The 71,488-nt window shown below is 40.7% G+C and overlaps 4 protein-coding genes, 1 long non-coding RNA gene and 1 pseudogene across 19 annotated transcripts in view; 4 read left to right on the top strand and 2 right to left on the bottom strand.

The window, feature by feature from the left end:
- Window positions 1-11,311, top strand: part of LOC110982728 (uncharacterized) — a 16,212-nt gene extending 4,901 nt beyond the window's left edge. The window contains exons 4-10 of the mRNA XM_087148800.1: window positions 1,350-1,531; window positions 2,127-2,258; window positions 4,098-4,187; window positions 4,938-5,018; window positions 6,655-6,720; window positions 7,500-7,690; window positions 9,376-11,311. Coding sequence (XP_087004926.1) covers window positions 1,350-1,531; window positions 2,127-2,258; window positions 4,098-4,187; window positions 4,938-5,018; window positions 6,655-6,720; window positions 7,500-7,690; window positions 9,376-9,505 — 872 coding nt within the window. The 3' untranslated portion in view covers window positions 9,506-11,311. The remainder of the gene's footprint in view (window positions 1-1,349; window positions 1,532-2,126; window positions 2,259-4,097; window positions 4,188-4,937; window positions 5,019-6,654; window positions 6,721-7,499; window positions 7,691-9,375) is intronic.
- A 2,639-nt stretch (window positions 11,312-13,950) lies between these two features.
- LOC110982719 (uncharacterized) lies at window positions 13,951-20,708 on the top strand. 3 transcript variants are annotated; one of them, XM_087148873.1, is made up of 7 exons: window positions 13,951-14,203; window positions 15,648-15,740; window positions 16,394-16,653; window positions 17,124-17,211; window positions 18,272-18,325; window positions 18,907-19,000; window positions 19,261-20,708. In XM_087148873.1, exons 1-7 carry the CDS (start codon window positions 14,137-14,139, stop codon window positions 19,616-19,618), a joined length of 1,014 nt encoding a protein of 337 aa, XP_087004999.1. In that variant the 5' UTR covers window positions 13,951-14,136; the 3' UTR covers window positions 19,619-20,708. The 3 variants fall into 3 exon arrangements, with proteins under 3 accessions (XP_087004999.1, XP_087005000.1, XP_022097045.2); XM_022241353.2 differs by having other exon boundaries at window positions 13,955-14,203; window positions 15,648-15,791; XM_087148874.1 differs by lacking the exon at window positions 18,272-18,325 and having other exon boundaries at window positions 13,952-14,203; window positions 15,648-15,791.
- LOC147796125 (uncharacterized) lies at window positions 20,299-21,960 on the top strand (annotated as a pseudogene).
- A 106-nt stretch (window positions 21,961-22,066) lies between these two features.
- On the bottom strand, window positions 22,067-29,710 carry LOC110982761 (uncharacterized). Its single transcript, XM_022241401.2, has 14 exons — window positions 29,469-29,710; window positions 28,573-28,788; window positions 27,745-28,128; window positions 27,026-27,433; window positions 26,393-26,813; window positions 26,137-26,298; window positions 25,759-25,943; window positions 25,486-25,645; window positions 25,186-25,297; window positions 24,767-24,935; window positions 24,482-24,623; window positions 24,195-24,360; window positions 23,721-23,911; window positions 22,067-23,316 (listed from the first exon to the last, which is right to left on the bottom strand). The coding sequence occupies exons 2-14, from the start codon at window positions 28,780-28,782 to the stop codon at window positions 23,282-23,284; spliced, it is 2,745 nt and encodes a 914-aa protein (XP_022097093.2). The 5' UTR covers window positions 28,783-28,788; window positions 29,469-29,710; the 3' UTR covers window positions 22,067-23,281.
- Window positions 29,711-37,238: 7,528 nt separating this feature from the next.
- Window positions 37,239-54,140, top strand: LOC147796124 (uncharacterized). Of its 13 annotated transcripts, none has more exons than XR_015428315.1 (6): window positions 41,977-42,364; window positions 42,744-42,893; window positions 44,789-44,881; window positions 49,284-49,545; window positions 51,863-52,017; window positions 53,233-54,140. It is a non-coding gene; the product is annotated as an uncharacterized LOC147796124 (long non-coding RNA). The 13 variants fall into 13 exon arrangements; XR_015428313.1 differs by having other exon boundaries at window positions 41,978-42,364; window positions 51,844-52,017; XR_015428314.1 differs by lacking the exon at window positions 49,284-49,545 and having other exon boundaries at window positions 41,982-42,364.
- A 2,102-nt stretch (window positions 54,141-56,242) lies between these two features.
- LOC110982751 (steroid 17-alpha-hydroxylase/17,20 lyase-like) lies at window positions 56,243-64,750 on the bottom strand. The gene is made up of 5 exons (XM_022241387.2): window positions 63,576-64,750; window positions 60,672-60,959; window positions 59,973-60,139; window positions 59,568-59,671; window positions 56,243-58,984 (listed from the first exon to the last, which is right to left on the bottom strand). Exons 1-5 carry the CDS (start codon window positions 64,254-64,256, stop codon window positions 58,743-58,745), a joined length of 1,482 nt encoding a protein of 493 aa, XP_022097079.2. The 5' UTR covers window positions 64,257-64,750; the 3' UTR covers window positions 56,243-58,742.
- Window positions 64,751-71,488: the final 6,738 nt, after the last annotated feature.

Genomic DNA, 71,488 nt, shown 5'->3' with positions numbered 1-71,488 from the left:
TGTATCGCTTTCAGTTAACTGTTTTGAAAAGTAAATTTTGAAACATATTTCACATTATCCATGCTTTATAGCAGGCATTGTTACTGTATTGTCAATGAGGGAAGCTGCTGTTGAGTTCACAGGTTTTTCTGTTTGAAAGTGTACTCCTAACATGATGTGATCATCAAAAGCATTTCTCAAAAAGGATTACTCGTAAGCTTATCCGCTCCGAGCGGAACAAAAGATAGCGTTTTTTATGGTATTCACTGCAGAGGCGTGCATTTATAATGGAGATCAGTGGTGCATTTGACATAGAGCACACTCAGCATGCGTAACAAATTTATTCCTGAATGTCTTGGCGTACACGCATAACGTGTGCAAGAACCCGCTTAGAAAACTTACAACCATCTGTCTTTCTTTTGCTGCTTGGGGTGCACTTCAACTCTTGAACAACAATGAATCACCAAATAAAAGGAAAGTTATAACAATAAATACTATAAAAAATCCAGCGTTTTTTTTGTTGCACAAAACGATGCAACGTTCAGGTTTTGTCCCTGGATTGACATCGCAGTTTTGCTTATGAATATGGAAATTTTTCATTTAAAACCCCAAATGGTACCAAAACATGTGTATCTTTAAATATAGCAAAACAAGAAATTGAAAATAACGTTAAGTTAAAGACAAACGTACATTTGTAATGTTTGTAGTAAGAATGTAATCTCGCAGACATCCTTTAAGTGGTACACACGTTCATGTGTTCATACACATTCAGCTAAATTATCCAGTATTTAAAGTTGTTGGAGGGACCTCAACACACTGTCTCAGTTTTGTTCACTAAAATGTGGAACATTATGGTAATGAGGAGCAATGTGTTTATCGTCAAGTCACTGAACTTAGTTTTTATGTATTTTAAAAATTTGAAGATTTACATACCAACAATGGCTGTCACTAGCATAAATCTTGTCTCCCGTACCATTGCTATTCAGTATCACTTTTTTTACTGCAACTTTTAAGTGAGAGTTAGGCCGTTTTCCAATACTCAACTTCGTCTCCGTCTCAGGCTTCGTCCCCAAAACCAATCCCCGATTGTGGGCCTGAAGGGTTTAAATCAAATTGGATTACTGTAAGTTTTGGCTCTCTTGCATCTTATTTGATGTTTTGTAGCACTGTTAGACTAATTAGTGCGCTTACAGCTTCAAAGTCAGGTAGTAAAAAACGGTTGAAGCCTGAGACGGAGCCGAAGTTGAGTATTGGAAAACTGCCTTAGAAACTCTCAGGTACATGAAGTTCATTATAAATATTAGAACATCAGTACCAGACTAAGACAAGTTAGGCTACAGTGTATGCACCTGTTTGCTTGATTCATACAGTATCCCCCAGGAAGACTGCGGTCATCCTCCCCGTCTTCATGACCCCACCAATCAGTCCATCAACCAACAAGACACTGGGATCTAACTCACTCAGTCCTGCGACCTCCACACCAATACAGCAGAGGAAGCTGAACATCATGAAGAAGATGGCTGATAACGATGGGATGGAACAGATGACCATGGTAATGTTTGCCTTGGTCAAGGCGTTTGTCATTTGTCGCAGCATAGATCTATTTCAGTACATACAAGAACTAAAAACCTTGGGTAACATTTTGTAAAAAAAACACCTAAAAGTGAAAATCCACTCTTCGTGAAGATATTTGGACATTGCCTGCCACTGAATATCATTAGTATGATTTGGTTTAATTTGTTATCGAAAAAAAGATTTGGAATATAAACTAAGACTTCAGGTGTTTCTAGCTACTACATGTACATGTAGGTTAGTTTTGTTAATTAATTGATTTCCTTTGTGATCAATTAATGACATGGGCTACTTTGTGAAGATGTGAAGTTACTGTCAGAAAGCACCCAAGTATGGCCCAAAACTTCTGAATCCAACCTTTAAGGTAAAATCAGGCCTACTTATTTATAAAAGTGAATGACATCGCTTGTAAAATCTCAAGGTGGACTGTTTGGTATTCTTTTTCACCGTTTGTGAAATTTAGTGAAGAGTATTAGCCATCTTTCAACAAAACCACTCCTGAAAAGGCAGTGAATTATCTATTGAATTGAAATTAGCAGACTTTAGTAAGGAGAATCTGAATTGTTCCATTGCAGGACTTGGGGCAGAAGCGGTTTGGTGCAACATCATGTGAAATGTGTGGCATGGTATACACTGCGGCCCACCCTGAGGATGAAGCTAGTCATGACAAATTCCATCGCAAATACCTTAACTCTATCAAATTTCCAGTAAGTGCCCAGTAGCATTTCTTAGGAGCAGCGTTTCTTTGTTAATAACTCTGGAACCCGCTGGAAGCAGTAAGGGGAACAGAGTTACCAATAAGGGGACAGAAGAGATTTAAAGGTGGTGTACACCATTTGTAAAGGCCCCAAACTTGGACTGCAATGATATAGTCCCAAAATACCTTACTTGAAAGAAAGAAAGTACATAACAGCCTCGGTCAGTCTGTAAAATATTTCTGTCCAAAATGCTGTAGTTATCAAGAAAACAGACATTTTGTTCTCCTTTTACAGCTGACCATTGCTTAAGAGTTCATTTCACTTCGCACATCACATTGTCAACAGGTGCCAATTTTTGTGCATAGTGTTTGCAGATGTTGTGGGGAGTCTCCCTTAATGAACGAGTAAAGCTAAAAGCAGCTTAAAAATATACCAACAGAAATCCACCAAACACATGGTGAGCTGAAGTGATAGGAAACTGAGTGTAATGTGTAAAGTAGAAAATAAATTGGATTAGTGTGAAGTTAAATTTTGTCTAAGGAAATTATTTTTTTTAATGTGAAAACTGTGCAAATGCAGAATCAATCAGTATAATGGTATCGTCTAAATTTGGTGGTTGTTTCCGAGCTGCCTAGCAAAAGGATTTTTGTCAACAAAAAGTACAATCTCCACACGTTAAACCTCGTGTGTTTCAAGAAATATGTTTTCCTCTGTGCTCATAATTATTACATTATAGGTAGTCAACTAAGAATGGAGTTTTTCGACTTTTATTGACGTGTATGTGCATTACATACATGTTCAGTATCATGCACAAAGTAAGATACATCAAATATACATGTATATGGGTCATTCCATGAAGTTGGGGAACACCTGGTTATTTACCTACGGTCTGAAGACTTTGGAGTAAACCACATGGCTACTCAAATAATAAGCCAGTTAAATTTACATCATAAAAAGAACACATACATAGGTATATTGTTGAACCATCAGGTTCATATTTGTGGAAACCTTTTTTGCAGCATGAAGCATGAAAAAGTGGTTTCCAATTATGCAAAAGCAATAATAGTTGTGAGAAACTTGACACTGACATAAGTGGATTTGAAATATCAGCTCCTCTATCACACTTGGTTATCTGACTTCATGGAATGACCCATACGCATATATAATATGCATATATACATGTATAAAGCAGCAGAACATGCATGCCATTTACCATATTTACATATGTATATGTACATGTATACATGTACTGTATACATTTACAATAAACAAAATTCATGGATTTTTTGTTGTGGTCCACTCTGACGTCTGAGATAAATTACAAGATCTTAGATTTAGTCGTTGAAAGTGCTGTGCTGTTTTTCTCAATTTTTCATAAAGCAGTTGACTCAAACATGAAACAAGTGAGTGGAATGTAAGTTGCAGTGAATACTTTACAATGTAATCAGCCAATCTTGTGAAATAATGAAAAAAAACACCAATGGTGTACACCACCTTTAGTAAACACATCAATCTTGTGGCTATGGAAATATAAGAAATATCTTCAAGAAATGTTACTGGTATATCACTAAGTCTTTACTGTCGAGAAAGTTTCAGAATTTAAAAACGATTTTAATTGCACTGACATTAATGACTTGAATATTCACATCTTGATTTTTGTGGCATGTTTCCATTATCATTTGGTGAAACAAAGGTGAAATATTAGAGGTGAAAGCTGGTGCCCTTACATAGATGTAAAGAAGTAGTCAATAGAGTAACAGCTGCATTAACTGGTAATCAAACCATTTGCTAAAGTTTCTTCTATGATAGTTTTACTTCCCTGCTTACTTTGTTCTCCGTATTTTTCAGGGATGGAAGAAGGAGAGACTGCTACAGGAATTTGATGATGGTCGGGTCATCATGGTTCTGCATGATGACCCCAAATACCACATTAAGAAGGTTGGTAGTATTGTGTCATCTGTATAGAGTGTGTTCCTTCAGGTTATTGCACTGCCTACAGTGGAAGTCACAGTCTAATTCATGTTCATTTATTTACCTCCAAGACCAGGGCATAATATGTCCTGTTGCATATTTACAGCATTGACCTCTGAGGACAGTAAACTGAATACCGAGGACAGGCAAACCCCTTGTATTCCTCTGTGGTAAAAAACAAGGACAGCACTACGTGTAAAATGTGTCATCCATGTACAGTTTGGCACTTAAGTTTGGTGGTGTTGTGATTTGTGAAATAGATGTGCACTTCAAATTCCAAACTGTATGTGTGTGATTCCACGGCAGTAATAATTTCCATGGGAGCATGGAAAGCGGTTTAAATGCCTCAGACTTGTGATCGGGGGTCAGGGGTTTAAATCCAGCTGCTGGCCATATGTTGTGGCCTTGGGCAAGTCACCTAAGGATGTAAATGGGTACGGACATTAGCTGGGAAGTAAACCTCTTCCAGAGTGGAATAGAAGTGTTTCCAGTGACTTCACGCTTCTGAGACGGGGAGTAAATGCAGGCCTGATAGGTCACAGTGGCACATGGCAGACTTCAATAGCAAAAGTAACATCGGAGCTATATTTCCTGACTTTCTAAGATACACTTCCTGCTTGATTTAGGACATTCAAACAGGGCTTTGTAACTTCACATAATCATTTGTTTGGTTTGAGGCTTCTCGTGGATGATATCTTTCTGTAATTGTTTCTGTAGGTAGAGGAAATCAGGCAGCTGGTTGATCAAGAGCTTGGTTTCTTACAAGGAGGTGAGGTTGCCTGCAAGACGACCTCCAAGGTAGGCTTCAAGTGTTCATTTCTAGTCCTCACACTGTGATGGGCTTCATGGGTTGAATACTTCTCTTGTAGAGTATTGAATGAAGAAATTACTGTAATGATGTCATTGCATGCATTTGCAGTGTAGCACATTAAACTTGCGGAGGACTCAATGTTTACAAGTGTTTGGCTGCATGCTGTGGAAGTTGCTGTTGACACTGGATGTCATTGCAGGATAGAAGACCACGTGTCAATTTGTAGATGCTTGGTTACACATGTACTAAGCTTTAGGAATCATTCCACCTTGTACCAACCCTTGAACAAGTGTGTCTCTGACAAAGTGGCTGGGGGAAAAAAGAAATTTGAATGTGTAGAATAGTGTTTCTGAAGTCTTGTCTCGACTGGCTTTAAGTGCATGTATGTTAACGTCGTAGTTACATTTGAGACTACAACAATTGGAGAAAATTGTGTACAGTTTAATTTGCACTTTATGATACCTGAAATTTGAAAGCAGGTATTGTTCGAATAAAAGGAAGCCTTTATGCTTGACAAATGGCCACTAGAATGCATGGCATTTTCTTAATGTTAGAATACGCCATTCATCGGGCTCAAATTTCGACTTCCTGGGGGCACTACAAGTTTGGCTTCAAGAAATTAGACATTTTACAGGGCACTGAGGCCAATAACGGGCAACAAGGCTAACATTTTTTTACAGAGGAAACACACTGAGGCCAACGTGTAAAATGTTCTGCAAAACGAGCTGAGAAACTGAAAAAACAGGAAATGGTGTTTTGTGTGTTTGATCTTATAACCCAGAAATCACTCCCAAAATTTCTTAGGACAAAACATCATATATAAGATGGAACAGTTCGAAAGCATTTCTTAGTTTAGAGAAAATTAATTTATACAAAAGAATTTCAGTGAATTTGTAAAAAGAAAATTTGTTTTGTTTAAATTGTGATGCGTCTTTTCTTTGACTGCACTCACGTAAAAATCAAATAGACATGGTGGTTGAGTCTTCTGCGCGCATGTGCATACACGATCAGAAACTGGGAAAATAGAGACAAAGTAGATCTAGCTGTAGCTCTGGAGGCCTGTTTTGGACATGTGCGGGCTAGACTGTCCGACTGCCTCACACCCAGGCCGCCAAATGTGCCTGAAGTGTTAAGATGATCGTCCACCGAACGTTGGGCTGTAGAATGAAATACATGTACATTTATTTATTTACTTATGCAAGCCTGTCAAGGTAATGGCGTGGTGCACCATGCTGGGTCTGCCAGCTTGGCAGGCCTGGCTGTGTACCCGTATGTAGCGTCAAGATGATCGTGTTCCACTGGTAGACCACACCACGAAATACATTCACGTGAATTTGAGGTCGGAAACTTCCAGGAGACATAGGGTGTTGTTTCAAAGGGCATCACTGCCCGGAAGAATGGGGCACACAGCCAGCTTTGGCCGTTGACAAAGTGGAAATTTTGAGTGCACTGCGGCCAATTGTAAAGGGAACTGACTGCCATGGCCACAGTGGCCTTGGTGAAAGTCAAGCCCTGCAATCATATGGATGAGGTTTCGGATAAATAGCTACGCTGACAAGTGTGAACAGGTTCTTTTGACATCACTTGGCACGAGTCTCACTTCAGTCATTATTTTCTGGGCAGGTGTTCCTATATATAACAACAGAAAAGAAAGTGGCTGGTTGTTTGATCGCAGAGGAAATTAGCAAGGTAAGGTAAAAAAAACCTGTGTAACAGTAATTTCTTTCATTGATGAGTTAATGTCAGGATTTATGGATCCCAACACTCTACTTGAAATGTTCCAAGTACCATTTTGAAAACTGTTCACAGGCTACTTTTATGGTGTGTATAAAATGGGTATTTATGACTCCAATTGAAAGTCCTTGTTTAAAGACAAAAGACTGGATCGTCAGAAAGAAATCGATATGTTACCATTAATGTCATTGTGAGACTGAACAAGGCAGACATCTGTAATGGTTTGTACATCCACAATTGTAAGGCCAAATAAAAGGAAAGTTTCTTGTTACTATCTGCCGTCTTGTTTCTCATAATTTTTTCTTTTTAAATATATGTTTGTGTTTGTATTTAGACCTTTTGTTCCAAATAAAATATCAAGCCGTGCATGCATATGTAGAATGTTTGCTCCTTGAGACACAAAAATATCTGCAAAAACACAATCCATCTACCAACTGGTAAAAACCTGTTCACTTGTAAAAATTTACTACTTTTTTAAAGAAAAATGGGGGGAGGGGAATTGTTTCCTCCCTTTCGTCAAAAATCTTGGATGCATCCGAAATCTCGGATGAGAAACTAGTTTTATTCTAACATTGCCTGTGCCCGAAACTGGAGACTGAACCTCATATGTGCATGTACGATATTCCCATGTTTTATAGTTGTATTGAATGCTGTTTGCATGGTTGATCCTGCTTCTTGAAATGGACAGGATATTCCTTACGTTATAGAAGTCTTTCTGATTGCTCCATTTGAAGGGGTATCGTGTCATAGCAGATGGAGGGGGTACAGGTCAAAGGTCAAGTGAGGAGCAGCAGATATTCGAGCAACAGCGTGCGTGGTGTTGTGAGACCACACCAGAGCCGGCTGTGTGTGGTGTCAGTCGCATTTGGGTTGCCAGTCAGGAGCGACGAAAGAAGATTGCTACAAAACTCCTGGAGTGCCTGAGGTATGTAGCTGTTGGCATGTTAATCGTTTGTTCCTTGGTTATACCTTTGCAAATTAATTGCTCATCACTTGGGTTTTGAAGGTTTCTCTGGCTTGCATTTCTTGTCTAGGTGCATGTATTATCGTGCCAGAATCTCTTGACATCTTCTGGATATCGACTGGCTCAGTAGTAGTAGTAGTAGGAATCGGACTTTCGCCTAAATGCGTGGTGCATTTTTACGCCCTGGACGAATGAACAAGGCTTGCTTTGTTTGGTGCGAGGCATCGCGTGTGACCACATGGGCAGTGTACTTGAGAAACATGACATGGATGAAATCCTTGAGTGGGATGGTGTCAAAATACACATCTTGATCATCATTTGTGTGCTTGAATTCATTGGTCTCCTTGCTGGAATCGGCCGTTTTTCGGCTAAAACTACCATGTGTTATTTGGCGCAAATAATTGTACCACAATTTTGTTATCTGGTCCTCTTTCGGGCACTTGGCAATGATGCCATACAGCAGGGTGCTTCTAACAAATGCCTCCAAGAATCTCACTCACGCCGCCCTGCACACCCACCAGTCAGAACTTGCTGGTAGTTGCGAAATTGCCAGGCTGCCTGCGCAATCCTGTTCATGATGTAACTGTCCGTGTCGAGGCTGTGGAGCATTTCCCATTAGATCCCATAGATTAATTTCAAATTAACGGAGCTGTTGAGGTCTCAGTATGATAGATTTATACTTTTAAGAATGAACTGCCTGTATACATGTGTCAATAGCTTTCTTGAAATTGTAGATTTTATTGGATGATATGCTGGTATTGCATTCACACCAGAGTGAATTACATGTATATATCAGTGCCACACTAGATTCACCTGCACAATTTGGTATTGACATAAGACTTTTAAATGATACTTTTAAGGAATAAATCTTGTGTTAATTTTTGAACTACAGATTGCCTTTGCAGAATGGTGTTTGTGAGTCATAGGTATTGCGGTACAAAGGCAAACGTGGTGCTTGACTTAAATTGCAAAGCTATTCAGCACCATCTCTATATATTTGGCTCATCCACTCCTTTGTGTTGTAGTCGGTCCATCACAAGTCCTTATGAAAGTCCTTTCACGAGGCCAGTTGCAAGTAACGGGGTGAGCCATGGCAAAGGAATGCTTGTTTTGTGGCAGATCATTGGACAGCCTGTGACTCCAATTTTGACTGGATGGCTTGTGATGGACAAGTAATGGACTTGCAAAGACCTGTAACAAGATTTCCTCTAGGATAGACATACATGTACATGTAAATGCTGTCCCTTCCTAGCTGAGCTTAAAGGCTGTTCTTCCCAGGAATATTGTTCAAACTGATATTTATTTAATGGTATATGAGATCCTATTTCTACGGCACCCAATAATTTGGAAGCAAATATGAAGACCAATGTTCACTGGGGTTGAAGATTTATGTCAATAAGTGGGCTTGAACATTGTGACCAAACAAAACTGCCCCTCTGAATTAATATTTTTGTCAGTCCTCATGAGACGTGGCTAGATGAGACACTGTTTGTAATGGACTTGACCACCACCACTCCTCGCATTACTGCACTGGCTTTTTGAGTGAAGATTTTAAGCAAGAACTAATCCATACTGAAAAATGCCCGTGTGAAGGACTTTGCTTTAACCTGATGTTAATGATTTCTGAATTCTTTCTGCCCTTTTAGGAATTATTTTATGTTCGGCAGTGTGCTTCCCAAAGAATCCATCGCATTTTCGGATCCTACCCCAGACGGCAAAATGCTGGCCACTTCCTATATGAAGACTGCAAGATTTCTGGTCTACAAGTATCACTGACAATCGATCGTTCCCTCAATATGTGGGTTACTCAAGCAAATTATACTCTACAATTTGACAAATTATGCCAATAATCACATCATACATTTGTAGATGGCTTTTAAGGACGTGACTCAAGTTTCTTTTAAATTAATGTAAAGTTTTAAAAAAATTCGTGACTAGGCCTTCATACTTTGACCTTGATAATTTTACAAAGATGTGATGTACCTGTTAAGTCATACAGGCATCATGTTACTGAAGTTTAACTAATGAAAAAGGCATTTATTTGCTTGATGATGGATAGTTTTTGGAGACTGAACAACTGTTTTCTTTTAAGCCATAACTTCTTGTAGCACTTAACTGACCACTGTGAGAGATTTTACCTTTATGACGTGCAGTTTGAACTGTAGCAATTTTTGTTGGGAGGTTTGAGGTATGGGTAAACTGTCTTGGGTATTTGTGAATACCAGTCATATAGTATTTATATTTCACTTCATAATAAGAAAATATGCTTTGTGCAGGTGGATGTTATGTGAATTTGCTTGAACTTTCATTTGCCTCCAAAAAATGAAACAGTTCGCTCACTTCCATGGTCGTCAAGTCATGAAAAGTGGATCCCAAATCATCTAGTTTTCAATCCAGTGGTGGTTTTAAGTCAAGTGACAATATATAAGCTTCGACAAGGGCATAATTTTGTTTTTTGTTTACAGCCTATTTCTGGCTTGACTCATTACTGACTACATGTATACGGTGTGAATAATAATTTTGGTGCATGCTAACACTCACTCTTCAATTTTTTAGACTTGGCCAAGAAATTTATGTTAATTGCACTCTTTTTAAACGGTGTAGAATTACAACCCAATTAAACCATGTTTTTAAACAACATCTTTTCGGACCCCAGTTTTCCCAGTGCTTCAAACCCCACGCGCGTTGGCTTCTAGGAGTACAAAAATACTTCTCAAAGTTGTGATGTCTCAGCAAAAATAGATTGGGGATAGCAAACGACATTTACAACTTCTGGGGGCTTGGGCAAAACGTTTACATTTATTACTTATGTAATGGTTTCAGAAAGCAATTCATTTAAAAATGGTTTTCAAAATAATTATTCTCTTCAGATTTCCTTGAGCTTCAACATGCCCGTTTTTGAGGAACGAGTAAGCTTCTTTGGGTGAAATAAAAACATTTTGAAATTTTGGAAACAGCAATACATGTATGTCTTCAGAACACCTTTTGTTGCCTGGTGCTGCTTAAACTGGCCGCGTGGCTGACTCTCAACCAATTAGGCATGGGTAAACTGTCTTAGGTATTTGTGAATACCAGTCTTACAGTGTTTATATTTCACTTCATAATTAGAAAATTTGCTTTGGGGAGGTGGATGTTATGTGAATTTGGGGAGAACCATCTATTTCGACATGGTTTTTTTTTGCACCACAAATTTCATATATTTTTGATGTTGCAATCACTGGCGGTGAAAAGGGGAGAGCAGGGGAGGTTAGTGGCCCCCAATATTTTGAGCGAGGAGGCACCCTGCTTTTGGTAGGATTCTAAGATGTGCTGCTGAATGGACCTTTGTATTAATGGCTGCCGCCTGGTACGTACGATCTTACAACTTTCCCCCCTCTGGATTTGAACATTGTTTCGCCGCATTTGTTGGTTGCAATATCTCTCGGGCACACCTAATTTATAAGTGGCTAGACATAAAAATTATGCTATATTAGTAAAAGACCATCTTCTGACTTCCATGTTAATAGTTTTAAACGTTCTTTCCCTACAAAGTGACTGATGTCAACCATGTAATAAAAGTTTTTCATGTAAATGACTCATTTATTTTCTGTGTCGACGCCATATTCTTCTAGTGTGTCTGTCCTGTGAAGAAATTTGCAGTCTCGTATCGCACGACGTTGTAAAGATATCTTACATCGGCCTTATGACTTTCTTGACATGTACTTAAAACAGTTTGTCAATTACGGAGTTGTCTGTGGACGGATCATACACTCCTTCCCCGAAGATCTATTTTAAATAGCTAGATTCCTTCAAACCAATCCACTCATTTTGTCTTTGATGCGGAAGTAAGTGGTAGTTTTGACGGCAGTGCGCAGATTACACGTGGAGGGCCGAAATTCAGGATTAGAGAAAAGAAAAATGAGGAAGTTGGGGATTGCCGGACAGGGTTGGTTATTTTGATTGCGCTGTCTCGTAAACTCTTCAACGGTTTGTTGCTCCATTCTGGATTTCGCACTGGACTGGATTTCGTGTATCTCTAATCTTGTCAAAGCAAACGTTTACAATGTCATATTATACTTGTTTGCCGTTTCACCACTCAGTTTTCAGTCAGAAAGGTTTAGAAGCCAAAATCTGCCGAGATAAATGGCTTCGTTGGGTAAAAACAGTCCAGTCTGGTCTGCTGCCTTGTTAAAGCAAACGTCACTGATATTTATGTTTACCGTTATCTATTCTCAGTGCTTTGTAAACCCATAAATATCTACCAAGGTCAACGTTTTCATCGGATAAAAATCTGAATATGATTATTAATCGAAATGTTTGGATGGGGACATGTAAACCCTATATAACTGACTGTTACTGGACTATTTCCGTGATCCTCTGCAAGACCCAGTACGTGTAGGCCCTCGATGTATTAAAAACTTCAGAATCGTTCGTCTAACGCAGCACTTTCCTGCACATTTTATTCTGACTGTCGCATGTTACTAGAAATGTCTGGTGTAGGTTGACTGGTAGAAAAAGCACGCTTGGGATTCCGGTTGATTCACTTCAGTGATCATTGTTGCCCAGGGTGAAACCCCCCCATGGGAACTCTTGCCCCCCTCCCCATCCCCCGCCCCCACCCCGGAAAAATGGGATTTGTTTGGGGAGAAACCTGTCGTCACGCCACCTGTATTGTGTAGCCGTGCGTTTAATTCTTGAGTGTGGACATAAACCTCAGTTCATATACTGGATTGAAGTAAGTCTGTGATTAGCCAGGTTTGGTCTGCCTGCTCCGCCGTGTATGCGATACGCGTGGAGTAGGGTACAACATTCATAGTGAGGTGTTGATTCATATCGTTGGTGCCCGAGGACAAACGTGACTGTAACGATTTGATTCCAAGACTACCAACAGTAGCAAGGAAACGTGCACGCCAAACTTGGGCAAATTGTATAGCTTGAAATAGATTTTTGAGAACCTGATAAGCAGTAGCAATAGTCGTTAGGTTTACAGTAAACGCAATGGAAAAGGGGGTTTTTTTGACAGAAGAACTATAAGAGACTTACTCCAATTCGAGAAATGCTGGCTGCTCGTAGATTAAAATTTCAAACCATTTAGTTTTCTTCATTCAGCGGGATATTAATGTTACAAAAGCTTTATGACACAGATGAATAATTAATAGTTCTGCGTCAAATCTTCATTCAATTGGGTTCGGTCTCTACATTTTAGTCGTATTTTTGCCCACAGGGGCTGTAAAGGCATGTCCGGCCGTCAACTACAAAGGTGTAATAATAGACCTCATTCACGAGGAAGCTATTTTTAATCGCGTTCCCAGAATCCACCTCATAGAGGCTCTGCATGGCAGCCATCTTTCCGGTAACTGCTTTTGTTGCAGAGGAATAGTACAAAAGGTCTACCAATGTGTATCCCTGTGAAACAAAAGCTCATACCGGAAAAATGCCTGTCATGCAGAGCCTCTATTCGACGTAATCTATCAAATGGGACGATGCCAGAACTTTTGATTCTATGCCTCACTTTCATGTTAGCTTATATGATGCCTAAAACATTTGTATATAATAAATCACAAATTTCAAATTATTCATCATCGTAAATGAACTTAATTTGTAATGAGCTTTTATTTCATTGCTTTCATTTTTAAATAAAATGGTAACCTCACTTTCAATTCAATACGGCCAACTTGTACAAAAAAGGTCAATTCATTAAATGTTAATCTCACTCGTACTACTAAATATTATATAAAATAAGACCTTCCTTAAAATTAATGGGGCAAATGAAATTTTGAGGCTGTATGTGACGCCAAGCCAGTTGATATTACTGCAATTTGGGCTGCCTGTGAACAGTAGGTAATTTGAGGGAGATCAAGCATAGTGGTGCAGCCAGTACGCTGGCGTCTGTCTGCCGGCCGTGCGGCGACTTAGCAAAGGACATAGCCTAAGTGACGTCCATGCGTGCTCAACAGGTCAGTACAAATTACATGTGTTGGCATAGTACACGAACATTGAAGCAAAGCTCCATGATTGGATAACCAAAGGAAACTAATTTTGTCAAGTTATTCTGAAGAAGATAGTATAGATAAAAACCTAGTCGGACAATGGATGTCGATGATATTTCATAGAATCCATTGTCATTCTAAACAAAACCAACCACCAGACGACTGACACGAGTTGGTGCATACTCATGCTTGGCAAAGGTCGTCCATCCGGTAAGAAAGGAAGTAAACACAAGATATACAGTAACAATCACGTGTGTAATTTCCTCTGATGAAAGTACAAAGAAATAGAAGACGGTTTGTACTATAGCACAGGAATGTACTTACATGAACAAAGTTAGCATGAGTTTCTGACTCTCACTGGCTCTAATTAGACGTTGTAGTGGAGAAAGGACTTATTTCGGCAGTAACACGCATCTTCACCACTGGAAACACACGACTATGTTTCGCTTTTGCTCATATCTTGTGGTCCTCCTTTGCATTGAGCCAATATCAACTAGTTACAGAAGTAAGTACACACACTAGAAACTGACAGTGCTATTGCACAGATGGAACCTTACAAGGACATGGTGTGCCTCGATTGGTTTGATGTCAGCCTGGGAGATTCGGTTAACTCTATGTCTATCATTCTTTGCGTGGCGTTCTTTTATACACTACGGTGTATTTTAAAGCCAACATTAAATATTGTCTTGCAGAGCTATACATGTTGATATTTGAAGAGCCCATTACACAACCCGCCATGACAGTACTGTTGGAGTGTGGTGATCTTTTCATCCGGTTTCGCGTAGGCCTTTAGTGTGAACATGTTTGTAATTTTGAAATCGTCACGCAATAACACAGTTTTTAAATCGATAGTAGTAGATATTATCCTTCACACTGCTTGAAAAAAGCGACATTTGATAGGTTTGTTCACGTTGGACCCGACGGATCATAGTGCCAACACCACCGCTGTAAGTCGATCGCGTTTTCCGTCTGATTCACTGTTGTGAAAGAATGTTCAGAAATGGGGTCGTCAAGTCGGAGATTTCATGTAATCGCGCGATAGGCACAGCTCAATCGATCTATCGTGAGTATCCGCAGGCCAGGCATTTACACGTTTGCTGAATGAATGAAAGCTTAAATAAATACACTTCATCTGGGACTGTAGTGCTGTTTCCTTCCGGTGAAGGAAATGGAGACGTGTATTGGACAGATACGTCCTTTTAACGTCAAATTGTCTAACTAGTCGTGAACATGAATAGCTATCTGCGTGGCTCGACCGAAAGTTAGAGACAGAGAGGGGGGGAGGGAGAGAGAATGAAACAATCGTTTGAACCCCCACCCCACCCTGCTCTTGTCGAAATTATGAAGGAAACTTTGCAGTGAAGACAAACTTAGCATAGACACTTAGTATATGATCTTGCTTCCTTGTAAACGTCGTGCCGTTGACGGTCAAGAAACCGAAGTTATTCGTCTATTGAAGTTCCTATGGGCCTACCTTTCGCGAGAGATATAAGTAATTACCAATCGATGGCAAACAGAAGTCAAACTATAGAAGCAGATTGACCAGACGGAATTTTGGGCTTACGAGACTTACTGAAAGGGCTTACTTACTGAAGGTGATTCTGTATGAACATTACATTTCTCTTCTTTGCCAAGTGTGTAAACCACCTCAAAATTTGGCATCACGGAAACGACGCAGAAAGGTCATAATAGGTTACACAGGAATACCTTGTTTTCTGGGGCCCCTCCTGCCAAAATAATTGCCCTCCTGAAAATGTCGTTCCTGGTTCCCCCCCTGTGACTAAATAGAGCGAGTGCCTTGTGATAAGAATAGTTACTGGCACGTGATGACCTCTGACTTTTAATGACTTGATCGTGTCTATCGAAAATACATGAAACGCAGGATGGTCATCACATGGTTATAATTCAAAACTGAGGGTGTAACCGGTTTTGTTATCTTGATTGCTTAGGTTTAATTGCCTGCAGTTTTGAGTCGGCCTGTGCTTTGAGACAGGATCAGGGAGATGATTTTGACTGGATGGAAGGTCGAGGTCGAATGAAAGGTGACGGCATGTTTGCTCCATCTGGCGATCACACTTACGGCACTTCCGTGGGTTAGTTCCGATGCAGATTGCGTATAGGTTGAGCGTGACCTTCAATTTACAGACCACTCAATAAACTACTGTATAAAACACCGTTACGAGATTCTCTAAAATGTTTGAGAGAAACAATGTTCTAGTATTTTCACATCGTTCATTTCTGTTCACTTTTGGGGTAGATAATTATTGACTTTTAGAAGAAATTTCTGTCCACAGTTGATCCAAAAAGTTCTCAATCAAATTGGCATTTTGGAAAATGATGCTTACACTCCATTGCTCTATACGAAGATTTTCAGGAAGAAATTTTGTCCAAATTTCACAGAAATACAGACTTGCAGTGCAGTTCAAATCTTCCATCTGTCTTTTTCAAACATTACAGTTCATGGGCCACAAAATGATATGAAGAGAATTCGAGGTCTCGCATATCGTGATTTGATCCATGTTAGGCTACCTGCCGTATTTGAGGCATATAGTTACTGGCCCGCAATCTTACACGGTCCTCAAGTCTTGGTAGAGTGTTAAATATTAAATCATGCTGGTTAGCCTGTACCTTTATTCATGATGAATCATGTTCTGTATTGAAACTGTGGTTTATATCTCTACTTTTCGGTCTTAAGGGGTGTATTTTTTTACACCATCTGACGTGACACGTGAAGGACAGTCGGGTAAACTGGTTTCAGAGCCAATGCCACTTGCTGCGAACACCACCGTCTCCGTTGACTTTGTGTATCATATGTTTGACGAGGAAGGACAGGATAGGCTGGGATCTCTTAGGGTGTACATCAACGATGATATGATATGGTCGAGGACTAGGAACCAGGGACCAACGTGGATGCGGGCAATTGTGAACGCGACATCCACCAGCACATCAATACAGGTAAATGTACGAGATGTACATTTACTTGATTTACTGGAATCTCAGGAATCCTTTTGAGGCATCCAGGGGGATGTGTTAGGTAACAATAGTCTAGAATAATTATGGGAATTGGACATGGGGGTACCCCTCTGTCTCATTTCTTGCTGGGTATATACATATGACAAGGACAAGGCAATAAGAGAAAGACACTTCAACATTCTGCAGCGTCATTCGCCATAACCTTTTTGTGACCTTTGGCTGCCAGGTCCCGTCTGTTAAACATTAATTTTTTCAAATAGTCGCGAAAAATAATTTGGTTTTTACGCTTGTGCATTTTGTTTGCACTTAAGATTTTTGAAAATCAAATTGGAAGAATATTTGTGACGGATTTGTGACACAGTTATCACAACTGTCAAAATGCAGTTTTAAAACAGCGGGTTGCATATGATGAAATGTTCACACTAACTTGTGTTTATGATTACTACTTTTAGGTTACTTTTGAAGGTATTCTTGGTGGTATGCACAGTGACATTGGACTCGACGACGTTCTCATTGGAATCTACGAAACAACATCACCAGGTAAAACCCCCACATAACGGTTACACTATGCATGGTATATGAAGCCCACTGAGTTGAAGGTCGGAACTACGGGACAGGGAGTGGGACCAGTTGGCTAGGTACAAAAGAAACTAAAGGTCGCTTCATACTGGGGGCAAACGCGAAAGTGAATTTGACGACAGGAAAAATATGCAGCAACATTTCGCTCGATCGGAGTTGAAATTGTTTCAACCTTTTACGAATTCGCAGCGCGAATATTTGAATCTGACGTCACAGATTCGCGTTTGTTTTCACTTTTGTGCCAGGTATTTATAAACCGATCATAATGCTGTTAATAATTTTCCATGAAATCGCTTCCAGAGTTTTGGATTGTGTGCAATTAAGCCAATCTGGAAACAAAACTTTAGGTCATCGTGACGCAGTGAACGTGGTTCTTTTATTTTCAACGGTGTTGTTTTATCGAATGGAGTATCCATTGCACTCAGCTCTGGTGACGCTACTGAAAGAGAGAAAAATCACTCTTTGCGAAAAGGACTCAGGACAAAACTGTTCCGTGCATGGATCAGATCAAGTTGTCCACTTGTCGATTTCTTTTTCAATTATGTGGGGACGTTGCCACAAAAGAACAAACCTGGAGCTGGCTTACGTGTTGTTATGAGCTAGAGAAGGGATGAGTATTATGGCCGTTGTTCGAATCTTACTGCGGGTCCTAAAATAAAAAGAAGGTAAGAAAGAGAGAGAGAATTCTTTCTCTCTTTCTTACCTTCTTTTAAATTTCTTTCCTGTTGGAAAAGATAAATTTGGAAAGGTAATTCAATTTACTGCCCAAATTTGTAAGCTTGAAGGTTGCTTTTTTATTATTCAACGCGTATATCCAATTAAGCCTCCCTTCCTTGGTGTTACATGCATCACGTAATACAAACAGTTATTAAAAATCCATCGCGTTCCAAATGTGGACATTTGCTTCCAAAGATCAAATAAGCCTATGCGTTTGTTTTAGTCTTCTCATGCAGGTTGACGTTGTACAGATTTCTCGATCAGATTTTGCTTACTGTTTATATGCATAATAATGTATTACCAGATTTCACAACAGAAGTTACGCCAGAAGTTACGCCGTGTGAGACAGATACACAAGGTACTTGTATTGCCATGGGCATAAATATTACACCCTTTAGAGGGTTTAGAATTTCAAAATACTTTCGCCTCCCGGTCTTTGGCTAATGTCCGAGTAGGAAGCTTGAATGTCCTGGTTGAATTATAAATACTATGCTAATCACATTTCAAAACCATTAAACACTTTTATGTTACTAAATAGCCATTAAACACTTTTCTTAACACTTTAATGTTGTCAGTTTGTAAACATGTTTTAATGCTAAGCATGTTTAGAGTTTTGATGGACGGATGTTTAGCCACTGGACATTCGTGTTGAGGAATTGAACACCAAATCCAAATCTTTAAGTAAACATGTTGAAAAAGTGAAAGCAAGATTGTGTTTGAATTCCTAAGGACAGTTTTTAAGAAGTACTATAATGATTTTTTTGATCAGTGTGAAGAATATCGTTGAAATAATAACGCACAAAGCCTGTTAGTACTATTTTATACCGGACCTTAAATGAGCATGTGATGTTTGTAAAATGCATTTCTTTTTTATTTTTGGTGACGGTTGTAAATATTGATTTGAACCGAATAATCAGCGCAGTTTATTTTTATTCTCAGGTTCATGGAAAGTCGTTGCCTGTGTGTCACTGTTGCTTGTTGGTTGCATGGGAATTTGTCTAGTTATTGCTGCAGTGTTTGTACTTAAGATCAGGTTAGTAAAATGTTAAGCACATTTTGCGTAATAACCGTTTTTGTTATTGTTTACTCTAAACTGGGTAGTCACTAGTTTCATTCTTTCGGATTTAGAGAGTACGACAAAAATCACTCTACTTTCCACTTTCCTACTTTAAGAATAAAATAGTTCTTCTCTTTGGGTCTGTATTATTAGGTAAATCAAGCTTTTACCGTTTTACCATCAAATCTGTTTCCTATATTTAAGGTATTTATCGTTTTTCTTCTTTTTATTTTTAGAAAGAAGATTAACATGACAAAGGGGAGTGTACCTAGTAACGTCCATCTCGAAAGTGGATCAAGAAACGCAGCCCCTAAACAGTGTCATGCAGGTGAAGACCCTGATGGGTATTTGCCACTGAACGCAGCCATTGCAAAGACCGCCGATAAAGGCATCTCGTCTGGTACCGCGTCTGCTCCACAAGTGGAAAGATATGGAGACCTGTACCTCCAACCCACTCCACCCCAGCAAGCAAGGAAAACGATGCCACACACTGACAGACCATGCAACCTTTTCCTCAGATCGCGCAAAGTCTCGTGGAATAATGACAATAAGGATAACCAGGACTGTGATTACGAGTGCTTAGCCTCCGAATAGGAACAGAGTGGATGGGATATAATTTTCCATGCCTCCTGCTTTATGGAAGAGCCGCAGTGGGCAAACGCAACGTTTTGTGCTTGAAAATATTCCCATACCCGCCACCCTGGAGGAATGTTGGATCTATATGACCCTACACTTTGGTACCGATCAGATCCAAAGATGTACAAATGCGCCGTTTTGACAAAATGTATACAATTAGTCATGTTAAGTTGCATTACCACACAGCTACCCTCCCAAGTTGATTGACATGTGTCCACCCCTGGGGGGCAAGTTTAGGGTTGAGGATTTAGTTATCACTATCCCCCTATCTCGCGCACGGATTAAGGCCACATTCATTTAGAATTTATTTATAACGTTTACTTTATGCTTCAGAGGGGTTAGGCTACAGCTTGTACTTTGTATTTGTCGATTCTCAAATGCTAAAAATTATACTCAGAATAAGACGTGAAGAGACTTCTTTCACGCGACGGGTGTTTCGAGGGAAAGAAAAATGTCATTTGATTTATTTGTTGGTCGTGTTTTCGCCATGAGAGAAAATAAATAAGACTTGAGGCTATTTCTCCTGAAGACGAACAGAGCACACTGTTCGAAACGTCGAGTGAACCCCGGTTCTTTTCAGAACCACACACACTCAAAGAGAGAATTTGATTACATGGTGTCACCGCAAACTTCACATAATGAGAGAAAATGTAGTAAGGCGCGTCTAATAAAACGCATTCAATGCTTGTAACGTGGATGTTTTCAAGGGTTTATGGTCACTCTATAAACTAGGGGTCTCAAAGTGTGACATTTGAACAATTCTGCGTCCCAGGTTTGCCGGACCTGTGATATTTGACATGGAAAATCACTGAATGTGACTCCAACCTACTCTTATTTTTATGGCAGGCAATTGGCATCACTTATTCACTCTTGGAACTTGTAATCTTTATCAAAATCATATGTCAGATGCGACGGGACACGAACAAATTTTGACCAAAATTTATAGAATGACCCTTGCACGAATATTTAAATAGGGCCTACATGGAAATACTGCAGTCTCATGTTTGGATGTTTCTCGAAACATAACAATACAGTTGGTTAATTTGAATGGTTTCTGTACAGGTGTTAGCTCTTCTGTCTCCTGGAAAGGGATTCTTTTAAGTCTCAAACGATCTTGAGTGATCTGCCAAATGAACTTATAGTTCGTATACTTTGCAATCTAACTGTTAAAGATCTCTGCCAAATGTCTTTATGCAGTCGATTCTTAAGAGGCGTGGCAAATGACGATTACTTGTGGCGCCGTCTTTGCCAAGATAAGGGGTGAGATTAGTACAGGGCCATCCAAGAAAGTACCATTTGCCACGACTGGTCAAGACCGGTGCCAACTCGGTATAAAAGGGGTGCCCCCCCCAACGTTCCCGGTCGATCTTGTCAAAGCTGGTTCAGAGAGGCCTGAACTGAATGCCGCAAGGTGAATGCTTCAAGGTGTACATGAAAGCGAAACACCTGAGAAAACTTCTAAAAAAAAATCGCTGCTATTAAGTTACACTTGAGTCTTGGATGGGTCAAAAACGTTACGACAGCGTTGGTCACGCCATCGATGTACGAGAACGGAGGCTCTGTAATTTGGCTGGGGAAGGGGACTGTTTAGGTGCATGTTGGTTTCCTTAATCATACTTTGCAGACTGGAGATCTTTCTACTGGGAAACGCCATCACATCATGCTAGTAGGTGTCAGTTGCTTTCGTGACGCTCTGAAGATGAAGGATGCCGTCGTAGCTGCAGGATGCTGGGATCGTAGTATTCGCACCTACTCTGTCAAGATTGGACAGCAACTGCGCGTTATGTCTGGACATCGTCAGGCAGTGTCTTTATGTCTTCTTTGATGGCGACACTATCGTTAGAGTTGCTCAGTTAGAAAATAAGTATAGAGGAGAGTACACAGACAGTGACGTGCACGTGTGGAATGTTGAAGATGGTGCTTGTCGATGTATCCTCCTAAACGCGTCCAGGGAGGCATATCTCATTCAATTGGACTATTCTGTTTATAGCAGTCATACAAATCAAGTGTGGGATGCATGCGGTGGCTCTTGCATACAGCGAGTTACTTGCTGATGTGACCAGATTGATAGCGTCATCTTGGAGATGGCACCTTCACATCTTACGATACGATCGTGAAGGCTTGACATCTGGAATTTGCAAGATGCGCTAAGACATTTCAAGTGCCATTTGTGCCATAGTGTACGATTCCAGAGATGATAAAGTAATCTATGATTTATAGGATTAAGTTCAAGCAACAGAAAAGCAAAAGCCTAGAGCAATGTACAGGCAGAAGCACTCAGCTCAAGTGAAAACCCTGAAGTGATTTCTGTTACCCAGAAAGCTCTTTATATGGAGATTGAATGGGAATAGATCACACGAGGGAACACCCCCAAAAACCAAGGATGCTTTCATTCAATCAACATGATAGTGATTACATGTGGGTGAATATTTTTAATCTATATTCTTAACCTATATTAAAATACAGGAACTCGAAGAGAAATAACAACGTATGCTGGATTTTTATAAGTAGGACCTACACTTAAAAGTATTTCACAGGTACAACGCTTATTAAAATGCAGGAACTCGAAACCAAATAACAATGTAAGCTGGATTTTTATAAGTACACTTAAAAAGTTAAAAAACTGTAACCACCGGCATAAGGAACTTAAGGAATGCCAAAGATTGGCAAAGTTTCACAACTTAAAAACATGCAGACATAACCTGCTCAAATCCAAGATAACCGAATTAAGGTTTACATGCATTCCAACTAGGAGTTGGACTAATCATCCAAGTAGTGAATGTGTGCCCCCCCTCCATAAATGAATAAATAAAAACCGAAAACGTGATGTGACCATGCCGCCCCGCAAGAGGGATGGATCGTTAAGGACACGTAGGATCCTTGTGACCCTAGACCGATACCCCCCCCATAAACACTTTACCAACGCATTCATATAGAAGGCCTAATTGCTTTTCATGTCGAATATCTCCCGAACTAATTGGGCAGTTCAGTTTCATTTTCAATATAAACCATGATTATGTTTAAAATCTTCGGGAATGTGTCCAACTAAGCATCATCAAATGACAAATGACTGACACTGATGGATGGGGCAATCTGGTTGAAGGCGCCTTTCCACAATGTGGGCCGAGGGTTTTTTGGTTCGTTACGTAACCGAGGCGTCCATGCGTTTCACTTTCACGGACACAAAAATCGACTCCATTGACATAACACACATTTGCATTGCGTTTTGCCGTCAAAATCGCCCACAAGCGATTCTAAAGGAGACGCAACGCTTGGCGCAAGTGTGGACGCGTATTATGGAAAGGCACCTTCAGATGAACTACATGTAAATAAAAGACCGTTCAAATCCACTACCGTAACGGCCGACCTACTGAAAAGGCGACTCGGATTAAAATGATCGAAACTGTAAGATTTTAATCATAAATTATAACCAAGGCAACAAAATGTTCAAACTGGCATCAACGACTATATACATAATTCTTTATGAAGAAAATAATCTCAGTGTCGGTCTTCTCTCACTGTTTACAATCACTATTTACAATAGACGAAATTCTGTCCAAGCCTTTGTACACTAGATGTCACACCTTGCATTACAGGTGTAGGCCGCTGTCCTTTTTACGTCTAGTATAAGCCATTGATGACCAAAGACTTCAAACCTGTAGGGAAAAATGCATCCATGGGTTAATTACAACAGAAACATAAACGTCATAAATGAAAACAAAAATTGAGAATAAATCTCCATGAACCTAGTCGACGTAGATTTTTAATATTTCTTCAGGGCTGCGTTAAATATTCATTATTCCCTTTTCTTCCACGACGATAATTAATGCAACAAGGAAATGAACTGGAACATTAAGGTAGGGCAAATTTCACGTGAGGTTCTTGACAAAGAAAAGCTGTGTCCAAAATTTGTAGCTTTAGTTGAAAATAAAACGTGAAACTACGACATCGGCTGTAACACATTTTCCAGCGCCACGTGTTAGTTCTGCCACAGCTCCATGACTTGGACCTTCCGATGTGGCTGGATCTTTTTCCTGCAATTGACGGAAAATAAACCCACCTGCTACGGCTGACTGGAATCCTGCGTTGTAATCCGTTGCCACTTCGTTCTGAACGAAGTCCCGCCGATTGTTGACGAAACCGTCGTTCTGATCCGGCCCGCCCACCAGAGCGCCCTCTAGAACTTGAGGGTTTGGGTCGCTGCCGTCGAGATTGCCCCAATCGCAAGGGGCAGGCATGTCAGGACAAGAGCTGAAATAAAATGAACGAATGAATGAAGGGCTCACAAGACAATGAATGTGAGAAATGGGAACATCAGATTTGAAGCAAAAATAATTCATTCAAACTACAATGAGGGAATGTTCTTGCAGGACAGTGGTACAAATTTTTACATTTCCCCGCGTGTAATCCCGGATTTTAAAATCATGTCATGTCAAGGAATGTGACCGTGGAAAACACACATTCACCTGCTTTGAAAACACTTCTAACTTGGCAGATGTAATCTTTTAAAAATGTAAAATTTGCATTGTTTTACCTTGCTCGATGATGCGGGGAATGAGGTGGGTTATTGCCAAAGCCTACGACATAACTCCTGCCTGCATCACCCAACATGTAGTTGATCTGCTGCTTGGCAAAGTCTCTGTATTTTGTCGCGTCCATTCCTTCGTGTGCAGCAACAAGGGCCAGGAAAGCCGTGTTGGCTGTCAAAAAATCCAAGCATTATTTTATTACAATAGCAATCCAAAACATACTCTGCAATGAAATCTTCAATTTAGACCAAAAGGGAAAATTCTGATGGCCCTGACAACACTCGATCTTTACCTGCATAACGGTTAGTTCCCCACTGGTCCCTCCATGCCAATCCCTTTGGTGTGTAGTGTATGTTCCCTGGTTGCCAGCTATCTAAGAAATCAGTGATTGCAGTCTGGTACCGAGAGGCACCGGTTAGCTGGTACATCAGCATCTGCAAAATACGAAGCAAAAAAATGAATAAATAAATAAAAGCGCAAGCACTGTTTTCAACCTTACATCTGACAGCATTTTTACTTAAGATTCCTCCATATTTTTGAAGTTGTATCAACAAGGCTTTTCAAATGTATTACTAACCATAACACCAGCTTTCTTATCATCCCATGAAAATGCCCAAGGAGTGCCACTCCCGATATTGAAGGTGTCATAGTGGGCCGTTGCTGCCGTCACGTAGCTGCTGTCCCCGGTGGCGCGCGCCAGCCAGGCTGCACTCCAAGCCAGCTCATCCCCATAACCGCTGTGAGAACTTCAGAACAATATCAAAGACAACCGGAAAGAAGATTATTTTTCTTCTTAAGACTAAATTATACAGTAACCTATTGACATTTAATAACTGTCCAACTGCCTAATTTCACTTCGATGCTGTTCCTGTGCGATTTTTTTTCTTGAGATATTGCGAGTATAGGCAAGGCCAAGAAGCATATGCACAACAATGGAATTTAATGATATGTCAAAAAGAATGCCTTCTCAGTTCAAGTAACAAAGTGAAGACTCACTCGTAGAAACTTGCAGCGTTGGGAATGGCGTCTGTGTATTTTCCTCTCCACCTGTTGGCAAAATCGTAAAGTTCTCTAGCGTGTTGAAGAAGTTCATCGGCGTATGCTGGGTCTACAAAAACAGGTGAAAAAAGCGCAGCAATTAGTTTGCATACAGTAAAATTCAGTGAAGTTTAAAGTTATCTTCATCCATAAACATGCTCTCTACACTGCATCATGACACCCTCCAGGCTCAGTATTACAGAACCAAACACTGTTCAGGAAACCCTTTTTATTGATAAGTAGCAGGTTTTATCTCACCAGTTTCTCTAAAGGCAATACTAGAAGCAGCCAACGCCGCGGCCGTTTCACCAGCGATCTCAGTCCCAGGGTTGGCAGCAGTAATCTTAAAAGCTGGTCGGTTTATCGTCATGTCCTCAGGACGACCCCAATATGCGTGATCGAGGTGGCCGTCTCCAACCTGGATGATTGAAATATGAATTGCATTTATAATATTATATAGTATATGGCATTATGCACATTCGTGTGGACAGAGAACCATTTTTTTCCTGATTGAGTCATCGTTCGTCTTACCTGTGCGTAGAATTCATACATTCCTGTGTGGCATTTCAGGAAGTAGTCAGTTGCCCACTTGATGCAATCCAGCATGTTGACTAATTCACCTGACCCAATGTAGGCATCACGGTACTCGACTAAGCCCCACGCAAGAACAGTTACAGTGGATGCCATCGGGAAACCGAATTTCACGTGATCTCCAGCTGAAGTCGAAGAAATAACACAAATTGCTCAATAAAAGTACCAACCTCTATGATGGTGCAAATCCCTTTTTTATTGGGGGAAGGGGTTGCTTGTTTTGATTTTGAGATGTTGCGCTATTTGGTCTTTTCTTCATCATTGCAACAATCATCCAAATATTTGATTTGTCAGAGAAAACTTCTTTCTTGAACCTACCATCAAACCATCCACCAGTCAGATCCTCCCCGTTTAAGCCTCTATCGTTCACGGTGCTGTCAGCTCTCCAAGGAATGCGATTATTAGCAGGCAGAGGTCCTGATCGTTGTGCCTCATAAAATAAAATGGACTTGTGGATGACCTCAGCGTAGTCATAGGGAGCTATAAAAGAGTAAAGACAGCGAATGTAAGTTGAACTCACTTTAAGCTAAACTAAACCTCTGAATCAATGACAAATGGGACAGTTCAACCTTACCTGACGACGGTGTTGGAGGTACGCCTGTTGTGGTGGCCTTTGCCGTTGTTGGCAGCGCTGGGGTTGAGGGTTCGCTGACTGGAAAAGTTGTCTGTTCAGAAACGGGCTGTATGGTGCGAGGTTCAGTGGGAGGTTCGGTTGGAGGGACCGTGGAACGATATGTGGAAGGTTCAGTGCGAGTTTCAGTGGTGTGTGCCTTGGATATCGTCGTTGAAACTTCTGTTGCACCTGTTGGAGTCGGCGTGATGGAGCAATCGGGTTGGCCAATCATTCGAGCAGTGAAACTGGGCGTGTTTGAAGCTGAGGCTTGGAACTGCTCTCGCAAGACGGCGCCAACTAACTGATCAGCATTGTAGTCTTTGTTCTTGATCAAGTACGTCTTTCCTCCGTCCAGAATACTGAGAACATTAGCTCTGTATACCTAGGATAGACAAATGGTCATTAAAGGAAAATAGATTTCAGTCAACCAATTTTAGCGTCCAGATAAAATTAATTTGTACTTGCACACTAGCAAGAGACCAAACATACAAGAAATAAGTGCAGTCATCTCAGACAACTTGGGTTAGAAGACTCAGGAGAAATTCCGGTAAGTGGCAAACAAATGGAAGAGGTACACAGTAAAACAAACCTTACCTGCAGGTTCAAAACCGGCTCTGAAAACTTGAGTTCGACCAGCCAACCCCCGGACACTTCGTTCCGAATCGGGATCACAATCTCGCCTTTGAAGTTTCCAGGCCACTCGTCCACAATATTTGTAAGCGGACATTGCAGGGTTGAAGCAGCCGTTGTTGGCGAGGTGGCGTCTGGCTCGGATGTGGGCGGCGGGAGTGTTGTAGACGGGTGACAGGATACGGCCGAGTCTCCTTGGCAACATTCTGGTTGACCGACCATGTGGACAGTAAAACTGGGAGTTACTGCTGCAGAAGCCTGGAATCTTTGGATATGTTCAATCCCCTCAGCGAGATCGGCATTATAATGCTTGTTTCTGAGTCGATAAATTTTGCCTCCTTGCAGGATGTCCGTAATTTGTGCATCATACACCTGCAGCAATATCAAAACACAAAATTATGTTTAGAATTCTATTGAAGATATTCGCTAAGATTCCTTCGATTACGCCTTGTGGTCTAAGAAATCAAAAAATTAGGGCTTACTCTACGAATGAAATCTACTACACTTTGTACCGATAATACTTCATTCACAGAACAAATTGGCTGAAGATTTTTTCTTCCTCTTTCGATCGTCCTAGCAGATCCTGGGATCTTTCCTACTGGGGTGTCTTCCGATCCCTGTATAATTAATCTTTATCAACGAAGTTGGTTTTTCACTCAAGAGAAACGTCCAGCAAAAATTACCTGAAGATTGAAAACTGGATCAGAGAACACAAGTTCTGCCACCCAGCCACTAGTCACTTCGTACTCGACCAGTACCCTGAACTCTCCGTCGAAGTTCCCAGGCCATTCATGGGTGACTTCAGCAGAGGAGCAGCAGGTCCTGCAACCCAAGGGAGTGGCAACCAATGGCCGTGGTGTGGTAGGAATAACCGCCCCGTCTAAACACTGACCACAGTCCGCCTGGCCTAGCAAACGAACAGTAAAGCTGGGTGACGGTCCGTTAAACTGACCGAGGAAACTCATGACCAGGTTTCTTCCTGGGGAGAGGTTTCTATTCCAATGTTTGTTCTTTAAGATGTACAGGGAAGAGTTACTTTTAGTGCTCCTGATGTCTGCTCTCCAAATCTGTAAGGGATAAAATATGGAAATAAATGTTATAACTCTGGGTTATGCTAACCACCGAACCAAAGGCTTTCTTGGAGGAATTGCAACTATATCTCAATTATTTCAATTTGAACAGTTCTAAAATCGTATTCTGTGTAGAATAGACACAGGAAGTAAAACCAAACTTGTGTCAATGAAAGCTCGTCGTCAAACTTGAAGGTTTTATGATATAAGTGGGTATAGTTTGAGAGCTATGTATCTCAGTAGCCAGAATTTTAAAAATTGCAACATAAAGTATATAAGTGGTAAAAATATCGGAAGCGCGCGCCCCTTTCGTGAAGAAAGGTGATTATTTCAGACTCTCGAACAATGTTTAGTCTGATTTTTCCTGATTTTTGCTCACATATTTCTAAAAATTATGCTCTTGAAATGTTTGCACAGAGACACATTATTTTAGCATCTTACCTGAAGGTTTGTGACTGGCTTGGAGAACTGCAGTTCCAGGGTCCAACCCTCAGACACCGAGTTCGTGATAGGAATTGAAAACTCGGCATCAAAGTTATTAGGCCACTGATTCCTGATGTACGTCGTGCTTCCACAAGTGTAACATGCTGCGTTGACCACTGAAGAGCAGACTACCAGGAGGTCAAAACACAGTAGCATGAATCGCAGCATCTTGTTCTGCGGAATATCACATTTGAAAAAAAAATCAGCTCTACACAAAAGCGTTGATGCTTTCAATTCCATTGATGATTAATTGATATGGCTCCGTGAGTGTTTTCCTAGTTGAATCGCGAATGGTTAGAGATAGATAACTTAACTTGCTAAAAACAGAATGATATACTGAAAAATCAGTCCACGATGAATTAAGTTTTCCCTTTTGGAAAGACGACTGTCCCTCTCCATTTACATAATCGTGACTGTATCTCCGCACTTCACATGGCATGTAATAAGAACAACTTTTGTATTAGATCATAGCACACAAAACAGTTTTAAAAATTTTTATATCCATTGGAATGTTGCAGCTGAATAGTTCGTTACAATTCACTGATGAAATTGTTCCGCATATTACAGAAATCTGTCCTTTTCATTAATTATTCAATTATAATTGTAACATTTTAAGCAATAGAGCAATCCAGAATTTCATGTTAACATTATTCTAGAGGCACTGTAAAATCAAATGAAAACTTTGTGGTGCTAAATTTTCATTATCATGATAACCATTTCCAAAATCTTCTTTTGAAGTTTTTTCACTGTCTTAAAAAGACATCAGTTTTTAATTTTTTCGTGAGCTGTCACTTATGGTTTACTGATAAATAACCACCCACTTCACAGATGGCAGTGCAGTTATTTACACTTACCTGTTTGATGAGGATTCCCAAAGATCTGATAACTTTTCTCGGTTACTGACGATTGACTAAGTTATGTCTGATGTTCCTTTCCTAAAGCTCGCTGGAGACGGTTGAATTCATTAGGTCAGAGCCAAGCAAGTCCCTGGGCTTTTATGCTGTGTGGGTTCGGTCTGTTTACCGATTTGCTGGACAAAGCTTTGTATTCATTGAGGCGGATTAGGGGAAGACCTGTTAGTCAGTAGACAAGAAGGACGTCTGGGTATGTCACGGTGATTGGCTCACGGTCGGAGGGGGTAAGAACCTGTCAGCAAATTCATGATTTTCAAAACATGGACTACGTAATAGTGTGCGTCACGATAACTTTCGACCAATTAGGGCAGCTGACACACAACATGAGACTACGTCATACCAATTGTCGACACACGTTTAATAGCAGCAATAGAACATCTTGACAGCGTAAAAACTTTGTGCTGTGTGAGTGCATGCGTCTGGTTATCGATTTGCTGCACAAAGCTTTCTATTCACTGGGGTAGATTAGGGAAGACCAGCGGGACTCTTGACAAGAATGACATCTTAGAATGCCACGACAATTGGGATTGGGTCGGAGGAGGTAAACCCTTCCCACTTCAATGCTGGTTCATACATTTAAAAACATGAACTACGTAATAACGCACGTCATAACTTTTGACCAATTACGGCAGCTGACAAACACCAGCGAGTGCGTCATAGAAATAGCCGACAATCTCTGGCCAGGAAAAACAAACAAACTAGGGAGGGGCGGACGATGGCCCGATCTGGGTTTAATAGCAATTATAGAAGATACAGAACCAGCTGGTGGATTCGGAGAAGCAAGAGACATGTATACGGCATTGTTGCTATGGCCTTGCGTAGCCTCTATTTGGGTGAATAGTGTTTCCTTTAAGATATCTCGATGTCTGAAATAATTTTTTTAAATGAATGTACTTATCAAAGAGAGCATGAGTTGCTTTTTAACCTTTCATTTTGACTGAGTTTTGAAACACAATTAGACAATGTGACTTATCCGCAAAGATATCGTTGATATAAATTGCGTTCGTCACGCTTGAGAACAGCTAACGCTTTGAGTTTTGGGGCCAAGTGAACAGGCTTTATCATGCGTGGAGATTCACGAAAGAGAGAGGTGCAAATTGTAAAGGATCGACGCAATTTGTACATATTGGTGGAGCAAGGGTGTGGAGATTTCATACTTGTACTTCAGACTTAAGAATGACCAAGAAAAAACCTGACGATCGTAAAGCGAGCTTCATCAATCGGTGCGTGTTTTAATTGAGAAAGCCTTATAATTTGCTAGTTTGTATGTAGATTCTCTTAAAAAGAGGTTTGTGGAACTGTTAAATATTCGATATCTGGTTTGCAGATAAATTATCTGGCACAGTGGGTTTGCGGTTTTGAAAAGTAAAAAAAAATAGTCACTGCAAACTACTTGTTGCTGAACTGGCTGTTTAATATTTCATAGTTGGTTGTAGGTTGCACCAGAGCAAGGTAGATATTTTCAACGGCCTGATTGGTTTTTTGTCAGCATCTGATTTCTTTGATTTGATTTATTCGCTTTCCCCTCGTTGCAAACACATGTATGTACAGACAGAGCTAGAACACAGACAACTAGACCTGTTGACCGAAAAAGAAGAACCAGTCATTGGGGAAAGAAGGGATAACGCAAAAAAGTGAGGAAACCTCATTTCCATTGTGGTCCCATTTTAATTAATTTATCTCTCCCATTTTAATTGCCGCCCTCCTCACGAAGGGAAAACATTGTTTGGCCGATAGCTTCTACCCTGCTGTCACTGAGCAGGTGTAGACATTGATTAGTGGTAAACAGGACATGCTTTCGCGTAAATGCCACAAATTTACACCTTTTAACACCGTTATCTGAAAACCACTAATGTGCTAATGATCCCAGCTTTATTTCTAGATGTGGTGCTTTGTGGGGACCATTATGGGTTATAACCCCACACGTCATTCATTAATTGTCTGCATCGGGTGGTCAATCCTGCCTACACTTCTTTATTGACTGAGCAGGCGTAGTACACAATGACCAGTCTGACGTCATGAAGATGCACCTATTGTTCCCTCTCTACAGGTGGCAAGTCGCACAAAGTGGGATACGCATGTAAGCCCGAATTACATAAACTTAATAAGAAGGTGTTTTGAAGCTTTGGTCAGCATACCTGACGGGAAACCTTGCATGATAAGAACTTACGGTTTCGCAGTTCAGATACTGGGAAAGTGGCCCAAGTTTGATTAAGAGGCCTTGCGTCTACCTCTTATTTCTCGAAACTTATAAAGTTATATGAGTCAGAGCAAAGATAAATATTGTCACGATAGAATAAAAGCAACTGAAGCGACACTCCAAAGACAGCATGAAGGGAAGATATTGTTTTCATTACTTTTAACAACTTCGAGGAAAAAATACAACAGAAAAATGGTCATGGTTTTTAAATATTTTATACCGTGATCTGTGATACTTATTTTCAAATAAAAGGTGGTTTGAGTAGGTTCATTGAAATGGGGTTTTCTTATTTTGACTGCAAAAATACTATTGCAACATGCTACGCGGAGCCTTAAGCCGCATTGCTGGTAAAGATCCCACCTTGAGTCAAATCTCAGCTTAGCACAACCATAAAGGAAGGACATAGAAGGTGTTTGAACTGCCCGAGCTGTAACATCTGGCCACTGACCGCTTTCTGGCATGCCTGGTGTGTCCATAGCCAGGGCGCAGCGAACGCTTGCTACGCACCATCTGTTTCACAAGTTACCACGAAACCCCTTTGTACCCTATGATCGCCGCCGCAATTTGTCGATGGTAATCTGCATCCTTAAAACTTCGTGTACTGAGGTATACGACATTAAATATTCATGCTTTGTTGGTACTTGGTATGATCTCATGACAACATAAAATTTAATGTTTGCGCAATTGCTTACATCACGCTATGTGCCCTAAATCTATATATGCAGTCATTGCCCTTAATGAGCTCTTTCTTCTGGAGTTATTTTGGAAATAAATAGCCCGGTGGTTTACAAGATTTTGTGTTTTGTTTGAATCGTTTTTATTATGGCATTTGTACAAAAGCGTATTTTATGAGATTTCACGATCACTCCCTGTGATGAAATAGCGCATTTTGTTCCTAAGCTTTCCAGTAGTAGTGAACATATTGTTGGCCAGTCTTAGCGAAATTCGTACCAAGTCTTTGAACACTGATGTATTGGAGGGAGGAGAATAAAATTACAAACTTTGCATGGATAATGGAACAGTATGTTAAAATTTAAAAACTTTATTTACGATGACAAAAATAGGTCCAATATCAGGGATTTTTCTCTCTCTATTTCCTGGTCAAAGCAATAATTTGTATTTAATTGCAAGCAAAAAACAACAAGTATTGCTGGAATATTACTGGCCCCGCTTGTCCGCCTGAGATGCAGACAGTAATCGGGCATTTTTGGAATGTTTTCTATTGTTCGTTTGACCCGGCGGCGACCATCATTGAACACTTTGAAGAGCTCGAGTTGCAACTCCTGTGACCTTCCTCTATGATACTAGCAAGCTTTCATTTCTTGAACACCCAACGATCCCGATGTCTTTAGACGTGCCGAGTTACCCTTGCGCCTGCGCTACGTCGAGATTTCAAGACAGATGCTCAAAGTTATGGCGTAAAATATAGTTTTCTTAAATACAACAATGTGAATTTTGTAAAGTACAACTTAAGAGCTAAATTTACGCGAGATGTTTCATGCTTTCATTAAAAACTTCACAATTTTTTCAGATATGAGTATACACTGGACCATTATGCTTCATGTTAGAAGTGTATCGATTGTGTTAACCAGTACTGTTATAGTTTACCTCGTCATAGGCCAGTAAATTAATTACCTAAACATCAATCATAATCGTTCTCAAAGATTTCTAAGGGAAATACAACTCGAAGTTTTCTCGATAAATGTATAGGTGCTGTTTATTCGGAGTTGAATGTTAAACTGCAAATAGACCAGATAAAGTAATCAGTCAATGCTCATACTTATCTTTTTTTTTAAAGAGACAGGTACAGCATCCTGCGTATAAGTGGAAAACGTTTCAATTTATCAAAACGTTAGAATAGTAAGAACAATCAAAGACTGAATGGTCAAGGAAAAAGTCAGGCAAAACGCGTTATCATTATTGAAACAATTCTCTAATAAATTACTGCACTGAGCTGGTTATAGCAACAAAAGCGCAAGCGACATCATTGTCGAATCTAAGATGGAAATCCCAGATTACAAAATTATGAGGAAATTAAAAACCGCCAACAGGTAAAAATGATTTTACCTACTTTTCTTTGTCTTAGATCATGAACGTAACATTTCTTTTAATAATTCTTTGAATTATTTCAACACTTCCAACTCTTCTGTCTACCGTCATAAAGAAAGGATTTACCTCACGAGGAATGAACACCGTAAAAACTATCCTTTAAATTGATCGCAGTGGAGTCGATCTCGCAAAAGTTGTACTTCAAAGTAGAAGGTTTTTCATATGGAATGTTTAAAAAGGTCAATAACATTATTGTGTCTACATTACTACAGGAAACTGTGCATAAGCTCAATTTCCAGAACAAGTGTGCTGACAGTTTCCAGTCAAGACATTCTCTGAAACTCAAAATAAGCGCAGTTTTGCGCGTGGCTAAAGTCCTCAACTCCAGCATCAGTGCGTGACCTAGTGTTGAGTTGGCAAATCACCACGTCGCCGCCATCTAACCACAGACTGAAGGAGCGACACAGGGGTTCAGCCCAACACGCCACTCCGCATTTTGCCAGTCCGTGGACCTGTAGACTCCTAACCTCGTGATTATGCAGGCACAGCCCCGGTGCGTGTTTGAAATGGGTACTCCGGCGATTCAGCTCACAAGCGGATATAGGGTTGAACTCACACGCTGCGAATTTTCGCTGGTCACAGAGAGAGTCTCCCCATCGCCCGCTGAATTTCTTGGCCATTCTGATGCAGGTCTCCGAACCACCACTTGGCTCATTGTTGGCCCAAGTTGCGTAACTGTGAGCTTCACTGTCACCATAGCACATAACCGGGCCCGAGTTTTCCAAATGTCTACAGCCGATCCACACTTCCAGATCAGCCTCGATCGTGACGCCCAAGGCCCCCATCCAATTTCTCATTTCCCGCCAGATGAAGTTCTGTTCTGCTTGCGAGTCTGGGACGACCATGCCACTTCCCGAACGGTTGCAAGCTTTCGAAGCCTGCTGCCACGTCATCTTCTCGGGAAGCAAGATGTAGCACGATTCCTTCTCCCGGGCAAGCCATCCTGAAGGGCAGATTGCTTTCCCTGGTCGAAAAATGTGACTGTTTAATAAGAAAACAACTGCCAACAACTCACACCTGGTGAATGTAGACATTTAGGCGAATTTTATTTGGTGCCACAACTACCCCTCCAAATTAAGCCAAGGATTCGAGAAGCGATCTTGGCTTCTCTAGTCAATTCCACAAGTGCGGAAGATGGTAACTCCACCAGCACTTATATTCAAAGAAATCTGTTTTGTCGTCGCCAAACCATCGAAATAATAGGCAAAGATGACGCACATCCTGTGGTGTTCATACGTTTTGAAATCCCTCCGTTTTTCCTTGCTTTCTAAGACGGTATAGATTTTCCTTTATTAATTTAGAACGAAGGTTATCACTCTTTTTACACCAATTATTAGTCCTTCCATCCTTGCGATTTAATGGTTACCCATCAGCTTCAACGGATTGCTTTCTGTTGCTCAAGGGGAATGAAACATAGAGAGTAATTCAACTACAGGAGAAAAATAACGAGATGGTAAGCGACTGAGACCTTGAATATTCGAAGGGGAAAAATGATGGAGTTCATCTCAGGAAATATATTATTTTAAGCAAACTGAGCTTTATACGGAGCCCCTAAAGGGACATTCCATTTTTTTATTTCGTGCGCACGACATATTCGTGCGCAGGAAACATTATCTCGTCCGCACGACTTTTATATCTCGTGTTCGCGACATATTATGAACACATGCGCCCGCGAGCCCATTAATGTATACCGGTATACATTAAAGCATTAAGTGAATTAGAAACAATAACTCCCGCTCTCTGGGAAACACCAACCTAATGGGCTCGTGGGCAAGTTATGTGTTCACAAGTGTAAATTATCATGGTCTTGCATGACACCAGTATTGACTTCCTAGTTAAGCATATAGTACCTTTAAATCTAAGAAAATGTCACACATAAAATTTCAACCATGCGCATTCGCTGGTACCACCACCAGTGTATTGAAACTGACGTCGACTCCAATTCACTCCATGGCCGCGAAAAGCCTACAAAAACTACTTACCAGCGTACAAACCAGTCGTCCATGAAGCTGTATAAAACCACAGAGTAAGAAAAGAGTGGGAAGCGCCCCTGTTAATGTTGATGACGAACCTCACCCCCTCCCCTTTTATAAAACTCTAATGTACGACAGCCATCTTCAAGGAATAATCCTGAAAAACTCTATTAGCAAAAAGATGAAATCGACCGATTATTCCTTGAACTTTGTTTGCACGGACCAGTCTCTTTTGTTATCTTCTTAGCCATAGCAACACTTCTTTTAAGAAAACAGTCCGGAAAAATCGAAATTCATGGTGGCAGCTTTACTCTACGCCACTGAACTTAACACTTAGAGGCAACATGTATGGTTACGTCCCTCCCCTTTATACACGAATACTGATGAAAAGAAGTCGTGCGCACGAGATAATTATGTCGTGCGCACAAGATTAAAAAAAAAAATGGATGTCCCGTTAGAGGCTCCGAAGCTTTACACAGCGCGGGTCAAGAAAATTGTGCTTCCTTCTGAACAACGATTATGACGTTTTAAGTTTAAGATTCTAAATAACTCCTCATAAATACGTTGCTTGAATCTCAACTTACCGTAATTTGTTGAATGTTAGGCGTGTGGTAACCTTTTGGCAGTACTTCCTTCCATATGCATCCCACGGAATGAAGCCCTTCGGTCCATCTCCAATTTGAAAATAAAAAATCTCCAATACACCATTTTTTAATATAGGCCTAGACCATTTTGGGTTCCAGTTCATTGATTTGTTTCAGCTGTGTAATTTTGCAATGCAATAAAAATTCTGTTTAAAACTGGAATTCTCAACAACCACCTTTATCGTTTTGGAGAATAAGTTGCAATTTTTCCTCAGTTCAAACTCCTTCAGTTTGACCAAGAAATGCAAATTAAGAAAACAATGGTAGGTAAGTACAAGAATAGAGATAATGAAGAAACAACCATTTATTATGAGTATTATGTTGCCACTTCCCTGTATTTTGGCGGCTGTCGTTCAGCCTAAAATCTGCAAAATTATGTAAGGAGGCAGGTCTGATCGTTGTTAAACCAACAATGCTAACAATATCACACCATTTGCCCAGATGTAAGCTGGGATACAACTTCTAAGAGTCCTCCAGTGAGACTCAACTGCTATTGTCAATGTAATCAGGTGCGTCCTCGTGTCGACCATCCACCTTCGATCCAGCGAAGGAGGTAGATATAGAATCATCGATTTGCGAGCGAGACATTCAAGTACACACGTCAATGAAGCATAATTTCCCACACACTGCATGCGGACACCCACACGCAATATATTCATAAGTGTGACGTCACTTCAGTTTAAACCACACCCACGTATCTTCATACCCGGCCCCGCCCTTAGTTTGTACGCATGCGTAATGAATCCCACTATAGCCAGAAGTCAATAGAGGGATTTCACACCGTCTGCGCATACCTGCATCGAATCCGAAGCTCTCTAGCTCTGTGTTGAACTTCATCGCGCGCACCCGCGGAGTCCACACAGTACATGCAGTATCCGGCTCGTAAGTGTGACGCCACTTCAGTTTAAACCACGCCCACTGCACAAGATACACGGCCATCGCAGGTACGTTAGTTCGCAGTAAGTTGACGTTATTTCCTCTTTTGATTTCACGTGTCGAGTCATCCTGAAAGACTCTTCCACAAAAATTTGCAGACTGAAAAGTCTGAATTTAACATACCTTTATGTATTTTGTGTCTTGACTGCTTACTTTCAATCGTCTGATCGATACAGCGGAAAGTTTTTGTTTGTGCCCTTTAGTCAGGCAGTTTTGACGTCTTCTACGTATTAATGCAATGCAGTAAAAGTGAACTCGAACCGAAACGCACTCGTTCCTTTCCACGTTGAACGGCTCGCACTCCTTTATTTTGGAACAAATCTTACGATTATTTTGACCAGCTAAGAGTAAGATTTTAGGCTTATGCTCCTTATAGATTAATATATAGTATTGTGTAGTTTCTACACATCATAAAACTCCTCGTTTTAAAATGAATTTGGGCCGCATCGATGCTAGTTTACATGTATCTTCATGCACGCTCCATTTATGGCTCTCCTTTCTCCCCGTTTCGTCGTCAACCCAACACAAACACAAAATTTGACCTCGCGTGTTTCCGAGATGACCCAGTTGGTTTTGGACAAAAATTACCTCTTATTCCTCTTATTTCTCTCTTGCTGGTGGCAAATCTACCTCCAAAACCGTAGATGTGGCAATATTTGACATCTTTACTGGACTTCTGAGACAAAGCCCGCTCAACGCACAAATCAAGCAGGAGCTCACAAGACGCGCCGCCGCCGGCACGACGCGACGGTAACAAGAAATAACACGACGCGACGGCACGATGCGACGTCACGAAGGTATGACGCGACGCCACGACGCCACGACGTAACCATTAAACACAACATAAAAGTAATAAGAAAGGAGGCGACGCCACGACGCGACAGCACGACGTAGCATCGCGTCGTGGCGTCGGGGCGACAGCACGACGCGACGCAATTTTGGTGGCTATAGATCACCAGATTTGTCCGCCCTCTATATTCCCGCAAGCCGCGCTACACGAGGTATGCTAAATTTTGCATCAACTAGCACAATTTGCATAATAAACGTTCGTCAGAGGGCGCACAACAACAGAATAAGTTTCGTCCAATCGATACTCGTCAGTTTATTCTTTCCTCAAGGAGAAATAAAAGTGTACTGGAAGAGGATTCTGCCAAAGCACCGTCTATAGGAAATACTCATCACAAAAAAAATCCAACTTTCGACCGAGCATGATTCAAACTGAAATAGACGCACTCCCTCGATTTATCCATGTAGGACTAGTGACCATTCCCTGATAATACGCCACTTGGGGAAAAATTAATTCAAAGGTGGTTGACCACACTTACAAGGTATCCAGATCGTATGTTAAATTGGTTGAGGAACACTTCTTGCATGATTTGGCCAATGTAAACTGGAAGTGTATGTTGGGTATGAATGACATTGACATTGACGTTTTTGAAGCACTCTCAAAAACTCCTGTCTGGTTAAATCCGGACATGTTGGAGCTGATTCACAAAAGGGATCACTCAAAAAGATGACTATCACCTCAAAACATGATGACTGCTGGAAAACATATAAGACTCTGCACGAACAGGTCAATGCCAATATTAAACACGCTAAAAAGGAATATTTCCATCAAGCCATCAGGTCAAGCAGGAATGGCAGTAGGCAAGTATGGAAGTATCTCAAACAACTTATTCCTAGTAAAAGTAACATGTGCTATAAGTAGTATTCATACAAATGGCGAAGACACTTCTGAGCCTGATGTTATTGCCAATGTGCTTAATGATTATTTGCAAGCATTGGACCCAAACTTGCGACAAAATTACCTTTTAGCACTGATTCAACCGGCAAATCTTGAGAATTCAGTCTGAAATGGAAATTTCCATTTTTAACCTGTCGGTGAGGATTTCGTGTTGAAGCAGCTTCAGGGACTTGCAGCTACCAAAGCCACAGGACATGACAATTGTCCTGCTAAGCTAATTAATGAAAAATAGCTGTCCCTGTCATTGCTGGTCCATTGACGCATCTTATTAATCTCTCACTGAATACAGGCGTTTTTCCAAAAAACTGCAGACTGGTAGAGAACAAGAATTACCCAAATACATAAAGGAGATGACATTAAGAACCAAGTTACTTTAGACCCATATAAGTTATTCCTATTTTCTCAAAAATTCTTGAGAGAACAGTCTCCGACCAGCTAGCCTATATAATTAGGCCTATGTGAACTCGAACTAGCTGCTAAATATCAACCAATCAGGATTCTGAGCACTACATTCAACCTCTACGGCCCTGATTAACATCAACGATGAATGGCTCAGTAACTTTGATAATGGTGATATGGTTGGAGTGGCCATGGGTGATCTTAAAAAGCATTCGCTAAGACTTTTAATATGTTCCCTTGAAAAACAGCTCTGGCTGAATGGGTTTACCGGGTATAATAAAGAATAATAAAAAAATATAAATAAATAAATCAAATGTTCCCTCACGGACTCTACGCAATCATAAACCTTTCATTGGCAAGTCCATTAATGTTCTCACCATTGGCCTACATGAGGCACCTCTTGTTTCGTAGAGCGGTCCACCCGTTTTCTAATTCGCCAGACACACAAGCTTTTTTTTTTTATTGTACAGGCGTATCAAATCCAAGATATCCTCTTTATAGGGGCAAAATATTGCAGGTGAATACCCTCGCCTTTCCCAGCGCCCTATAGTAGGGACGACGGAAGGATCACGTAGCTCGTTGTTACGGACTTGTCTATGAGGGCGCTTTACAATCAACCGTTCGTATCACAGGCTAAGAGTTTTCGTGGTTCACGGATTGCCGAGAGGAGTCATGTATAATTAAATTTTTGTGGATACACATTCCCGATGGTGTTGACGCTGCTTATAGTTCGTGGTGGCAGACCACATGATAGTTTCGTTTTTTGGAAAATTAGACTGTGGCCAACTGAATAAACTTTCATCTAGTTACGAGAAGACACATAAATATGACTTGATCATGTCTTTCAATTGTTCAGAGCACGAGTTGGGAGAAGTTTGTGGGAAACACCTCGATGCAATAAAATCTTAACGAGAGACGTACAGTTCCAGAAGACTTAAGGAATTACTCAAGCTCTCTTCCAATCTCGGCATTGTGAGGAGATGTCCAAAGTGCTTAACAGAGGAACCCTTATAGAGAACAGATGCAGAGATGTAGCGCTGAACAATAAAGAATTGCTCGTAAAACAGTGAGAAACATATATTTCGATGCCGTAAATTTGACCCAAAAGAAAACTGCATATCCTTGTCATTAGCATCCCGCCTTTTCTGTTTTTATAGCAGAAGTTGAAATCGTATCAAAATTATCGAGATATAAATAATTAGAACATGTTTATAACTTAGAATAATTATTACCCCTTCCTCCCCCTTCCTTATTAATTAAAACGCACATAATTATGACGTAAACTCTACAATTTCAGTTTTCACATTTTTATATTGTATACCTGTTCATTTTTAAATTTCAAAATAATTTTTTTTTTAATTTTACTTTTATATGAATTTACAGAATACGTCTGAAATGAATTCCTTTATATTTTTGAGTGATCGATGCTTATTTGTTTTCATAGATTATTTAAAAGGTCAATAGCTCTCCACTTATCCATTTTCATTTATGCACTTTCAAATTCAAGAACTACGTGCCACAGAAATGATTTGAATGCAGTTTTTTTATTAAACATCCTGTTATGGCTGTTATAAAATCGATATTTATTGATATTTATCAAAAAGATCGTTCAAATTAAGTAATTTGAACGATCTTTTTGACTAAAATTTCCAACTTATTATCGAACGACTCTTTGCGAGAAATGAACATGGAAAGTTAATAAAACGGGAAGTAATTTTTAATTTTTTATCGAAATTGTCCATAAAACCGGTTATTTTCTATTATTAAATACGCGATTCTCGTATATAAATTATAATCGCAGTATACCGTGCCGTGAAAACGTGTCTCAAAATAACTTTTGCGCCCCTATTAACTACAAAACATCCATGGTCTGCGACATTACAGACAACCCTGTCCTCCTCTCCTGGATCCCGATGCACCCCCCAAACTTTCTGGGATGACCACGATTGTCAGCACAAAATGACCACCTAACAAGACGGAATTTATTTATATTTTTCTGGGGTAATTGGTGGTAACGCACCAACCGGCCAGCCTTGCTGTCTCTATTCCACATAATGAGCAATCATTATATTTGCTGACGGGTTCAAACGCTCAAACTCCTCGTGGAAGCCAGCCTGAAATACTAGACGCCAGGCCGCCACATAATCACACTGTCAATAGCACGTGCTGAACAGCTAACAGTAATGAACAAAGTTGAAAATGTGTTTATCCGCATTTGTTTATTTTGCACTGTACCCTATCAAATTGAGAGGTAACCATATGATCTGACATGACGGGGGCAGGCGTTTCTTAGTTCAATCCAAGAATATGACTTTGCTCTTTCTTGGACTTCCGAAACAAAACTTTTACCCGTCTCTTTCAAGTGAAGTGTATTTTGGCATACATGTAATTTCTTTATGTATGACTTGGAAAAAGAAAGATATCGGTGAAAGATGTTGGCGAAAGTTGAAATGCTTAAGCTTTTTTGGTGTTGTAACTTGATACTGTAACTAAAACTTCCTCGCATTCTAATAAGACATTCTCGTGCGGAACATTTAGGTACATGAATTTCTGGCTCCGTTCCAAGGAAACCCCAGCCAGTAAAGTGCAGGTGACATCTACATGTACTTCACGTCACTGAACATGACAAAAAGTGTCATAAAGGATAACAATATCCCAGGAAAGGTTCCTAGAAAAAGTTCCTTTTAACCGTAACTTATGCAAGGTTAACTGATACAATAAGGATAATAACCTAGCTATTTTCATTCATGGATTGGCGTTTGCAAGATGGGACAGGAACGTACGAAGCAGGATCAAGGACATGATATTTCCCTTCACACAGCTGGTAGCATGTACGTATTTTGTGATATAGCATAGTACGTTCAGCACATCGACACGCAAACGTAGCTCATAAGTCGTACACAGGACTTACGACTCATCGTACGACTTGCCCTGCGCGGACGACTGAAATTATAAACCTTTGAGTTTTAGGCAGTAAAGGCTTTAAGTTGTACGTTTACAGACGAAGAGTAAGGTGTGCGTACGAGTCATGTGGCATGTACGGGGCAGGGAAAATTTCCATCATGTCTGTTACACAGCCTTATGATAATGCTATGCAGATTTGAAATATAGAATTACAGGTTGGTTGAGGTAGGGAGATATTGTTTATGGCTATATAAGAATTTAAGATCCATATTCAAATGGTCTTGATCATATTTCACAATTCCACAGTGGTTTATCTGGCTGAGATTATTGGCCCTGTGCGGTACCTCAGCCAGAGTGCACTGTACCTTGCACTCACTCAAGAGGTCACGTGCACTTTTGTAATTAGAAGATAGTGACATTTTTCTGCCACACACAGATGAGAGATGGGCCTTAGAGGTGAGTTTAAAGGTCATTCAGCTTCACATTTCCTACATTTCATGTTGACTGTGTTTTTTAAAATCTGTTTATGAATCTGGTTGCTGCCGTACGGGATATTAAAATGACCATCAGACTTTAGCATAAGGTAATCGCAAGGACCTGAAGGAAGGCCTTTTGCTGTAAACTGCGTTCACTGGAGTGGGCTGCAGGTTAGGCATGATACGTTTTATTTAGGGATTTAAGTTAGGTCAGAAAGTACGTACCTCTTGAAGTTAGATAAGAGGTGAACAGCTATGGATGAACTGTGGTCAGTGTCAACACAATCCCCCATTAAGCATCGATAGGTAAATGTAGGTCTTATCTTTTATTGGTGCGGTACTTTTTGAGGGTTGAGAAAATGAACCCGAGTTGAAGTGTACTTTTCTTTGTGTGCCCACTGTAAACTCTGAAATTTGAAGAAAAACAAAAACTAAAAAGATGGATGCCTATTGTGAACCACGAGACCACGGGTCTAGGTTCTTTGACCAGACTGACTGGCAGGGAGGGGTGCACACGCAGTTCATGCATTATTGAACGAAATTCAGTGTACCCTCCCCTTGGGGTTCCTTGACTAGTCTGCTTCGGTGTGATTCATCTCAGCCTGGAATAATAGGGATACCAAGGAGCAACAAGGGCAGTGCGTAGCTAGGATTTTAGTGGGGGGTACAAAGGGGGCATCAGCATCTTATGGGGGGCACCGGCTTTCAATGGTGTGGGTTTTTTGGGGGGGAGGGGGCAAGTTTTTGTTAGCCTTGTTCACTATCCATTCATCCGTTTTTTCAGTGGGGGGGTACCTGGGGGGCACCAGGAATTTGTGGGGGGCACGTGCCCCCAGGCTCCCTCCCCGCTACGCCACTGCACAAGCGCCTTAATTCGAATAACCAAGGACATATATAGATGAGTATTTGGGGAACTGCTTGCCCTGAGGTTGCAAGAACACATGGCACCTACACATGAGGTTGTAGTTAGGCCTGGTTCAAATATGAAGTTTTTTATTATGTGCTCAAGGGCTTAAGTTGAATACAGCAAAAGGTATAACAAAGGGTCAAGGCAAGACTTGAACTTAGCTCTTCAGTTGTATATGCTGTGTGCATTGCTGGAGGAGGCTACAGTGCAGAGGATATTGACATTGGGGCGTTATTTTTGCGCACTCATATTACATGTATTTTCCCCCATAGTTTTTTTTTGGGGGGGGGAGATTATTTTTTAATTGCAGTTCATAAGAGGTACAGAAACATTTACCGAGATAACAATCTGACTCTCTCCCAATTACAATGGGAAACCAATGAGGTTATCTTTTTCCAGTTGGATCTATCCTTTGCGAATGGAGGTCAGCGTGACTTCGGACATTTTGACCAAATGACCACTATAGAGGGTTTGAACGGATGCTATCTTGCGGGCCAATGTTTTTGTTTCGCAGAGTATATGCACAAAGGAGGTCTGTGGAACAAAATTGCTCACCAAGATGGCTACCACGCAAAACCTCTGTATAGTGTTTGTACAAACAAATATTTCCTTGCCACCTCTGAACAATTTAGAGAATAACGTGACTTGAGCACAGAGTACATTCTTAGTCTACTCAGACACACAAGTGTTTAGGGGGGCTTGGGAAAAGGGGGGAAACATTTGGGGAAATGTTTTAGCGTCTCAGCTGATAAAATCGAGCTTGCCCCCTTACTTCAAAGCCAAGTGCAGTCAGACTTTGCGCTCATCTATATACTTTTACCATAACCTATTTGTAAAGGTTAGCAATTTAAAATTGCCTGATCATAATGGTCTCACTAGACGTCCTACTTTTGACCAGTCTACTATAATTCTGTGAATTTAGACCATACTATCTATTAATCTTCAAATTTGTGTACCCAAATGAGCAGGCTGCGTCAAAGAAACGCGCATTGCCAGGCACAACCGTTGAAAGCTGGACCAGTTGTAACACAGCAAGGATAGTATCAAGGCAACGGCGACAGGTAAGAGAATTGCCCGAAACTCCCCTTCAGGCAGTCAGATGGTATTGTCTCGTAGTCATTCGTGCAAGAAGCTATACATCAAAAGGCCTTCAAACATCCAGATTGTTCATCCCAAATACAACACATATAGAACAGAATTGATCTTTTTATTCCATACCTTGGTTTTGACAATTTCAGCCGAAAGTGTTTGCTTGCTTTGTTAAACCAAAGAAAAGGCTTTGGTAGTCTGAAACAAAGGCGTGACGCGAACCATTATAATGTGGCACTTGATAGATGTGCTTGTACTTTTCTATTGAGGATTGGGCTTTAAGCAGAGTACACTGTAGGCTTTAAAGGTCATGCCTAGCTTACTCTTACCATACGAGGATTTTAGTTCATTGTGAGTGTACTTTTCAAGCCTTGACAACTAATATTTCACGCTGCGGCATTAGTGCCTAGAACTCGCACGTATGGACTGAAACCTCGGCATTGTTTTGTAACCAAACTCAAAAGAAAAAAATGTTCTTGAAATATACGGGTAATTCATTAATAATGTATTATTTCAAATAAAATATTCGGTTTATCGTTATCATTACCTGCTGTTTCTCGGTCAAACTTACGAATTATTCTCAGTCCAATATTTCAGTTCATATCAGATTCTCAAATTCCGAATCACTTCAGTAATGTAAACTGAAAAATAAATCGCTGATTCGACGGTGATGCATTCTTGTATCTTGTGAACACGTGAAAGATATATTACAGACTCATATTCAGTTTAAAAGCAAACATCTTATTTCGTTTGAAATCTCTTTCATCGTTGAACTTTGAGGTCGCGGTTGTTGGAGTTGAATTCTGAGCCAGACGGCTGAACTGAACAACTGAGCATATCAAGGATCTCATCGACTGAGCAAAGAGCTCCTTTCCAATGAAAACATAGACTAGATACAACCTAAATGGGTTCATTGGTGGTAGTACTAGTAGATATTTTGTCCTAAAGCAAAGGGATGTTTTGGTGGTTATTCTTGGCCCTCTAGGTTCCCAGTGGAATTCTAGTTTCTTCAAATCACCAGTTCATTTTTACCTTCAATTGCAGTTTGATTGCAGCTTTTAATATCTATACAAATTGAGCCAGTGTATTCATTTTATGCTCTGGAGTCTTAAAATCACTTTTTTTAACATTCTCTTTTAAAGTTTATTTTCTCTCCGTGTGCAAATCTTATACGTGAACACGAACTTGGGCTCCTCTCTCAAACTAGCGCGGGAAAGTATGCACTAGTGTTAAACATGTCTCTCAGTAACAAATGTCTCCCGGTTGTTGTCAACAACTGTTGACAATGGGAGTTTTGACACCTGCCTGTGGCAGCGCTACCTAGCAGTCAAATTGGAACGATGAAAAGTGATAAAAGTAAGGACAAATATCCTCAGCCCCGACATTGTGGGGGTGTGGTTGTCCGTTGCTTGTATGCTCTGAGAGTGGTTCCAAGACTGTTCATCAAGCCGGGCAAGCTCTTCAACATTCCCATGCATTGGCACCAAAATCACGTATGAGAAATTACTGGGGCAATAGCACTTGACTGGCATATTCACAGTAGGCCCTACACGTGCGGCTATACCCTCATTCTCTTCGGTTAGCTGAAATTGTTATAAGCCGTATTGTCCTTCCGCACCTTCCGATCAATCACCCTTTCAATGAAATAGTTATCTGGCTGTCCCAGATTTTGCCCAGCAAACAGACCCCCATAAAAGCTTCACAAAACAGCCAAAGGTAAATTTACAAGAAAAGTACCACTAAAGGCCACGCCACAATGCAAGAGTTTACCCTTCCATTGCTGACAAAAGAAAAACAAGGGGATGCGACCCCGAAGCAACAAGCCAGGTTTTCTATTTTAGCCATAATAGACGTACTTCTTTGCCACATCTTGCGTGTCGTGTGCGATGGTGACTAGTAGGCCTATTGGTAGGCTTAAGCCCTGCGGCACGCGCTATCCCAGATGGATCTCACACTCTAGACTATGCGTGCTGGTGCGTGAACCCCAGGAAAGTACATTGGTCGATGACCTACCAAAATAGAAAGAACTTGCTGGGTCGAGTAGAGCCCAATCGCAACTGAAAGGTTTTCTGTTGCTTTAGCTGATGCATTCAGTTTTCAAAATCTTCTTGTCTTAATGTTTTTTTCTTATTGTTTTTACGAATGTACTGTGTGATTATATTCCTAATATTTTACATTAATTTTCTTAACTTCGGGGAACTTTTTAGGGTATGAATATGTTTAATTTGTGAGAAACCGATTGCTAAGTGTTAGATTCGATGACGTTTTTGAAGTTCCAAATGCAGGTATGGATAGTCATTATTGTTGTCCAGTCATTTCATTTTGAATGGCACTTAAGCACACAGTAACTGCCACAAAACTGAAGGCCGTTAGGTGAGTGTACTTCTTGCTAGCTGGGCCGCGTAAGGCCAGTTCCAGGTACGGCACTGTTGGTTATTGAAGAATTTCTTTTTCCCTCGTAGTTAAGTATATTGGCATTGATAAACGATTAGCAAACCAAGCAATAGAAACAGTGTTAGCTCAAGGGAAACCCCTGGGAGTGAATAACAGGGGAACGACCGGCTGAGACCAGCCGCGGTTTGTTGTGTACATCCATCCTAAGGTGAATGTACTTTGGTCATGCGCCACTTTCAGAACAGCTTGGCCCATTTTACACATAGGCCCCAATATCCTACCTTATTAGTCAGGCATAAACGTGATCGAGGAGGTTTCCTTCCTAGACGGTTTGATTCAGGGTCATATTACATGTATGATGCTCTCCGTTTTTCTTTTCAATTTTGTTCATTTCCTTTGACGAAAAAAGAATTTTGAAACTCCTAGCCACAACAAATGAAACAAAGAGACCCTCACTTCACATAGTTTTGATGGAACAATGGGGTGCTCTGGTTTTCATTCTTAAGCATCACGCTGATGTCACGCTAAATTTCAATAACTGAAGGCGAGAAACTTCAAACGTGTTTACTTTTAGAAGTGCCATGAGCCTCAGGTATTTTCCGAGTACCAATTCTGAAAAATACTGAGCTGCAAGTGTTTCAACTGCATGCGTTGGAATTACAAAGCAAATTTAAACCCAAATAACATTTTTTGTTTCATTAAAGAGAGGAGTCAAGGTCCGCAACCATAAAACGAAATGTTGAACAAACCTTTGGTAAATTTTGTTCTTCAGCCAACCCTAACTTGACTTTGTCGCACGGTCACTAATTCTCTTCTGCTGGAATCATTTGCATCTTGTTGGGAAAACTTCTGCAGAAAATCTACCACAGCACGATAACACCAATGAAAACAATTTACTTGCCAAATTAGCGATGTCAGAATGTTATGCCGCACCATATAGCTTGATGTAGACTTTTAAAAAGCACAGAAAGGAGGTTACTTTGCATTTTGAATGAAATTTGAAGTCAATTTATTTCACCAGACGTTCCGTTTGCGGACCGAACGCGCGGGAGCAGTTTGTCCGACATTTTTCCTGACTCTTGATTTGATTTAAATCCAGGTATACGGTTTGGCCAATTCATTGACCAAACGAATTGGAAAATCTCGTGGTTGAAGGCCAAACCCGAAAATTAAATCAACAAAGTTTTGTGCGTACCGAAGTACGGTCTCTGGGTGACCAGGGTTGTCTGATTTAAATCACCCTTTTAAATCATGATTTAAATCGAATGATGGTTTTGAAAAATCACTGATATAAATCAACATATTTAAAATTTTGGAGTAAAAAGGCTAAAATGTTTCAATTTTTTAATTTCTCTTACTGGTTGGAATTTTTAGCAGGTTTTGCACATTTAAAACAACAAATTCCCCCTCTGTGAGCCTTCCAGTTCCTAGTATTAAAGAAGTATGAATGCACATCTGTTACACAAAATCTGGGTTGGCAATTTTATGTTCAGTTCTGTCCACTCGTTTCGATTTAAATCAGCTTTTTGGATTCAGTAAATGAATTTGATGCGAAGGGTTTATCAATCATGATTTAATTTTACTTCATTTGAATTGCTCACTTCAGAGTTTAACCATAGAGGAAATACACAGGAGTTAGAACTCGGGCACTTCATGCTCGATGAGCATTGACGCCCGGTCAGACACAATAGTAAACATTCCAAAAATGGCTGTAACTGCCTGCCGCTTAACCGTACAAGTGGGACCAGTAATATTCTTGCAATATTTTGTGTGTTTTGTTTGTAGTTAACTTCAACTTATCGCCATGACCAGGAAATAGAGAGCAAAAAATCTCTAACACTAGATCTACTTTTGCCATCGTGAATAAACGTTTTGCTTTGAGGAAAGCGTTCGATAAGAGCAATGACTACACATTGACACTGAGGGCACACAGCCTAATACCAGCTACTGCGCAAACATTGCATTTGATATTGTTTTCAGATTATACCAAGCACCATCGATGGCATGAATATTCAACTTCCTGTACTGCAGAGCACAACGTTTAAAGGATGAAGATTACCAGCGAAAAATTGCGGCCATAATCATACGGTACAAAGGGGGCTTATGGTTGTAAAACAGGTGGTGCGTAGCAAGCATTCACTGCGCTCTGGCTATGGACGTACCGGACATGCGAGAAAGCGGTAATTGGCCAGATGTTCTAGCCCGGGCAATTCAAATTCCTTCTGTGTCCTGGTTTAACATGGTAAGGTATCAGTGTACATCAACCTTTTACATCTCTACAAGTGTACGTGTATTTTATTGAGATAAGAAATGTTACTCATTATAGTGTAACTAAAACCACTAACTTCATGCCCTTATTGAAGAAGGTGATTTTTAATCAAGCCTAAGTCATTGCTCTGTGGAGATAACAACAAAAATTAGACAGGTTTTTGCACATAGAGCAAGGTAAAATACTAGCATTTTGAATCTACACATGTAGCAAGTAAAATAAATGCATGTACCTGCTGTTCATGGCATGTTTCTCACTCATTAATCATTTGATGCATAAGTACTTTTATCAAAACTTAGAGTTTGGTTTAAAATCTGGTATGCCCATTATCCTTGGTGTATGTGCATGTACTTGTCTCTCAAGGAAGTGTCTTCTCTGCGGGTAACCTATACTGGTAAGTGCTACATGCATTTCACCAAGGCTAAGACATGGTGGTTTGTGACTTTAATTTGATTACTTGATTTAAATTTCTTAATTTAAAGCCCAATTTGTTAAATTTTGTTACAAAACAAATAAATAAAAGAAAACTATTACAAATGCAGCTAATTTGCTTGCTTCTCAAAGTTTATATGAATTAAAAAAATACGATTTAAATTTTAAAAATACGATTTTTTAAATTAAAAAAAATGAAAAAATCAACAACCCTGTGGATGACTGATTTATGGGCGGTTCATTTGGCTATCTGTGCCGGGAGTGTTTGGAATATCCTCGGAAAGTTGGCTGAACTGACAAAAGAGTATTTACAGCGACCGACGTGCGCATTCAGACAGTCTTCACGTAGCATAGATTGTTGTGCAAATATTTCTGTTTGAGATTTCAAATAACTCCAGTGCTGCAGACGCTGAAGTGCTCTGGTCCTGCGGCAGATGATACGAGTTTAACGAGACCGCGGAGACAGATGTGTACTTTATCATTTTTGCCATGGATAATTATAGCATGCTCCTTTTCATGGCAGCGTAATCATACCATATACGCTATTCGCCACACACATAACATCGTCATGCTTGGGCTGATTAGCAGTGTGTCCCGGATTTTAAGGGGTGCATTCTGCCACCAGGTTGCGGTACAATCAATTATCACATAGCTGATGTCAATCTTCTTATTAGGAAAAAGGTTTATTCCCCCCCTAAACATTTTTCAAATAGACGCTAATCGTAAGAGCAATTGGAAAATGAACTAATAACGAAATCAACACGTGGACGAAAAATTCCTAGAATCAGAGAATTTGTGGGGTTGACGATCAGATAGGCCTACGTGCAATGAATAACTGGACAATATTATGATTGTGGTAAGTGACTTATCACAGTGGCAAAGTACGTTTTACAATGGACACTTCACAAAGTAGATGAGCTTGGAATTAAGAACAGAGCAGAACAACCATGGAGGAAGGAAAAAAACTCTATTTTGAAGAACTGTTTCGCAACTACGTTTGTTCATGCACCTTCTAAAAAGAATTCTTTCATACGCTTTTTATTTGCAACAGTATAAACCTCAGATGGAGCAATTTGGCGTGTGTTGGTGTCGACCATTACCTCTCTTCACAGTAAACAGCCGTAAGGCACAAAATACACGACAAGAATGAGATTAAGATTTCATCGAGATCGACCACATGTTTATAAAATTGCAAATGAGAGATCAGAAGTCAGTAATAAAAATACCCTAAATCAGTGCACCACTAGACTAAAAGTCTGTGTGGAAATAGTACAGTCACCCGGGAGCATGACACCACACACGTCAGGTCGGTACGTGCAGCAGTTGACTGAACTCTGTGCTATGTGGGCTAATGGCCCATTATCCTATCAATATCTCAGCAGTTCACGTGGTTATATCCAGCAATACGATGGCCCAGTATCCTCTAATTCTGCAGTGCACACACGCGCCTGACATAATACAGCAGCATCATAAAAGAGTGTCGAACTTCGCTTTATGTTTCCTTTCATCGTACACGTGGTTTCATCGTGACAAAATGTGAATCTGAGCCAATGTGTCACTTTATTAATTATTGGACTGCGCTGGCATGAGGTAATAGTGAGTTTAAAAAGCCAGCTTCAACTTGGTAATTCAATAGCCTTACTAGTAGAGTGCCCTTTGCCCTAAACAGTGGGCAGGGCCAATCTAGCCGGGGGGGGCGCAAGGAAGGGGCATGAGGGAAAGAGATGGCAAAGTACTAAAATAGGTAAGAAGTAACAGACTGACAAACCTGGGAAGGTTTTTTTTCCTGATTCCTTTATTCTTTGATCTAATCTCCATTTCTCCGTTTCCTTTTTAAAGCCTTGCCATTTTTCCCCAGGGACAACGCCGCTCTACTCCTCCCCTCTACGAGATTTGACCGCAGGGGTCGAGGGCGAGGGTATGCTTTTGATCCCCGGCAAACCGTGATATGTCGATGCTTCCCTGCATGTGCAGTTAAAGACTCCGCTAACACCGAACCAAAACTTTCAACAGGTATGAAACACTGCAACTGTTCAGAATGTGAAATCCTGCAAGTCGCAGGGTTGGGGGATAGGCTGGGGGTGCAAACCGTCCTGAAGGCTGAACATTCCTGTAGGGTCGCCTACCACTTAACATCCAAACCTTATAGCTTGCTTTCAACGGATTTATGCGGCTGACATCTAAAATTCGTGAACATGTCGCTGCGCTTATTACCAAAGACTAAGTGGCGGTAGTTACTCCTTCTCCCAAGCTATTGATATAACCTCACAGCCAAATCACTTGTGTACATCAACTGACCGGCTAGTTATGCATGCTGTTAGTAAACTATAACAGTATACACCTCACAGCCAGACCATCAACTGACTGGCGAGAGTTGGCCATGTCGCCAGTAAGCCAACATTAACCTTACAGCCTGATCATCAGCTGCCCAGCGAGTTAAACACGTTGCTAGCAAGCCATCTCGCCCATGAGCGCTTGTCATTCAAATCCAGCAGCGTAGTGAGAGGTAGGGGCGGGGTGGGGGTCGGGGGTTGCAGAGTGGCAGCGGCACCCATCTTGTAATTAAAGCATGAAAGTAGGTCAAAAGTCATGGATGAGGATAGAGTACATGTACATCAGTTATCTGATGAGGCCATTTATTCAGACAAACAACTCAAATAACCAAGGTCCGGTTCGATCATGGTTCGATCAAGGACCAATAGTTAACTTGTGGTTGTAGTTCGTGGAGTACCCAGCGGATGTGTAGTGTAGTTGAATTGCACTACGACTTCAGTCAGCCGTTGTCAGGTCATGGGTCAACAAGTAACAAAAGAAAAGTGAAAATGATCGTTTATTCGTGGCATACTTATATTTTCTGTTTTTCCCGCCATTTTTCCTTTTAACTTGTCCTCTGCAACGTGCTATGGCAACCAATGACGCGACCAACCTTGACTAGACAAGTCCAACCATCGTCGACTAGCGTGCGTTTGATCGAAAGTGATCGAACTACAGTTAAATATGGTCCTTGGTCGAACTTGCCCAAGTCTGTCAGGATATCGAGCAAACTAGCTTTTGCAGTCATCGACGGCAAATCTCACCCCATATTGACCATCAAGCTGAATGAAAATTACTGTTTACATAGTAACAGCTGTGCATTGAAATAGGGCAAACTGGTTATCAGTATGTGGAATGTTGCCCTTTCGGCAGCAGAAATATTGCGCTAACCTTACGCATCTTTTATTTTACCAGGTGCATAAAGTCTTTATGAAGTTACGGACCCAAGGTTTCACCTGCAGAGAGTCACGTCCAGTAGTAGCCAGTCGACCTCGTAAATCAGTCACCGGTTGTCCTATGATGCCATGTCAGTCACAACTGTATGACACTGATCACACCCGTCACGTACTGTACATGTACATGTACGATCACACTTGGGACTGACTTAGAACGACATCACGGTTCTGACTACAATCCGAACTTTAAAGATCCACGCGATACGGTTCAGCCTTGGTTATTTCATAAGACTTCACGGTGGCTCACCGTGAGTAGAAACCTGTCCTAACTGTTTTACAGAAGAATGCCAAACCTCACGACTGGCATTTTACAACCAGAAAGGTTTCTCCTTTTAGTCAATTAAGGATCGCGTGTTTTCCTTGTTTTTGGCTCACATTCTTTGTGAATGGGCGAAATTTCCGCTATAGAAAACGTGCATAGCATAGTCATCATGAAACATATAAGAGCCTTATGAAGTATGCCGTGTTTCTGAGGGGCAGAGCACCTCAATACCAACATAATACCTCACATACCAAATCACCCCCGCTTCCAAAATATGCTTGGGCTAAACTTGGACAACAGAGAGTTCCACTGGGGTCCCGAATTCCTTACAGTCATAGGTATTTGCAAAGACTTATAATTATGTTACTGTAAACACCACTTCGTCCTTCCTGAAAATTAAACAAAACAAAGAATTCGAAGACCTTCTAGATATAAATAATATACAGGTAGAATATCCATATATAATAAGCAAGTCTTTTTAAAGAAAAGAAAACGTATCGTGTGGAGGCTTCATCGTGTGAATTTTTTATACTGAACTACATTGTTTAATTCTATTTTAATGTTCCGATCTTATCATCAGTGAATAAATGGGATCAAAGTGATAAGTCTTGTTTGTTTGTCATCACTTGTGTGGACGTAACCTCGAGTAGGCTTAATAAGAGCACAATCCAAGCGCCTCTTTTGCCCGTCCCATTTAAGTAATGGATTGTCGTAGTAATAATAGCCCAACCACAAATATCACCATATATCAATCACGTATCAAAGTCTAACAGCCTTTTAACATTCTTCAACGATAGGAACTCGACAACCTATGGCCTTCTTCCAGGCTCGTAAATGTAGGTATGTATATTTTAATAGATTTTTTATGCACCCACGACACATGCACGATGCCAAGGTAACATTCCGAAGATTACTCGATAGTACCGGAGTAGTGTGTGTGACGCGTCGTTCCGTGTCTTGTTAGAGCCTATTTCCTGATCTTGAACAGATTCATGACACCACCACGCCGACAAATAAGAGCTGTGGCTAGTGCTATTTGGAAAAAGGCCCCCAAAAAAGTTTTTTGAAATTGAATCCTTTCCTTTCCCTTCTGTTCATCACTGATATGGATACATTCAGAGGGTTGGTAAGGTTTACATTATATTGCTAAGACTGAAACTATATTAATGCAATGTCGCAAAGCGAGATGTCCACCAAACTGAACCAATTATTTACAAATCCTTCAAACTTGAAGCATAAGCATTAGTACGCACTTTTAGACTTATCATTGCTTGATATGTTGGTTTCTCGTATTATCATGCCAAAACAGTGGCGTAACCGACCAAATTTCCCAGGGAAGTTGAGGGGTTACCCATTTCCTGAAGGAAAGTGGGGTTCGGTGAAAGTCCTAAACAATAACTCCCTTTTATTCTCAAATCTCTGACTGTGGGAGTAAGATAACAGGCCTCGTGCAAGTGGCCCGTTCTTCTACCGTCCCCTCCCGGTGGGTGAGCTCAAGGAAATTGCGCAAAATCTGAAATATGAAATGTCAAGCCTCAAGAGGACACTCAGGGAGCAATTTGTGACCCTTTTCGAAGAAATTGCTGTTACTGCGTTGCCCCACCGACGTCATCGCATCAAGTTGGGGCGGCCCGACCTGTATCATTGTCAACTGTGCACATGTTTACAACTTTGCTCATTGTTTTCAAAAAATAAAAACTTTGCTCATTGTTTTCAAAAAATAAAAACTATGTCAAACTAAGTTGATGAAATATAAACGAGGTACTATAAGGTGTTATAATAAGAACGATGTCAAGTGCCTCTTCTTGAATTTATCGATGGTTTAATGCTCTAGAATTCAATGTGTTTTTCTAAATCAATCAATGCGGCACTTTACTGGGAATGCCTTCTCCTCGCACGTACGTTCACCCCTCAATGAGTGTAACACACTACTCCACATAGTACACGTGTGATTGTGAACGTGGGGTCAACCACCGCCAAGAGCCGCCTTAGGGTGTCCCTGGCGCAGCCACACGCTCCACCTCAATAACTCCAAGAAACAGCAAAGCCAGCTTACCAGAGCAACAAAATACCAGTCTTGCCGCGGCGTGCGCTTCGCAGGCTTGCACATGTGGCAAATCAGAAGTGTATTTCTATAGAATTGGGGCATAAGATAAAAGGAGAAGAAAGCAAGATTGAGACTGTTAGTCAAGCGATGCAGGTACCTAGGGGACTCCCCTTTACATCTGTACCGATAGGTCAACGGGTATTCTGAAGAGGTCGTCTACCGTCTTAGGCGATGTTGCGAAAGGTTACATGCGGGCATTCACTAAGTCTTTTCTCTCTATTCAAAATTAGCAGCTACTCCTTTTATGCATTGCAAGAGAACTTACTACCGGTACATGACTCGACCGCAAAAAAAATAAAATACTACGAAAATTATTCTGTAAATTTTAGAATTTTGGGTTTATAAAAAGTAGAAGTTAATTTGATTTACCTACCACTGCAAATTCCAGCTAATGGATGTGATCAATATAATATCACTTTTAGGAGTTTAACATAGGAGAAGGATTTTGAAAAGAGTGTTAGTGAATACTGTCACGTGTTTCTGACGGAACGATTTTATATTTTGAGTGAAATGTTTGAAATGTTACGGAAAAGGCCCACTATCTGAAAACTCAAAGCAGTGGAAAAATCCCACTAAGAAGAAAAAGATTTCGAAACGGTATTCTGATTTTCTGCACCTGGAAGTCTTTCAAGCTGTAACAGTAACAGTATATGCACTGGTTGCAATTACACTGTCAAATAATTTCATTCCACGAATTCCATTAGATTTAATTTGGCAAGTCACTCATATAATAATGACTTTGACAATGAAATTAGTACAGTGTAAACACAATGAACTCTGCATCACAGAAATGCAGTCAACAAATTGACACTTTGATAACTTTTAATCGTGTTAACTTAACTTTTCATAATTGTTACAAAGTTCCAAATTTGTTCAGCCGTTTAGGATATACGAAAGCACATAAATAGTCGATGAATGGGACTTTGGCAGACAAACTGAATCATTAAAAGTTATGTTGTACTGAGTCCATCGCAAGTTCTTTCACAAGTCCAATCACAGGTCCTTCCACAGCACCAGTCACAGCTTGTGACTTGGATTGTAAATGGATGTCTTGTGGTGGACTTGCAAGAGACTTGGTTTGCAGGGACTTATGATCGACTCGACACAGAAATTGCTATATTCACGCAACAAAAACGATGTCTTAATAATCATACATGAAATCAGAAAAATAGGATTACTCCTCAGCATGTTCTTGGGTGTGGAGCTTCAGCATCTCCTTTGAAATCAACTGGCAAACAAGAATTGCTCGTTTTATTTTAATTATAGGTCAAGTGATCGGACTTGAAAGCGGCACAAACTCAATTCTGATTTCTCGTGTTTACTGGGGCATATATCTAGATGATCAAAAGTAAACGAGATGAAATATAGACCAAGAAAACTTAGAGTGTCTTCTTTAAGATGTAAGCTATAAATACCGCCAGTTGACATTCTGTGTTTAAAATTTGACAGTATTGCCCGTGCCATTTTTGGGACATACCGTATTCCATTCATACATTCGTGGAAAATAAAGCACACGAGGCAGCTTGATTCCCAAAGCCTTGCGGGAATATGTAGGGAATTTCGTTTTGTCTTAACACGCTCTAAGTAGGGTATATGTCCTAAGTATAGCCACCAACATAATCTGTCAGCGTTCAATTAAGGAGAGTATTTATGGTAAGTACTCCCACTGATGAATTTATTCATTGATGACATTCTTCGCTTAGTAGGTCAGCAAGTAATAAGACTTCATTAGTGCATGATTAGTGGGTATGAACACTACTCGCTATATGGAAATAACTAAAGTGATGATTCTCGAAGCGCTGAATTCCGTTCAAATTCGGTTCTCAAGCAAAGAGATGATGTGCTGGTACGACAAAATTGCTGATATAAATCAGAAAGCTTTTTCTGATACTAGTTCGAATACCTAACTTAAGAAACCTTAAAAATACCAAGTTGTGATATTGACTTGCAACATCTTTCTATAGAGTTGCCATAAATTCCATCCATATATAGAATTAGTTTTTGTTTGTAACTAATTCTTTTGATTGACCGTGTTATTTCAATCATTTTATTGATATGCATTTAAATGCAGATATGAAAATGGTTTATGCACCCTAATTGCACTTGATTGACCGTGTTATTTCAATCATTTTGTATCAATCTGCATTTAAATGCAGCGATCAAAATGGTTTATGCATCCTAATTGCACTTAACTTGCTTTATATTTTACAGAAAGTCTTAACCCGAACCAATGGTCGCTGGCATATCAAGGATGACCAGCCATAGAAGTGTTTCGAAATGTAACGCTGTAAAGTAAATATGAAACATCCTTTGAATATCTTAGTGCACCGGATATAAAATATATTTTGCTCCAGAAAATCTACACAAGACATTCATTATTACAATGTTGTGAATAATATATATGCTTGTATTGACACGCATTATTGAAAACAATGCCACACCAGAATAAATGCTATTTACAAGTATTTACAAAAATAGACATACACGGACTTGTATTTGAATTCTATGAGCAAAAAGAATTCGGCCTTGTCTAAACTGGTATACCAACTCAAGTAGTAATACGTTTAAGGAATTGACACAGCAGTAGCACGACGTCTAAACCGAAACGAGAAACCTTATGTTTCTTGTGACTTATTTATTTCGACACCTTACGTTATGTACTTGATTCCAGCAATTCTGACAATTCTAATTTTGCTCAAGGTGTTCAATGTTATTTTTCTCTAACAAGGCGTGTTGCCTTCAGACAGTGTGTGACTGTGGATAGTTACCGTAATATCAGGAAAGACATTAAGATTCATTACTTTTATTACAAACATTCACTGCCTTCATAATGTAATTTGAGTTTTTTACCACACACGAATCCTTTTCATGGAGACTCTCTGTTCCAACTTTACCACACATCTTATCCTTCACTACCTATTTTACACATCTCTCTCTCATTTCTGACTTTCTGTGATAAGTTGGGCAAATGTACGATGTTTGGCCTCCGCAATTTGCAGATTATTTTCGCAAATGACTGTTTCATGTGTACTCACAACGTGGATATTACAAACCCTACATGAAAGCAACCAATATCAGTCTTTACACAACCATAGCTTCTTCAACGACAAGCAATCTGAACTTTGAAAAAGTTGGGTGATCTCATCATGTCTGGCATGGGCTCCGTGTCGGGGAGTTTCTCCCCAGCGGGCGTCTTCAGCTGGAAGCGCTGCAGGATGCCCCCCAGGAACATAAACAGCTCCATCTTGGCCAGGTTCTCCCCAAGGCAAGCTCGGCGGCCGATGGAAAATGCCATGAAACTCTTGGGAGTGAAAACTTTGCCATCCTCGTCTAGGAAGCGCTCTAGGAAGGGAAAAAGAAAAAAAGTCCGACAAACTGTTTTGTAATCTTGTCATGAGGCTGGGAACCAGTAATCAAAACGCTGCAATTTTTTTTGTAAGCACCGTGGTTCAAAGCATATAACCAAAGGAGTATTTCTCCACCGGCTTTTTAGAATTAGAGAACACAGCTTAACGGGAAACGTCAATTTGGACGATTGTCCCACAAATCAAAAGTTTATTCAGACTTTAATACTCATTCAGCGCATACATTTGTTTACCCAAAAGTTATTTACCTCCCCTTTACTGATACATGTCTTAACAGAGATATGTGCACCGTAAGAAGATATTTTAAGCAACTGAAAGACGGGCGAGGAGTAATAAAAGGGATAACCTTTGAGACTGATGATTCCAATTCCGACATGGGGAAATGGTTCTGAGCGTGCTTGGCATTTCACAGCACTTGCAGGCTGCGTCCCTCGGTTACATTTATTAGGTTCACGATTTCCATAAAAGATAACAGGCAGTGCCAGTTGGCATCACAATGGCAGATTGGACATCTTTTAACACTGTTACCGCTGGCGTTTTCGTTGATTTGTTAGACTCACCTGGCCGAAAGCTCATGGGATGCTTCCAATATTTAGGATTGTGATGAACCCACCACAGGTTACAAAAGACTGTTGAGTCCTTGGGTATGTCATATCCTTGCACCCTATCAAAGACAAGGACGACATTAACTTAGTAGAGAATAGAGAGTATGCTGGTAGCATTTGCACGGTACAAGAAATCGTTTTACAAAGAGAGATGTTCAATTATTCCAAGTCCACTTTTCATCCATGTCCTTTGCAGGAAGACCTATTTATTTGAAGACGATGACAAAGCTTGCCCTACGCTTTTCGTGTCTAATCTGCAACGTCTGGGTATTCGATTCAGTAAATATTACACCATGTTGAAAGGCTAATGTGATTTCACGATATGCCAGTGCATATTTGGCCAAATGTGTTTGGACCTACTTGGTATCACATCTTGTCCTCCTTGGTCCATTCATCGAAGAGAAAGAACTACAACGTAATGTCTCCAATATGGTCGCCTCCAGGTACGGAAGCTCATGACGGTCGTCCCAAACAGGCAAGCGTGTCCCAATCTTCTGTGCTAGTTCACGTTGAATCTTATCTTGTACCTAATAAAAAAGGAATTTAAGAGAGTAAGAGGACGAGATTATTTAGTGTATGTTGGAATAGTATCGCAAATACAATAATGTATTTGCAAAAACCTCAGCAAATTAATTCGCCTGCAGTCGGCCTATACTGTATAAAAAGAGCGAAAGAAAGAACATTGGAAACCGCATTCATAAAATGAATTATCCCTGACATAACACACGGCATCGATTTCACGGTGGAATGTTAACCAATTTGATGCTTAGTATCTTGAGTCGATCGGTATGTCATAAGACAGGGTGACTTGTATAACTTTTTGCTTGCAGTTGTATGCTATGCAGCATTCAGATGAGATTCAGTGACAGTCATGGCAGTACTGACATTGATGGGATACCTGGGATGCTGATGTTGATGCAGAGAAGTAGATTAACGAGCTTATTGGGATACATGAATCAGTGCATTCAACGTAGAGTTTGTGAATGGTATTGGTGCTGAATTTGTAGAGAATCTGAACCCAGAACAAGTGCTCAGCAAAAACTTTGTATTATCATTTACCTGTGGATTGTTTAACACGTAGATTATTGCCCACACAAGTGATTTGTATGTGGCCTCGTACCCTCCAACGAAAAGCTCCCACATTGCCATGACAACGTGATCTTCAGTGAGTACGCCTTTGCAATCTCCATCAGTGCTTTCAAGCATGGTGGCTATGAAGGCATCGGTCAAGTCCCGGATGTTGTTGGGGTCGAAGGTACGGAAGTGCTCGTCGTATTTTTTCTGCAGAATGGAGTCACGTGTCTCGATGATCTCTTGAACCATACGAAGTTTCTTGCTTGGGAAGATCTGAGAAATAAATTTAAAAAAAAACGCATTATAAAAGATCATTGAAATATTCCTTTTCAGTTTTTGATGATTTACGATTAAACAGGCAGGGATGTCTGGGAATTTGGTCAAAATAAACCCAAACTGAATATGAATCAATCATGACACATTTTCAACGTTACTCAGGCTTTTATGGCTTTACAAGAGTACATTTTAACTTGGAGTTCGATGGCTTATCCTGGTGCAACAGTCCTCAACTATACCCTAGTTTAACCTCAAGCCCTGTAAAAAGATTAGCCCCACTTGCACTTTACACAATCACAAAAACAGCCAGTCTTCTGATGGCTTTGCCTGCGATCATACTTTAAGCCCTAATTGTTGTTATGTGGGGCAAGGTTAATCCTAAATGTCCCTTTTGATGTGAAAAGTTGTTCTTTACTGTAGCGATTTTTCAGATTGAAGCCATCATTGAGATGAATGGACTCTATGCCGTTGAACTTGACTTGGATACACGAAAAAAAACGAAGCCAACAGGATAACGGGCAAAAATACGGTCAAAAGGAGAGATTTGTTCATTTTGCCAGGCTGTTCAATTTTAGAAGTAAATGGTTCAAAAAATTTACGGTGCGAAAATATAAAGAAGTTACTAGCGTGGGAATGACAGCTTCAAACAAAAGTGAATCGTGTATTTAATCTTATGTGGTATCAATATAGCCTCAAAGCAAATGTTAATTATAATAAACAAACAATAAAGGAAAAACGAGGCACATTAAAAACAAAAAGTTACATTCAATTTGATTTCTTCGAGTCTTTGGGAAAGCTTGTGTCAAATGCCGAAAAACAATGGCCCTTTTCTTGATGCCTCTTTCAACGAGAAACGTATTAGGAAGTGGTTATGTGAAAATAAGCATTTTAGAGCACCTTTTTTTATTTGTATAAGAACTTGAATTTGCTGTCAGTTGCATGGCCTATCAGGGAATAATGACTATCAAATTGGTATTGATAGTGTATTAACTTGTGTGGGTTTCCCACGGTGTATGGTTTTATTGAGTGACGTTTTCACACTAACACCTGAGCAAAGTTGACTCAACGAATGCCACCGTTTGACTCACCTTCAAAGCAAACCTACCTATGAAAACCCCGTCTTACGTCGCCTTGTATAATGAGCACTGCTTAGAGCAGTGCAGGCAACTGTAATATAAGTGCAAAGCTATCAGAATGGCCGACTATCTCCAGTCGACAAGTTGACCTACACACTCGTCTGCAACTCGACTTTTCAGAAATCAAGTGTGTGACCGGGTTTTGAAGAGATTTTGGTGTTATAGTCAATATTGGCCATGAAAAGTCAAGGGTAAAGTTCAAGGGGGTACGTTTTCCTCGGTGTACAAATCCAATCAAAGGACATGAAGTCGAGTCGTTCGAGATAATGTACTCGTCTGTAAAGTATAGATTATAGAGTTGCCTGCAGTGTGGGAACGATCGAGACAAGTCACAGCGTGGTTGTAAATATCATCCTATCAGTCAAGCACCAAACGACTTCATAGATTGAATTGGTTTTATTAAAAAACAAATTTAAAAGTATAAAAATAACCTCCAGTAAAACGTCCTTGTTACATGTAAATGAGACTCTTGGTATTGGTATACGTACCGGCAATGTTATGACGATAACCCTCACAAATTTAAATAAAATGGTGCTACGCAATAAATCATGTTGTGTAGACTTGAATATACAAGTTGCCATGCTGTTCCCACACATTGTTTTGAATAACACAGGAAGGCTGCTCTAGCTCAATTTGTATTGTTAACTGTCAATACACGAGTGATAAAGTGAGATACCACTGCACTTTCACTATTGTCAGGTTTTGAGTGCCGTGAAGCATGGTGCATTGTTCCACTTTGTGAAGCGCTATGCCTTTTTATGGGCATCTATTGTGCTATCGATACAAACTGTGATTCAACACAACGTTTTTCACACACCAGAGCAGTCACAGCTGTCATCTGCTCTATATCCTGTGACATATTACGCAGATAATGGACCCGGGGCCTTTTAAAGTTATTGTATTGTTCGTTTTTGGAGTATTCATTCACTCGCCGCGTTCAAGTCAATTATAAGAATAGCTTTTTATAGTGTGTGCAACAAGCTTTTTGCCATGTTTCCTTTTATGCTGTTATGGAGTGATCAGTGTAAATTAACACTTACAAGTTCATTTTTATTTGAAAATTTAAAAAAACCCGATTTATTCAGTGGGTATACACAGAGAAGTGATGCCATGACACAGTTTCAGGTGCAGTGTCTACGTGTTAATATTTGACAACCCCCCCCCAAGTTCGATCTCATCTTTCTCTTTAATATCATCCGAAAAAATCTTCAATTCAGAGAAACAACTCCCAGCGACTTCCTAAAATTGCCAGATCCACACAAATCCTCATAGGAATGAGCAAAATGAGTGAACAGACTGCCAGACAACACCCGTGTTTTATCAAACCTTGTTAACGTCCCAAGGAAGAGTACCGACATCCCAAGATAAGGCGGGTTTTGTTAACATAAGGCATTAAAGGCAATTTAAAACCGCAAGGGACAACTGATAAGACGGTAGACTGAATGCAGGAATTATAAAGTCAATAAAAGTAAGTTACCTTGAGCGCTGGAATGATGTCTATGGGATCCCCGGGCTCTAAGACTGCGGCAAACTTATTGTTGCAATCCAGCATCTGCTGATAATCTGTGTCCGTGATTTCATAACGCTGTCCGAATGTCATGTCACAAATGACATTAAGGACAGACAGATTCAACTCCGCACTGATGTCAGTGTACATGCCATCTTTCTTGGACAGTAACTTATTCAATTGTGCGACTTCTTCTTGAATCTTAGCTGAGGTCGGCATGCAGTTGTACCCTTTCATGTTCCTCCGGATTGCGAGTGCTGTCGTTCGTCTGTGCATGCGCCAAGATGGACTGTAGTCACTGAAAGCTATGCCACAATTATTGCGAGTCATAAGGCTGACAGAGTACACATAGGGGCGGCCCGAGAAATCTTCCGAGCGATGCAGAAAGGCCTCCCGTATGACATCTACCTCGGACAGGACCACAAAGCGACCCATGGGCAGCTTCAGTGAGAAAATGCTTCCATACTTGTCTGCTAGCTCCTTGAGTACCTTGTAGATTGGCCGGTTGCTCATGAAGACATTGAAATTGCCAAGAAGAGGGATAGATGGCGGTCCTGGGGGTAGGTTTAAATGCCTTCTTGCTCTCCAGCTCATGAAGTTGCAAACAGCAAGAAGAACGACCAAAAATACGACAAGATCAACCAGCACCATGTCTGCTATTTGACAAAATTAGTTTCTGTGTGAAAGACGGAATTTGCGCTGGTGTGCCAGGGTTGAAATACTGTTGATCGATACAAATCAACCTCGAGGCCACTCGTCTAACACAGGTGATTCCAAGCTAGTGATAACGCTCAACTATCCGGTAGGCAAAGTACACTTTGAGATGGCTGCTGCTTACGAATTTGTCAGCAGAGTATTTCGCTTTGGGGGAAATCTACGATAAAATATAGCTCCTCGCTGGGAATTTATTGCAGATTCTGACAAAACAGCTTCTGTTAATTCCAAAATATTTCACCAGTTTTATACCAGCGGGTACCTCTTGCTTGCGATGCTAACGTCGATCGCTAGTAGCATGCAGTTATTATCAATGACTGTCTTTGCTGTCCTTGTACATGATTGGTTCATGAGTAGTCCACTGGAACAAGCACTTATGCAAAGAGCCACTGAGATGACCAATCACAACGAAGCTAACACACCTGAGGTGGGTCAGTGCGCAAAACCTCACTCATGTTGGTAGTGACTCCTCGGAACGCCGCGTAAATGAATATATGACCGTGTACACATGCGCTGTGCAGTAACGGCAAACAGGCAAGTACGTGGCCTTCATATCGTCTCACAAACCGTGCAAACACCAAAGAAAGTACACTCACCCCTAAATGTACTATTGCCAACTTGTGCCTATCACGCACCCCAAACTGTACTATTGCCCACCAAACTGGCACCGTTTACGTACTATAGATGCTCGGTCAATAAGGTAACAATATTTAAATACCCGTGGCACCCCGTCGGGCCAGAAGAGAAGAGTACTTTTTACCGTTCCTTCCCCGCCTTTCTTCCTTTCTTTTGTTATATATAGAAAATAACACCCTAAACGACCACTTGTTGGGCGCATTGTGAACTTAACAAATGAACTCTTGCAAGATTTGAGTCATCACAGCCCCTGAGGACCAACATTTTCTCGGGGACATTAAATTGACAAACCTTGCAGTATATTGGAGATTATGCATTTACGTATGTTTGCGACATCTGCATACGTAACTATGCAGCAATAGATCGTGTGTACACGTATTCGCAACGGGCTTACTTCAAATCCATCATGTTGTATTGAACACCTTTTAACCATTCGCATTGTGATCACTGCGGGCTGATGACACCTCAGGTAGTTGGGACTTGTCTTTTCTTGGCAGTGTTAATGTTCTTTTTAAAAATCTTCCCTTGAATCTCACCATGTAAGAATGGCATTCAGACGGTAAGCAAGGACCCCGTGTTTCCCTCAGAAGAGACAGGAAATCTGGCCAAGCTCCCCGGAGCACGCTTTAAGGAGCTGCTGTCCGCCAATTAAATCACATCCAGACCTCCCTCCACGGACTATAAAGTACAGCTACATTCCCTCCCTAATCGGTTGACCTACAAGGCGGTGCAGGTTCAAACTGCCAGGCAAGTCGATTGCCATTGGGCTAATTAACCGAGTAAAGTTAGACGTGTCTCGGTTGTAGTCATGCAGGAGTCGCAGTAAACTTGGCTGTCTGCAAACTCTGCTGTCATAATTCTTGGGTAGATAGATCACCGCCGGGGACAGATCTGCGGAGAGATGGAGGCATGGCCTTCATCCAAAGTTATGAGTAATATCTAAAGTGTTAACTATAATATTGATGTAGGGTTAACTCACTTCTTTTCCATCTGTTTACAGATTTTAAATAATAGCCGACAATGGTGCACTAAACCCGAAGGGAAAAAATCGTTCCAGGTTAGTCACAGAAAGTATATTAAACTCTAACCCGTCATCTTAGCAACTGAAAATATCTTAACATTTGATTTTTGTGGTTCACATGGGGGCGGTATGACGGAGAATACATGTTGGCTTAGTCGGGACTACAGCATAGTGCAAAGATGGAGTGGCGCAGAACACTTCACGCAGTCAAATCATGAATCTTGCACAATACGCAAAAGGCCAACACTTTTGGGCAGATTAAACTTACCTTTAAGTTACATCACCATTATACTAATTGACGATCTAATTTCTCCCCCAACCTGTTTCTATTTGGCCTCACACTTTTGTGGCGTATCCGGCGGGGGTGGGGTGGGATGAGGGCTGTGGGGGAGTTGCCCCCCGACATGTTGCCTTTTTATTGAAAGCGCCTGCAATTGAGAAAAGAGGCTACCACCTTTCTTTGGAGAGGGGCAATAGGGATTCTTTTACGGGTGAAAAAAATATGGCAGTATTTTTAGAAACAAGACCTGGTTCAGCTTTTGATAGGCTTCTCCTGTTGATTTCCTCCCTTCATTAATTTTGAATGACGATGCATTTCTAAAGAAGAATTTAAAATAATGTCGCTCAAAGATATGAGTGGGATTAAGACAGGCCTTTTGTTCCGCCTACCGAAGAAGGGGCCAATAACACGCAAAAAGTACAAGGTGAAATTGAACGGACATGACACACGCGCCCTACAGTGGAGCACACAGACGTTTCAAACCTCACGGGGAACTAGAGGAAACGAAGTTGTAGGGCGTGCACAACTAAGCCTGGACCAAAGTTACGGAACAGGTCCAACTCCCTGAAAAAGTACAAGCGACCACGGTGGGTGCCCAAGAAAGAAGGTGCTTGGATTGTGGATTACCAAGCATGCAGTTTCATTTCCAACATATAGAAACAAATAGGGTACAAACTTTATAAATAAACAACGCCAAAAAAGAACGAGGTCGAATGCTTCAGGCGTATTATACATAGAAAGCAAGCCACTGTCTGTGTGTGCGTTGTTACCTATGTCGGTGCTGCACTGCTCCGCAGCATACTGTCGATTATAAGTCTACTAACATCTATGCCTCAAATATTACATAGGCCCTACTGCAGTTTTCCCTTACAGATAAATCTACCTGAAGGAGTACCCAACAGTAGATGCAAAGACAGCATCACGGCAAAAGGGCTCTCAAATTTATTATTTGAAAATTTGTAAAATCTTCAAAATCAGAACAATTTACAATTGGAAAAAAGTGTATAGGCGTTCTGATATTTTTTTTTTTGGGGGGGGAGATCTTTTACAAGGGATTTTGACGTAACATTTCAGCAAAATGCAAATAGTCCCTTGTGTCCAGAATGGTCATTATTGTATATAGTTGAATAGGTTATTGTAACGACTGCTTGAAAGGAAGGCTAGAATGCCAGGTTTCAATTACTGTTGTGGCGAGGCAGTTGTTGGAAAGAGCTCTATAGGTCTTGCGTTTAGTTCTTTATTACGAATTAAAACTCACCTCGTATCGATGTCGCAAAAGAAGTTGGTTCGAAATGAGTAGATAATCAATTTTGAGTTTGAGCGCACAGGTTCATGTAGGTTTTTCCCATAATTCTACAAGGACTACGACGTGCTCTAGTTTGAGTAGGTTTGTATAGTGTTACGTCGAGAGGTGCAATGTGTTCATTTCAATCTACGCTGGAGTTGTTGCTTCCGGAGTGTCAACCTGTACTTATGAGTCAGGAAAACGGCTTTAAACAACAGATGTGTCGGGGAACCACGGAACAATGAGCAAAGTATGGAATCGTATGAACTAGACCGGACTGCGGATCAGCAGCAGACAGCGATTGGAATATAAAGCAGATGGGAGAGAGAAACTGAATAGCCATGGGAAATGTGCGAATAAGATGTTCATACGGTCTACAGAAGATGCTCTATACTTTGGAGGTTTTGAAAAACTGTTTTGGAAATGATTATCTCCGTCTTCAACTGAGCTAAAACTATGCTTGATACGCAATTCTGAAATTCGAGAATAGCACAATAGATATAGATAACGTGAAGAGTTGATAAGCTAGCCGACTACAACAAACTAAAGTGAGAAGTAGCATTCCATGCAAAACCCAGGTTTTCTGTTTCCCACGGTTAGAACTATTGATATTTTGTTTTGAAGAGGCCAAGACATACGCTCGGAACAGACATTTACTTTGAAAAGTGTACAAGTACATTTTTCAGTCAAAAGCAGGTATGCATCGCGTGCCTGCACTTTATATAATGGCGTGACATATCCTCGATCGTGAAGGTTCTTTGTTATTTATTCGTCAGTCCGCTAACACCACACCCTTTCAAAACAACTTCAAAAGGTCCTGGTTGGAAGTACGCTCATCCCGGGCACAACAGGGAGTTTCTTTGACGTTTCGTCCATCAGGGCTAAAGCAAACTATCCCATTTGTGTCCTGAAATGTGAAGGGTGTTTTCATATTTTGAGCGCTGGATGAAATTTCATTGTATGCGGGGAACCGAATTTGATCAACAATCAAAAACCTCTCCTTCAAAACAGCTGTGTTTGTACCTGAAGTATGCGAGAGCATGCCAAAATCATATTTCACAGCAGCTCTGTTTTCTCAAATATTTCTCCAACAAAAAGCGTTTGTGAAACAGTTAAATATTTGCCCGAGTACATCAAACAAACATGTTTGTATTCCGTATAAAGTGAAGGTCCGGATGTGTACAGAAGACGGGTCAAATCTTAAGGCTTTAGTCAGACATGGTTTTTATCACTCGTTCTTTGGAAGTTCATGGTCGCTTAGAAAGTTCTCTGGGTAAAATTCTAGACGAGAGTACGATGGACCTCAGTTCAGCAATAGGAAAGTCAATAGTGAGGCGCCAACACGGCTGGAACGCAGCGTGCTTGACAATGAACTCACGCCACCCTGGTTACAAAACTCACTCGTACCCAGCAAGATCCAAGCCATCGTCATATTCAAATAATGAAATCACACTAAATTATGACGAGCTCATCTGTGAAAATGAACTCTGAATGACATGCAAATTATAGATTTTCCCCTTGCTTAGACGACAGCCTGTTCTCATTGTGTTGAATATTTATTCTTCATTGTTGATCCCATAGCAGACGACGCAGCCTTTCAGAGGCAATTGTTTCATGGGCGGACGATCCAAGCGAAACAAATACATAACGATCGGCAGCTGGAACAAACTCCTACTATGAATGATAGCTATAGTGCAGTTCCATGGAATTAAAGAGTTAAAGAAAATGGATGTCTGCAGCAACAAACGGTGCGGATAGCCTCGGTGATATTTTGTAGAAATCGGCAAGTCACCGAGGATCATCTTTCGACGGTTGTAAATACCCTTTCCAGGCCGTGTACTAGCTGACAGAAATATTGCAACAAACGGATGATGTATCACTTTAGTCAAGAGGAAATTTGTCGAAGGTGGAATTCATGTAAAGCATCCGATTGTTTCAAAGTTAACTTCCTCCCATCAGTTCCCTCCCTCATTAATAACAATAAACCATGAACTTGCACAGCGCATCCGGTTTGATCATGGTTGATATCACCCCAACATATTCCTATAGTTCTCTCAAGAGGACAAGGACTATTTTTACCTCTTAATGGCAGTCAATGACTTGCAAGAAGTACTCTAAGTAAAATCAAACCGCCTTGAGCTCGTAAAACCTTACATAAATCACTTCTGCTAGGGGGACAGGACATTCGATCCTTTGCAGATGTGACCAACAGTGAGCCAGCAAAATTGAATACATTGTAGAAAGGTCGAACAAAGAAATTGAAGACAGCTTGGGGAGCTCGACAAAAATATGCCATTTAAAGTCTGCCTAAAATGGTGAGTTCTTCGCTCGGCATCTTCGTTCTTGAGAGTTGCTGTCGAATTGTGGCACCAGTCGACAGTTACTGTCAAGCTCATTCTCAACGACCGGGGGTCGGGGGGGGGACGTCATGGCCAATTCTGTTCGTCGTGCTGATGTAAAATTGGGCTCACCATTTCAGTTCAGTTGGGGTGTGTGACTGGAAACACAGGGCCATTATAACGCCAACACCGCCAGCGGCATGACTAGGTCTACAGTCCCATCTTTCCATTTCCAAAAGCAGAACCACGGCGTGTAGTTCCAAACTTTACATCAGTTAGCTCTTGCGTATGGACGTTGGAACGTGGAGACGTGGCGAGAACATTTTGGGGTTTTTTTTGTTTGAGAAAAAATCAACCTGAAGTGGGATATAGTTTTGCCTTGGGGCAAATGCAGGCTTGAAGAATGTGTTCGTAGGTAAGATTTTGATAGTACCAGTACATACCGGTTGTAAAATTTTGTAATGTTTTGAAAGGTTCAGCTTGTAATCTAGGCATCTTTTGAAATTTGGATGACGGATCTGCAGACTTCGTGAGCCAAAAGGGGAAAAATCTATTTGTGGTTGTTAATTTCATTTTCCCCGAACTTGTGTTTACTGCAGAGGCAACTTGCGAAAAACTAATGAAAGTATGAAACTTCCTGTGTACAATAATTATTACCACATAGCTCAACAAGCGGCAGTTTCGTTGAAGCTTTCTCTGGCTGCACAAAGTCTGCAGCAGATACAGCAGCTACACAGACAACCCATTCCAAAAGACTGAAAATGTCCAGGCTGAGAAGTAAAATGGACTAACCACCTTGCTCTGTAGTCGGATATGGACAACAGAAATTTCATTCACATGTAAGAATTCATTTCATGTAAGCTGTTGCGGGTGCCCCCAGGTACTTCACTTCTAAGTGCTCAATAACATCATAGACACAATAATGCCCACTGACCATGGCAAAAATATGTTCTGTTTGCTTTGATTTATGAATACAAGTTGTGCAATTACCAGTTATTAAAAACAATTTGAAAAGAAATGTCATAGTGGTACTGGCCATTTGTTTATTCTGAGTAATACGCACTGAACTGGACTCAGCGGGACTCAGGACGGTGCAGCGTTCAAAATCGTCAAAATGCAGCACATAAAGGTGATGAGTCCACGAGGCTTACTGACGGCAAAAGTCCCATGGAACCAGGGCACACTTCCCTATTAGCCTCAATGTGCGGTCGGGTTAGCTTTCAACCTCTGCAGTCGCTTAGAAGGCAAGACATACCATGATCATTTATCATCTTTGAAAAAAATTATACCAGGTGGGTTTCTGGAAGACCAGACTTTGAGACAATCCATGGATTTGCTAAAGCAGGCGTAACTCGAAAAAGATCTCAACATCAACTGGACATCCACTTTTCCCCAGGGGTCGCAGATGGTTACGATATTGTAGAGATTTTAAATCAACTGACGTCGCATTGATCATTTAACAAGTCGAAATGTGATATCAATCGTTATCAATGTAAAGAAAGGCTACCAGTATAACTGCCACAAAATGAACCTTAGGGCTGATGTTCATCCTCACATGACAAGTGGCCGATGACATGAAATGCATATGAGTGTTTGGGATGATTTCCA

Source organism: Acanthaster planci, linkage group LG18 (assembly GCF_054643075.1).
Source record: "Acanthaster planci isolate LZ-2023a linkage group LG18, COTS_SCS, whole genome shotgun sequence".
Taxonomy (NCBI): Eukaryota; Metazoa; Echinodermata; class Asteroidea; order Valvatida; family Acanthasteridae; genus Acanthaster; species Acanthaster planci.
This window is presented reverse-complemented; position numbering and strand designations above follow the sequence as displayed.

Bases quoted from the DNA above. Each gene is read 5' to 3' on its own strand.
- LOC110982751 (XM_022241387.2), bottom strand. From the start codon at position 64,256: ATGGTGCTGGTTGATCTTGTCGTATTTTTGGTCGTTCTTCTTGCTGTT. The intron at 59,672-59,972 runs GTAGGTCCAAAC...TGTCTTTGATAG, and splicing joins AGGACAAGATGTGATACCAA to GGTGCAAGGATATGACATAC. The intron at 58,985-59,567 runs GTGAGTCTAACA...TTCCCTTCCTAG, and splicing joins TCCCATGAGCTTTCGGCCAG to AGCGCTTCCTAGACGAGGAT.
- LOC110982761 (XM_022241401.2), bottom strand. From the start codon at position 28,782: ATGCTGCGATTCATGCTACTGTGTTTTGACCTCCTGGTAGTCTGCTCT. The intron at 28,129-28,572 runs GTAAGATGCTAA...TATCCCTTACAG, and splicing joins AGCCAGTCACAAACCTTCAG to ATTTGGAGAGCAGACATCAG. The intron at 26,299-26,392 runs GTAAGGTTGAAC...ACTCTTTTATAG, and splicing joins ACCTCCAACACCGTCGTCAG to CTCCCTATGACTACGCTGAG.
- LOC110982719 (XM_022241353.2), top strand. From the start codon at position 14,137: ATGTTTCGCTTTTGCTCATATCTTGTGGTCCTCCTTTGCATTGAGCCA. The intron at 14,204-15,647 runs GTAAGTACACAC...TTGATTGCTTAG, and splicing joins AATATCAACTAGTTACAGAA to GTTTAATTGCCTGCAGTTTT. The intron at 17,212-18,271 runs GTAAAACCCCCA...ATGTATTACCAG, and splicing joins CTACGAAACAACATCACCAG to ATTTCACAACAGAAGTTACG.